Source organism: Henckelia pumila, chromosome 3 (genome assembly GCF_033568475.1).
Source record: "Henckelia pumila isolate YLH828 chromosome 3, ASM3356847v2, whole genome shotgun sequence".
Taxonomy (NCBI): Eukaryota; Viridiplantae; Streptophyta; class Magnoliopsida; order Lamiales; family Gesneriaceae; genus Henckelia; species Henckelia pumila.
This window is the reverse complement of record NC_133122.1, coordinates 34,996,519-35,067,799: the sequence shown is the minus strand read 5'-3', so window position 1 is coordinate 35,067,799 and position 71,281 is coordinate 34,996,519. Positions and strand designations below refer to the sequence as shown.

General features: G+C 33.7%; 7 protein-coding genes across 17 annotated transcripts; 4 read left to right on the top strand and 3 right to left on the bottom strand.

The window, feature by feature from the left end:
• Positions 1-6,203: 6,203 nt before the first annotated feature.
• LOC140888451 (uncharacterized) lies at positions 6,204-6,827 on the bottom strand. The gene has a single exon (XM_073296135.1). The coding sequence runs from the start codon at positions 6,825-6,827 to the stop codon at positions 6,204-6,206; it is 624 nt and encodes a 207-aa protein (XP_073152236.1).
• Positions 6,828-12,474: 5,647 nt separating this feature from the next.
• LOC140887322 (uncharacterized) lies at positions 12,475-19,239 on the top strand. Its single transcript, XM_073294506.1, has 11 exons — positions 12,475-12,965; positions 13,549-13,663; positions 13,839-13,949; positions 14,512-14,684; positions 14,963-15,289; positions 15,978-16,103; positions 16,321-17,070; positions 17,193-17,291; positions 17,414-18,062; positions 18,164-18,254; positions 18,796-19,239. The coding sequence occupies exons 1-11, from the start codon at positions 12,687-12,689 to the stop codon at positions 18,953-18,955; spliced, it is 2,880 nt and encodes a 959-aa protein (XP_073150607.1). The 5' UTR covers positions 12,475-12,686; the 3' UTR covers positions 18,956-19,239.
• A 4,867-nt stretch (positions 19,240-24,106) lies between these two features.
• Positions 24,107-26,003, top strand: LOC140890854 (BTB/POZ domain-containing protein At4g30940). Its single transcript, XM_073298975.1, has one exon. The coding sequence runs from the start codon at positions 24,607-24,609 to the stop codon at positions 25,927-25,929; it is 1,323 nt and encodes a 440-aa protein (XP_073155076.1). The 5' UTR covers positions 24,107-24,606; the 3' UTR covers positions 25,930-26,003.
• Positions 26,004-30,111: 4,108 nt separating this feature from the next.
• On the bottom strand, positions 30,112-33,975 carry LOC140891495 (uncharacterized). Of its 3 annotated transcripts, none has more exons than XM_073300010.1 (8): positions 33,863-33,975; positions 32,488-32,615; positions 32,355-32,447; positions 32,177-32,269; positions 31,121-31,199; positions 30,912-31,036; positions 30,652-30,795; positions 30,112-30,576 (listed from the first exon to the last, which is right to left on the bottom strand). In XM_073300010.1, exons 2-8 carry the CDS (start codon positions 32,611-32,613, stop codon positions 30,337-30,339), a joined length of 900 nt encoding a protein of 299 aa, XP_073156111.1. In that variant the 5' UTR covers positions 32,614-32,615; positions 33,863-33,975; the 3' UTR covers positions 30,112-30,336. The 3 variants fall into 3 exon arrangements, with proteins under 3 accessions (XP_073156111.1, XP_073156112.1, XP_073156113.1); XM_073300011.1 differs by having other exon boundaries at positions 32,355-32,411; XM_073300012.1 differs by having other exon boundaries at positions 32,355-32,411; positions 32,502-32,615.
• A 635-nt stretch (positions 33,976-34,610) lies between these two features.
• Positions 34,611-39,733, bottom strand: LOC140891092 (omega-6 fatty acid desaturase, chloroplastic). Its single transcript, XM_073299371.1, has 10 exons — positions 39,546-39,733; positions 39,373-39,433; positions 38,360-38,598; positions 37,829-37,972; positions 37,358-37,509; positions 36,470-36,592; positions 36,204-36,381; positions 35,515-35,633; positions 35,080-35,194; positions 34,611-35,009 (listed from the first exon to the last, which is right to left on the bottom strand). The coding sequence occupies exons 1-10, from the start codon at positions 39,582-39,584 to the stop codon at positions 34,848-34,850; spliced, it is 1,332 nt and encodes a 443-aa protein (XP_073155472.1). The 5' UTR covers positions 39,585-39,733; the 3' UTR covers positions 34,611-34,847.
• A 5,150-nt stretch (positions 39,734-44,883) lies between these two features.
• LOC140887605 (formin-like protein 18) lies at positions 44,884-61,292 on the top strand. 9 transcript variants are annotated; one of them, XM_073294960.1, is made up of 18 exons: positions 44,887-45,267; positions 46,562-47,262; positions 48,878-49,099; positions 49,198-51,584; positions 51,704-51,836; positions 53,277-53,348; positions 54,710-54,808; positions 54,961-55,002; positions 55,115-55,195; positions 55,284-55,334; positions 55,431-55,512; positions 57,253-57,347; positions 58,099-58,170; positions 58,260-58,376; positions 59,735-59,803; positions 59,902-59,968; positions 60,539-60,870; positions 60,996-61,291. In XM_073294960.1, the coding sequence occupies exons 1-17, from the start codon at positions 45,195-45,197 to the stop codon at positions 60,718-60,720; spliced, it is 4,545 nt and encodes a 1,514-aa protein (XP_073151061.1). In that variant the 5' UTR covers positions 44,887-45,194; the 3' UTR covers positions 60,721-60,870; positions 60,996-61,291. The 9 variants fall into 9 exon arrangements, with proteins under 9 accessions (XP_073151062.1, XP_073151068.1, XP_073151063.1 ...); XM_073294965.1 differs by lacking the exon at positions 46,562-47,262 and having other exon boundaries at positions 44,886-45,267; positions 60,996-61,292; XM_073294964.1 differs by lacking the exon at positions 44,887-45,267 and having other exon boundaries at positions 46,997-47,262; positions 48,853-49,099; positions 60,996-61,292.
• Positions 61,293-66,080: 4,788 nt separating this feature from the next.
• Positions 66,081-71,243, top strand: LOC140891315 (uncharacterized). The gene is made up of 9 exons (XM_073299754.1): positions 66,081-67,212; positions 67,299-67,361; positions 67,453-67,555; positions 67,654-67,728; positions 68,360-68,507; positions 68,609-68,678; positions 69,573-69,638; positions 70,532-70,654; positions 70,954-71,243. The coding sequence occupies exons 1-9, from the start codon at positions 66,360-66,362 to the stop codon at positions 71,112-71,114; spliced, it is 1,662 nt and encodes a 553-aa protein (XP_073155855.1). The 5' UTR covers positions 66,081-66,359; the 3' UTR covers positions 71,115-71,243.
• Positions 71,244-71,281: the final 38 nt, after the last annotated feature.

The following is a 71,281-nucleotide window of genomic DNA, read 5'->3' as shown; positions in this document are numbered from 1 at the left end:
TGGGAGCTCAGTGAAGCTCATCATGGATCGAACCATGTCCAACAAAGTTCGATTGCGACGCTCCGAAACACCATTAAGCTGAGGTGTCATAGGAGGAGTCCACTGAGAGAGAATCCCATTCTCTTTTAGATAGTCCAAAAACTCGGTACTTAAGTATTCTCCACCTCGATCCGATCGAATTGCCTTAATACTTTTTCCTAGTTTGTTTTCTACTTCAGCCTTGAATTCTTTGAACCTTTCAAATGCTTCAGACTTATATTTCATTAAATATAAATACCTATACCTAGAATGATCATCAGTAAAGGTAATGAAGTAGGTGTTGCCACATTTAGTACCAATCCTAAATGGACCGCAAACATCTGTATGGATCAAATCCAACAGATTTTGACTACGCTCAGGTTTCCCTTTGAAAGGAGATTTAGTCATTTTTCCCTTTAGGCAGGACTCACAAGTAGGTAGAGAGTTAATATCAGACATATCAAACATGCCCTCTCCCACTAGCTTGTTCATCCTCCTTGAGAAAATATGACCTAGCCTAGCATGCCAAAGGTTTGCCGGGTTTTGACTATCGTCCTTCCTTTTAATTGTTGTTACCGGTTTATCAACATAATTAATTGGAACGTCTTTTAATTTTAAGCTATATAGATCGTTTTCAAGTTGTTCATTTCCAATCAAACATTCATTCTTGTAAATATTGCAAATCACATTCACAAAATTGCAAGAAAAACCATCTCTATCAAGCATAGAAATAGATATAATGTTTTTGACCAAATCCGGAACATATAAAACATCTCTAAAAAATAACTTAAAATTGTTCTGCAAAACTAAATAAATGTCTCCTATAGCTTTGGCTTCGACTCTAGAACCATTCCCGAGCCTTAGCTGGGTCTCACCCATCCTTAGCTTACGACTTCTTGTCATCACCTGCAAATCATTGCAAATGTGAGATCCACATCCGGTATCCAATACCCAAGAAGAAGTATTAAGCGAAACATTTATTTCAATGTAAAACATACCCTTTGCAGTTCTCAGCTGTTCGAGGTATTCCTTGCAGTTACGTTTCCAATGACCGGGTTTCTTGCAGTAATGGCAAACGTTTTCATCTTTTATCCCATTTGAAACCTTGGTCTTTCCCTTCTTATTTGGTACAATCTTCTTGAGCGGGGCAGAACGTTTCTTACCCTTTCCACTTGGTCATTTCTTAGAGTTAGAAGAGTAGCCAACCAAGAGTACCGGTTTATCCTTCTTTAGTGTGGCTTCATATGTGACAAGCATATTGACCATCTCTTCAAGGGTGGCCTCTATCTTGTTCATATTGAAGTTCATCACAAAACCGTCAAACGATGAAGGAAGTGATAGAAGCAACAAGTCCGCGCTAAGTTCATGCTCCAAAGTCAAGTCGAGTGTTACCAACTTTTCAATGAGCCCAATCATGCGCACCCCATGCTCACGGACCGAAGTCCCATCTCGCATGCGGCTCGTCATGAGCTCTCTGACGGTGGCATACCTCTCCGACCTTGACTGAGCTCCAAAGAGTTCCTTGAGGTTCTTGTGAATGTCAGCTGCATTCACGGTATCCTCGAATCTCCTTTGAAGCTCATCAGACATCGAAGCCTGCATGTAGCATTTGGCCTTGATATCATGGTCCCACCATAAATCAAGTTTGGCCAACTCTTTCGGACTTGTATTAGTCGGGGCTTCCTTCGGAGGCGGCTTCTCTAACACGTAGAAAGCTCTTTCTGAAGTAAGAATAATTTTCAACTTACGGAACCATTCCGTATAGTTTGCGCCAGTCAATTTGTTTTGTTCGAGAATTGAAAACAGTGGATTGCGAGAAGTCATTGTAATAGTATACTGAAAAGAAAACAGACAATAATCAATGATTGTTTAATTAATTTACTAAGACATAAAATATGGCGAATTTTAATTTTATGAATTACACTACCACTATTTTAACGATTTCACTACCCTCTAGTGAAAACGGAAAACTGTTTTTCTTAGTGAGAACATGGAGTCCAATTGACAAATCATGATCCCGAATAATATCAGCCAACCATAATTTTCAAAATGTAGAGCCCAATTACTTCCAAAGTAACCCCCATGTTTTTACCTCATGTCCAATAAGGGCCCAATAATATGACGTCGTTTTTTTTGTGACATGTCAAGATAACCCATCAATATTAAGTTGTGATGGACGGTCGCCATGTGGATCCCCAATAATATGAGCCAATCCCATGGGAGTTCCACCCAACTTACAACATGTGTCGATCCAATGTACAGCTTTCCGACGAACGGGCCCCCCCAATAATATGAGCCGGACCGTATCCGCGGGTAGCATCTCATACATTGATCGTTGATGGAAGGTAGGAATATTTAAACAATATTTAAATTCTCCTTTTATTAATCTTGATATCAATTTTAAATCATATTTAAAATGAGGGATTTTTAATTTTTTTGAAAATTTGTCTCATCATGCAATTTATGTATGCTTGCGGGATTCATACAATTTAGTCTAAACATGCATACATCAATAATATCATATATTATTTAAGGATGATCGATCTCATTAACTAATCGACCCGTGGTTGCCAATCACGAGTATAAGTCCAATCCTAGGTGATATGCAAGTATGCAATGCAATCCTATTACATTGAGCTTCCAATTTACATTTTTTCGGTCTTCATTGTCTGCTGGGCCCACCATTTCTTCAAATCTTTGTCTCCCACTAAGTCTAATAAATTTCGATGACAAATATGAGATACATTTTTAGGGGTGGGAACGGGCCATAAACCAGGTCCACTTTTATTACATATGACAATCATATTGGGCTATAAACCAAGCCCATTAATAAACACCAACAACAATAAGACAAATGTAAATCACCTAACATACACCTAAAACATTGGTCATGGCAATCGATCATCCTTTATCCATTAATTAATTCAATAATTAAATAATTGGATAAACATGCAAAGGCATCATAATTTAAAAGATAAAATCATATTTTATCTTTATCCATCCATAAGATCATATCTTATCATCAATTGTACCAAAATAATTAATTTTATAAAATTTAATTTAACGGATAAAATTTATAAATTTTCCAAAAATTCAAATTTATCCAAAAATCAATTTTAAAATTTTCGGACTCGAACAATTCGATCCGATGCCTCGTGAACCAATCAAAACAATTTTCGATCGGATCAAAAACTAGAATTTCAAAAATTAAAAATTAAAAATAATTTTTCTGGGCTGCCCGGGACAATCCCGGGCAGCCCGCGCCCCAAAAAGGGGCACGGGCTGGGCAGCCCGTCGCTGCCCCTTGGGCAGCGATCAAATCCCTGCCCGATTTGCCCATTAAAATTTAATTTTAAATTTTCGTTTTGTTTCAAAAACCGAGGTTTAAAAATTTTGTGCAATCGATTAATTTAATCGTTTGATCTGAGCAACCTGGCTCTGATACCACTATTGAAAAACGGTGTTCAGATCAATTAGAATTGATACCCGGTGCAGCGGAAGTTTAAAAATTTATTTTATTAATATGGAACGATTCCATATCTGGGTATCAAAACTTTACGATTAAATTTGTGTAAGTAAAACAAATATTCACTATTAAATATTTTACCTTGAAATCTCGAAGCGAGATTATGGGCACCAACAGAATTTAATCTGCTCTTGTTGTATATCCCAGGAACTAATGAATGAACGTTTCTTCAATCAGGTCCACGAATAGAAAACAAAACCCTCTGATTGACTGCACTAGAAATCAATCAGAAGTTTGCGTAAAGAATAAACAGATATGATCTGTTAATTCAGATTGTAATTTTTCACAAAAACACAACCCGAATTTTCTCCAAAAGGGACAGAGGATTTCGAAAATCCCCTTGAATAATATAGGCTGAAATTCGAAAATTGCAATATATAATGTGTGTGATTTTCGAACCCAACACCTCTATTTATAGATAATTTCTAGTTATAATTGTATCAGGACTCTAACTCCTTAAAGCCCACAATCCATAACTTAAGTCCAACAAGCCAAGCCTGTTGTTTTAGAAATTAATATAAAATTCATCGTGACTCCGATTGATAAACTGATTTCACCAATGTGCACAGAAACCATTTCTGCATCTTTTAGAGTCAAGATAATTTTTCTGAATCCGAATTCAGAGATTTCCAAAAATGCCCATCCCTATGTCATTTTAGGAAATCCCACTCCCTTTAGTTAAGAAGTTCAACTTCTCTTTCATTAAATTTAATTTTTTAAATTTAACTATCTCTATGGGGTTTTAGTAATCCATTACTTGTGTAACCCTCAATGGTTCAGGAATACAGCTAGCCGTGGGCTCACAACTCCTTGTGACTCGGAACAACAATTTCCGACTTACCCATCGAATCATGGTAAGAGCGCCTAGCAACATCGCCCCATGATTCCCTAGGTATTACTGATAGTGCCTGCAAGAACCAGTAGATTTTGGTTAGCGTACAGTACGGTCCCTTTAACCAAATATCCCGATCGAATCAACAACCATTGGTGCATCGAGAGTCGTTCGAGATTCGATAACTATGCATAACATATTGGAGATCTATTAGTGACATCGCATGTGTTACTAGGAACACCAAGTAACCTAAAACACATCATGTACTCTGGCCAGAGATTCGTCACACTAATATCTCCTCAGATCGCATAGGATATCCACACTCGTAAGTATGTAGTGAATCCTTGACAACAAAGCATCGACTCTTATATGTGTCGTAACTGTACCCAATCCCGACACCTGATGACCCCAATAGAGTCGGTAAACGAGTCAAAGTACAGTACTAGCATATAGAGTCTCAATGATGTTTCAAGTAATAAGGACTAATGGTGTACAACCAAAATCGCGGACTTTATCCACTCGATAAGTGATAACCACTTGGAAAGTCCGAATAGGGTAGTTCGATCATTCATCATATGAATATCCATTTGCATGCTTTGAACATCTATATGTTTCATACCAATGAACCGTGGTAATCGGCATCGCAAATGCTAGTCTCAATCTCGAGCGATCCTTATCCTTATTTGCGGACGGCTCAATTGACTAGGAACTGTTTAGAATATACAGTGACTATAAGATGTGTTTCATGATAGCCATCCCCATGTGCTACCACATCTTACATACACTATAGTATATTCAAGGTCTTTATCAAAACAACAATAGTATATCATAATATAACAATATGAAGAAAGATAAAGTCAATGCCATTATAAAAGTGTAAATTATATTAAACAAAAGATTGTTTTACATAGAGTCATAAAAGCCCTTAGCCACAAGTTGGCTAACCGGGCACCCACTCTTTCAGTACTGAGCGTAGAGAAACCTAGCATGGATCTAACAATGTCCAACAAAGTCCGATTTCTCCTTTACGAGACACCATTTTGTTGAGGAGTATATGGTGCGCTCAATTGGGATAAAATCTCATTATCTGATAAGTATGCTCTAAATTCACTGGATAGATACTCACCACTTCGATCTGATCGAAGTGTTTTTATGCTCTTACCTAATTGTTTTTTCACCTCATTTCTGAATTATTTGAACTTTTCAAAAGCTTCAAATTTGTGGGACATAAGGTAAACATAACCGTATCTAGAGTAATCATCAGTGAAGGTGATGAAGTACTGAAATCCGCCTCTAGCTTGAACACTAATTGGTCCACATACATCAGTGTGCACTAATTCCAAAACTTCATTTGCTCTATGTCCTTTAGATTTAAAGGACCTCTTAGTCATTTTACCCTCCAAACAAGATTCGCATACAGGCAAGGATTCCACCTTTAAATCACTTAAAGGACCATCATTTACCAACTTTTGAATCCTATTAAGGTTGATATGACCAAGCCTCAAATGCCACAAGTAAGTTTCATTAGTGGGAGATAATTTTATTCTTTTGTTGGATTGAGTGTGATACAAAGAGCTGTCAACGGGTTTTAAGACATACAAATCATTATTCATTATTCAAATGTCCTTTGCATATAGGAGCTTTATTCAAGGAAATATCAACCACTATTTGTGAAAAATGGACAAAATATCCTTGTCTAAACAATAAAGCAACAGAAATCAAATTTCTAGTAATGTCAGGAACATAATAACAATTTCTCAAAACCAAATGTTTATTATTCTGAAAATAAAGATAAACGACTCCAACAGCTCTTGCAGATACCACAGCTCATGTGCCAACTCTAAGAGTATGTTCCCCTTCATTGAGCTCCTTGGTTACTTGGAACCCATGCAATAAATTGCATATATGATTAGTCGCTCCAGAATCTACAATCCAAGTATTAGTAGAATCAACAACTAAACAAGACTCAATAAATGATAACTCACCACCACCTTGCTGTTTGGAAGCTAGGTATCCTTGGCAGTTCCTCTTCCAATGACTCTTCTCTCCACAATGGAAACATTTTCCTTTGGTTTTGCCATCTATTTTGACTTTCTTTGCCCTTTGCTGTGGACCCTTCTTGTTGGGCTTCTTTCTCTTATTATTTCCAATTTTACCTTTCGGTTTGGAATAGGATGGTCCAACAAAAGCAACAACAAGTGCATCACCACTTTGAGTTTTAAGAACACTTTCAGCATTTTGGAGTTCCTTCATCAACTCAATCAAGGACATGTTTAACTTGTTCATATTATAACTAACCTTAAATTGTGAGAACATCTCAGGGAGAGTCTCAAGTGTCATGTCAACCTGAGTCTCTGATTTGATTTCAGCCCCTAAAACCTCAGCCACATTGAATTGACCGATCAATGCAAGCATATGATCCTTCACGGGCATCCCAGGTTTCATGCGCATGTTCATAATGCTCCTAATGGCCGCTTGACGTGTCTAGCGTCCTTGATGCTCAAACATTTCCTGAAGGCTTTCCATGATTTTAACCGCGATTTCCATATTCTGATGTTTTTGTTGCAACACATTCGAGATGGATCCCAAAATGTAGCAACGAGTCATCTCATCAGAACGGATCCACTTATCATAAGCCTGCTTTTGTGCAGCAGTGAACTCCGCTGTAGGCACCGAGGGACATTGTTCAGTAAGCACATATTTATGTTTCTCCGCAGTTAAGACAATCATCAAATTGCGTTTCCAATCAATGTAATTTTGCCAACTAGTTGGTTGTTTGTTAAAAGCATGGACAGTGACAGTGAGTTTGAAGACATTTTTTGAAATTAAAATAAATTAAATGAGCAACACATACAATAAATAAAATGACATGTGTTATGCATGAAAAAAATGCATTAGTAGACCCAAAAACTACTACAACACAGCAATGACCTAAATTCAATATATCTAGCATCTCATGCAATATTAATTTTCTATTGCTTGATTTTGGCCATCAAAAATATATTGTTTGACTATTCTATAGGAATTTCTCACAATGTCATTGACTTAAGTGTATACCCTCATATTGATTATTTTTCAAGTACTTAATTAATTATGTCACCTATAGGGTGATTAAAATTAATTTTATTTTAAAAAATATCATCATGTCTGGTCCAATCAAGTAACCGAAACAGTGCAGCCCTCCTATAGGGAGACCAATAAAAATTGGCACGAGACATACACAAATTCTTACTAATTGACTAATAAGGGAGACCATGGGCTCATATAAAATGCACCCCTCACACTTAATATTTTTTGAAAAATAATTTTGGGTTTTATCTGATTAATAATATCCTAACTATTTTAACTCATAAATAGTTCAATTATTAATCAAAATAGTTATTTTCTATGTATAAAATTATAAAATAAATAAAATCTTATTTTATGCATGACAATGTAGTACCTAAAGCGATGTTTATGTAATCTACATGGCATGATACATTAATGACATATAATGCACATAATAATTAAAGCAATAAGCAATAAGCAATAATTAAACAAGAATAAATTTATGGCACATCCTAAACACAAAAATACAAATAAATTAATTGAACTGGCTCAATCCTTCAATTTAAATGCTTATGTCAAGCTCATTCTGCAATCCAGCAAGCCAAATTTGACCCAAGGCAATGACTCAAGGCCCAGCAAAAAAAAAAACCCATGAATCACGACCCGGTTCATGGTTCACGGCCCGAAAATCCATGGACCAAACTCGTGACCCATGACCCGGATTTTTGCTTCAGCCCTAATTTTCTCCATCAGCCCCACCGCCGCCGCCATGGAAGATCTCCGAAAAACGCAGCAAGAAGCTACGCCACCCACGGAGAAACCATCTTGACTTCTCTATTGCTTCGAATTCGAAGCAAACAGTCGCGATTTTCCCATCCAGCGCAGCCACGATCGTGCCATCTCCTCCCCGCCTGCGATCTGGTTTTTTTTTTTTTAACGCATAGAAAAGCCGCGTGACATCGTGGAAGGCTTCCTGAGGCTTTGAAACGGTTTGGCTTGCTTCTGCGATCACAACTGGAGCTTCCATGGAGGATTTCGTAAATTAAAAACAGGCCCCTGGATTTCTGAAGAAGATGCAGTTTGGTCCATGAGTCTTTGGACGAAATCGCAGATTGACCCTCCAGTTGATCCAGAAATGTACAGAGAGCTCCAATTCGAAAAATTACAATAAAAAATGCAATAAAATAAACAAGGGGAAACATGGAGTCGTAATCCACCCTTTGGTTACATATTCAATAACTACGAAATACAATTTCATCAAAATCTAGGGCTATAAACTGTTCAAAACTTATCGTATCGGTAAAGTTTTAATTCAAACTTTCCATAGATAAAGATACTATAATCATATTAATTTATTCCTACGAATTTCATAAATTATAACTCATATAATTTATTTGAGTTTATTTTTGAGACACCAAAGGGACCTGATCGGACCCAATTAAATTAAGCTCCAATAAATTAATTTGATCTAATCAACTCATAATTAATCAAGATAATTTATTAATCTTATTCTACTCCACTAAAAGAACAAGATTGCACTCTTAATTTAATTAAAATTACTGAAGTATAAAATCAATAATTACATCCTCAGATTGATTGACCCAATAATTGTTACGGTTTAAAACATTTGAGTTGTATTCTATTACTGATATCATGCTATAATCTTTAGCTTGTTGTCATGAAGTCTAACCCCAATATAATCTTTAGCTCGTTGTCATAAAGACTAGTAATTTTTTAAAAAATTAAAATTAAAATTTTCTTCCCATTTATCTTTGCAAATGTAGAACTAAAAGCTTTTGGACCACACTTAGATGTTCCAATGTTTAGATGTACAAAGCTCGTCGGTGGGTAATGAGCTTTCATGGAGAAATATCTGCCTCAGGAAGTTGTGGTAGATTTGTGTCATAAATAAGCCAGAATTGATTATTTCCTTCTTTATAATTTTCATTTTTTTAAAAAATGATTTTATCCCAAGATTGTATTTTATTTATTTATTTATTTTTTGAAGCTAAGATTGTATTTTTTTATCTACTCGAAAATTATAAATAATTAATTAGATATATGTTGCCTACATCCTATGTGGTCCAGGGCTCCAGGCTTCGTCCATTATATATTTTATTTGAAATGAAGATCTTGTATTTATTAATTAATATAAATGTCCTTAATTACAAAATTAATCATCCAAAACGAAAACTCCCAAATTTCCAAACAAAATGGATAGGGGAGAAAAAGGCAAAAGAAATGAGCGAGTGAGCAACTCGTCCATGATATTGATCGTGGGCAGAAATGAAAAAAAGAAAAAGAAAAAGAAAGATGGTGTACATGTTTTCATCTTCATCACGGTTATTTTATTGTCTTATTTATTATATATTTTTTTTATTTTAATCAGTGTTACATTGAAACTGAAAAATGATGATATGATGATAGACATTGGTTTGTCAATGTTCATAAACGGTTCAATTGGTCAAACTATTTTAACTGAACGGTCGGACCGAAAAACCATTTGTATAATATAATATAATTAATAATATATTTTAAATTTTTAAAAACCTAAAAATATATATAAATAGAAAAAAAAATATATGTATTTATCATAGTTTGAAAACTAAATAATCATATAAATATATTCAAAATAATAATTATAGTTACATATTTTAAAAAAAATAATTAATTAATTAAAAAAAATTAAAAAAACTCTAATATTTTTAAAATAATATTTTTAACGAAGTACAAATTTCAAATAATATTATATATATAATAAAATATTAAATTAAGGTTTAAAAAACTAATTTTAAAAAAAATAAAAAAAAATTGAAAATCGGTTGAACCGGTTTTTGGCCGGTTCTTGACCGGTTTTAACCGGTTCTGACAACAAGAGCGGTTTTTAGGAGTAATCTGAATCAAACCAGTGACCTGTTCTCAGTCGAACCGGCCGGTCCGATCGGATTTTGAAAACATATTTTGTCCAATGATTTCAGCTATCTGATGAGTAATTACAAAATTGAAAAAGAAAAAAGAAAAAGAGCAAGTTAGCAGATTATATAATAAGATTGTAAATCCACTTATACATGATTAGAACTAAAAAACTTGAAAATGATAGGCTCATGTTTTTCGACCAAAAAAAAAATAAAAAATGAAAAACGTGCAACTCAAATTGACTACTATCATAATAGTTGGATATTCTCTTCCTATCAAACCGGCCTCTCTTATTCACATAAGAGAAATGTGCATGATGGTGATGCTAACATTTCAAATGGTTTCCATATTTACACTTTGTTGATTCAAGTGATCTTATGACAGCCGATGTATCAAATTTACATCACATTTGCTCATGATTTTTTCACGTATTTCCTAGATCTTGATATAATACTCTTTCGTTTAGTAAATCCTTGACATTTACTGGAAAACCAAACAATCGGAGAACCCATCATACCCGGCCCTTGCACGGAGTCGCATTCGTCACTTGTACTGTTGTACATGCCCGCTATCATATGCAAATGAGTATTTTATTTTATTAGTGTCTCTTTACATCTGATGTCTACATATATATAATAAATTTTATATTAAATTTTTATGTTATGAATTATATGATCATTTAACTTGAAATTCAAAATGTAAATAAAGACATAAACTTTTCTTATAATATGGAGATAAAGACGAGATGTAAATTTTCGAAAGTGGGTTTAATGATATTTTTTATTAATAAAATATAATATTTTATAATTTGAGGAAAAAGAGATTAATTATTTTAAATGTCTTAAACTTAATAAAATAATAAAGATAAATAGTTTATTACAAAGAGGCTTGAATAATAAACAAGTACACACTAAATGTCTCGCATAGTTGAAATTGAGATTGATTTATATTTTGATGATAAAATAGTTAAGAAAATTGTTTTTTTTTCTTCATATGTTTGTTTTTTTTGAGATTCTGATCTTTTATGTTGTCAAATTTTAGTTTCAGTCCGCTATTTTTGTTTGTTTTTTTTAAAATATAATATTTTTTCCGACTTGGAATCAGCATGTAACTAATGTAGTACTGATTTGAGTTTGATGTGTATAGTGTCCCATACGATAAAATTGTTAAAAATAAAAAGTCCGTAAGAATAAAATTGAAAATAACATATAAAATTAAAATCGCAAAATAGCAAAATTACGGAGCAAAAAATGTTGTTTTCACCCAAAAGACCGAAAGACAATTTATTGGATTTTTGGGTACTTCAAATTTTTCAAGAGTTTTATAAAACACCTTTACATTTTATAATATAATAGTAATAATAAAATTGATCGATTCGGAATTGTTATTTCAGAAGTATGTGACGTCTTTACTTAAAATTTCATCCCATTTATATTTAATTAAACATGTGAAAATTTGAAAACCTTTGGGTTAAACACTTTAAACCGGAGGAGTACAGATAAAAAGTGTCAAATTATAAGCGCGAGGGGTATTATGAAAATTAAATTTATTTTTCTTAAATCCACCATATCTTTTATTATTTTTTTATAAATGAAATATGAAAAATATTATCTAACTATCATGGTAAAAACACAAAAGTCAAATAAACTCTTATACGAAATTGAATATATTATGGGAGAACTTGCAGCCGTCAAATTGACAATTTTGAAATAACGAAAATTACAAAAACTCTTAAAAGATGATATCGCAAACATATTTATTTTATATATTCGAACCAACTATATATATATATATATATATTGCACAAATATATTTTTATTCATTCAACTCACCAAATTTGATAACTTTTCATGTGAAATATATTTTTTGCTGAAATATTATGAGGTATACTGTGAGAATTGAGCCATATTAATCTATTTTTCAAATCTCTGCCGCTCATACATATACTCAATTTAACATTCACATGAGTCAACGAATGTCTAATTCATATATGATGAAGTCCACCTTCGATGTCAACTCTTTCGGTACGAAGTGACTATAAACAACGGTCGGGTCCTCAAAATAGGACATGGACCCGCAAATGGAAAAACCCCTTTTGTTTCCCACGCGGTCTAAGTGCGACGCGCGTAACCAACGCGTGAGCACACACACTCACTCATTTTTAGGGTTTTAAGCGTTGAAGCTTCTCTGCTCCGTCTCCTTTGAGGCCGAAACAAAACCCCTGTTATCGCCTCTCGAATCACGCGCAAAGATTCCGCAATCCCCTTTGTGAAACAACCCAGAGAAAAATTGCTGACACGATACAAGGAGAAAGGAGATTGTTTTGATCGAAGTTTTATACCTATTATGGCGGATGTGATGCATTCGGAAGCGGCGGCGGCGCTCTACCCGGAACCGTCCTCGTCTTCGGCGGTTCTTGATCGGAGAATCGATTTCCATTTGGCGAGGAAATCGTATAATGGTTTCAGCAGTAATCGCAGTTTTGGGTTTAAGCTGGTGACTTTGAATCCAAATTCAGAGCACGATAATGCGTCTGAGTTGCCGGTGAAACGTGAAATCCAGAAGGTTTCGGAGAATTTGGGATTGGATCCGGAGCTTAGTTTTGGGGTTACTTTCCGCAGAATTGTGAGTTCTTTCATGGCATACGGGCGTTTCTTCAATGTTATCCACTTTACGTGAATGCAATCTCGTTATATATTTTTTTGTCTATGCTCTAAAGTTCTGATTTCTTAATGTTATAGTCATACTATATCATAGTTCTACTTCAGTGTGTCTGTCCGTGCTTGAATCTTCCTATCTGTTATTTTTGTTGATTTTTAATTTTTAAATGAGATACTCTGACTTTATTTTCTTTTGCGACTTTTTTCTATTTTGCAATCAACATATTACTTTCTAAAGTTGATAGGATCTGTGAGAGTTGTAACAAGGAAATGAATACCTAAAATTTTTTATCTGTGGATTGATTGTTAAACCAAAAAATTAAGTTCTCACTTAATGAGCCCAATGCCCATATAATTTGATTTTCCCTCTGTTGGCACGAGTTATTGACTCAATTTATTGATTTGGCTTTGCCAAACGATGATCTATGGATAATTTTAATAATTTGTCATTTCATTATTATAAATATTGTGAAAGTGTACCACCGGGATGTTGAAAATTCTTTTGTGGTGACAAACGGCATGAATATGGGCCTTAATATTAATTTCAGGGTGCTGGCCTACGCAATCTTGGAAATACTTGTTTCCTGAATTCTGTGTTGCAATGCTTGACTTATACCGAGCCCTTAGCTGCTTATCTACAGAGTGGGAAGCATCAATATTCTTGTGAGTCTCCCCCTCTTTGCGAATCTGTTGTCGCGTTACATTCAGAAATAAAAATGAGTTTGCCTAATTCAGCTTTTGCCAACCTTCGCTTTATATCATGTTCATTCATGCAATGACTAAACTCAATCACTTATTTAGGCGCTTCATTCTGATTTTACTTTTATGATCTATGAAGGTCGCACTGCTGGATTTTGTGCCCTATGTGCAATACAGAAACATGTAAGCCGTGCTTTACAATCTACTGGGAGAATATTAGAGCCTAAAGATCTTGTTTCCAACTTGCGCTGTATCCTACTGAAGACATGTTATGTTCATTTTTCTATAATAGGAAGATAATGGGTCCCTGGTTGTTTTCAACTCAAGGGGGATCATTTTAATCTTGCATTGATCATTGAAGTTTTGTTTTTTGATTGTTTCTCTTTTGTTCTTTCTCATGTTAAATGATATACTGCATTTTTTTAAAACTTTCCTAATTTGCATGATTTTTGTTACATGGTTGGCTGATCTTTTAGCATTTTCTGACTGTATAGAAATGTAATTTCTTTACATTCCCTGTCTGATCAATTCATAGCATTGCTTTTTCTTGACATCTTTGAGTGACCTTTGTCAAGTGACTAAGATCATGAAACAACCACACTTTAATTTATTACCAAATATTTTTCGTCTCAAAATATTTGAAGAAACACGTTACTAATTTCTACATTGTTATGATGCCATCTATCTAGTTTGTAACTGCCGTTAATCTACATTTCCTCGAGCTTTCTTTAGTTAATTTCCAGGTCGGGCTTCTAGCTTCTTTGAACCTTCGATTTTGTTTTTATGGTTTGAATCCTTAATTGAGATGTTAGGTATATCCCGTAGCTTCCGTAATGCCAGACAAGAGGATGCACATGAGTATATGGTGAATTTACTAGAATCCATGCACAAATGCTGCTTACCATTTGGAGTGCCTAGCGAATCACACACTGCTTACGAGAAAAGTTTAGTCCACAAGATTTTTGGCGGTCGCCTTAGAAGTCAGGTAATTTGTGGCTTTTATAAATGTATTGGTGTCAGAAAATGTTTATGGAGGTTTTTCCTCCACATTTCACAGGCAATTAGGAAAGTGTCTCAACACCCTTGTAAAAAATAATTGAGAAAATAACCCCTTGTAATTTCACTGGTCAAGTGTAATTTTTTGGCTTCATACTTTTCACGGTACCTCACATGCTGTCATTTGGTTATCCCCCACTTTAGTCTTTAAGGGTCTTTTTTTGTCTTTATTTTGTGGCTCTAATTACACTTGTCTCATTCTTCTAGGTGAAATGCATGCAGTGTTCCTTTTGCTCCAATAAGTTTGATCCATTCTTGGATTTGAGTTTAGAAATTGCAAAAGCAGATTCATTGCACAAGGCACTTACTCATTTTACAGCTAAAGAGTTTCTGGATGGAGGTGCTAAGCAGTACCAATGTCAGGAATGCAAACAGAAAGTTAAAGCTCTTAAGCAGCTAACAATTCACAAGGCACCTCATGTGCTTACTATTCACTTGAAACGGTTTGGTTCACATATTCAAGGGCAGAAAATTGATAAGAAAATTTATTTTAGCCCCACCTTGGACTTGAAACCATTTGTAACTGGTCCTGATGTAAGTCCTGCTCATGAATATCTTAGTATTGTTATGCTTTTACATTTACGGATTTACATGTAGTTTTCAAGTTCATGCTCATATTATTCCTTCGAACCCATCCAATCATAAATTCTTTTTTTTTTCCTCCTTTCGAAGTCTCTGTAATCTGTAATTAAACCACCGTTTTCTTTCTTTTTTTGTTTCTTGATTATGGGATTGATTTATGGTAAAGTAACTGTTACCCAGTCCTTTGAACATTGACATGGTACAAGATTTCTTATGAAAGTGTATGAAGCACATTCACCTTTGATTAAACTTAATGTTTTTTTTTACTGGCTTTGATCGTGTGGACCCGAGGAGTTTACCCTGAAGTTCATTTCCTGCAATCAACATAGGACTTTCAGTTAGATTTTGTTTCAATTACTGAATCTGGGAATAGTATCAATTAAAATCTCTGGAATGCAATAAATGTGATGTTTTTGTATACCTGGTTTTAGGCTTTTAGCTGATGCTGTTGGCTTACTTCGATTCAAATGCAGGAATATGTATAAGAAAGACAGATATAGTAGTTTTCAGCAACATTTATGAAAACTTGTATATTGGGCATGCCTGACGGCTGACATCTTTGTCCTGCTTTTTTCGTTCTTTTAGTTTTATGATTCACATTTTGATATCTTTTAATAGTTGTGTCTTTTGAATTTTACAGGATGAGGATCTCAGTTACACTCTCTATGGTGTTCTTGTTCATGCTGGTTGGAGCACTCATTCTGGACATTACTATTGCTTTGTTCGCACTTCAAGTGGCATGTGGTACTCTCTCGATGACAACCAGGTACGATGTAACGGTGTTTTACCGTTTACATACGACCAACAGATTTAAATGCATGGGTTTCTTGGTAATTCATGTTCTGATTTACTATTTCAGTTAGAATGGTTTTATCTTTTATTTTTTGTTTAGTCATCAATATATGAATCTAGTTCATATGCACACCTTGTGATTTGTCATGACATAACTGTTTGATGGGCTCACTTATTTTTATTTTTAATAGGTTGTCCAAGTTAATGAGAGGAAGGTTCTTGAACAAAAGGCCTACATGTTGTTTTATGTTCGAGATAGGAAAAATTGTAGTTCAAAGAAACAAGTTGCTGTAGTCCAGAAAGAAAACAAGGCAGCCATGAATGCCATTGAGAATGTATTGAATTCTAATATTAACCAGCAGTTGAAGGGAAAGATACCAAATGGTTCAATTGAGAAGAAGAAAGATGGTTCTATTCCTGTTGCTTTATCCGATAGAGGGACACTTACCGCCACTTCACTGAAGGAGCCTCATAAAAGTATATCTTTTCAGAATGGAAATTGCTCTATGGGAGTTGATCCCGTGTCCCAAAGGAGGGATGGCCAATCAGAACCTTCATCATCAATGCCTCCAACAAAAGATTCAGTGGACTGTTCTGCTGCCAGTTGCAATTCTTCTGGCAGTCAAGCAATGTTAGGTTCAATCTGTGAGGTCTCTCATTCTATTAACAGTTTGGGTGATGCTCCTAAAACTATTGGCAGTCAAAAGGGAGTCACTGGTGTGCAAGATTTGAATGCATCTGCTATGGAGTTGCCAAACTGCAATCTGTCGAAGGATTCAGTTAACAAGAAAAAATCTAGTGAACTTGTGGCCATTCCACCAAGGTGCTATAAGGACTCTGCCAATGAAAATCATGGTAAATCAGCTGATCAGCCAGAGAACAGCAGTGTTGGTGTATCATCTGATGATGTTTGCAGCATCGCAGCCACGAATCTGATAATGGTAATTACTTGCAGCCTGATATGACCGGGTTTTTTCCACCTGACGTTAAGAACTTTCCCTTTTAACCTTTTTCTCATTAATTGCTGTATGTCACTAACCTTTGCTTGGTTATTTTTTTTAAGAGTGATAGCACAGCTAAGTCCACAAGAACAATGGAGGAAGCATTGAATAAAAAGGGCCACTCAAATTTTACGAAGCGAAGCAGAATTGAAGAGGCTCAGGTACCTCTCTGGTCTTGGTGCACGACATGGACAATATTGCATTTGTTGACATCTGAAACTTTAATCCTCTCCCTCCTCCCTCTCCAACGTGTTATGCTATGGTTCTAATTGTTAGTTTCTAGGTGCAAGGTTCACCTGGGAATGTTGGTGATCCAACCTCATCAGAAACTCGTGGAGGCGTACAAAAGGGGATAGATTACCAATCCAAGTTCTCGTTGCATTTACCTGCCACCTCAGAGCGCTTGTCAAATGGTATATCAAATAACAAAATACCCCAAATCAAAGTGAAAAGGAAGCTTTTTAAGTGTCGGGTCCACAGAAAGTCTCTGAGTTCTAACATCATATTTGGAGCGGCCTTTGCCCTGCAAAAGCAGAAGCGAAGAAAATCTCACTCTAGGCAACACAAGAATTCCAATTTGAAACAGTTGGGGAAAATTGACTCACCATCGGATCTTGTGCAATCTAATTTTGACAAATCATTGCCTCTACCCGTTGATCATAAAGCTTATTCTGAAAGAGAGAGAGCTGGTTGCTGCTCAAATGATGGAGATAAAAACTCAATTGTACAGAAGGTTAGTTGTAATGGTAATGTTACCGGTGATGTCAACGGTGATGGATGCAGAGAGAAAGTTGGTCAGAATGGTGCTATGCATGCAACTTTAAATCCGTCACAATTAACGAAAACTGTTCAAGGGGATAGTAGTTCTGAGAAAGAAAGAAGGGCATCGAGACAGAATGGTATTGCTTTGACAATGCTTGAAGAGACAACTGGTAAATTCCTTTGCTAATTCGCATTTGATATCGTATCCTGATCCATTCATCGACTGAAAAAACATAATTTATTCATTTATTTTTTATTGTGTGACTTTCAGTTGCGAGGTGGGATGGCATTGACGTTTTTCTTCCAGAAAATATGGAACCAAAATCAAAGCCTTCTCAAATTGGTTACATTGGGGATGAATGGTAAGTAGTCACAACTGGTTCTGATGCCCTTAGCTAAAGTAAACACAAGGGTCAAGAATTATCATATCTTCTCATAAAAAAAAAAAAGAATTATCATATTTTGAAATTGAATTTAGTAGCATATTTTTATGCAAACATGATATCAATCTGATTCCTCGTCTGCAAAAGCTATTTTACCTTTACTTATGATAAGAGATCAAATTTTTAAATCTGTTTCTGATGATGAGAAAATTAGGTGGGCATTCGGTGTTCACACTCAAATTCTCGCGAAAGGGGTATTGCAGGTTATGATAAATATTTAGTTGTCTCTGAAGCAGGAGGATCACCCCCAGGGTTATGTCCGATCAATGGACTAAAATCATGGCCTTGTTTTTTCTACCTTTTTTTTTTTTTACTTCAGTTACTGGCTGCCACCAACACATTGGTCTACTGGGAGTTTACATTTGATCAATTACCATTGTTTATGATTTCAAAGGTATATGCATCTATAGTATGGGAAACTTATGGAACTTTATTCTTCCAACACTTGTGTGGTCAACAGGGATGAGGAATACGACCGGGGGAAGAGGAAGAAGATACGGGGCCCCAAGATTAGTTTTGACGAACCGAATTTGTTCCAAGAAATTGCGACAAGAAAATCAAACCTAAAGAGAGCAAAGCTGGACCGATCTAACTCCGGAAACCAGCCATTTAGGATATGATGGACCAGTTGGGATAGCATGCAAGGATTTTCGATCAAGAGAACCTTATTCTTTCTTACATTAATCTCACGCACTCTTGTTGTTTGGGGTTGGGGGGGGGGGAGTAGTTGCACTGCTTCCAGGACTTACTTTAACCATTGTAATGGCAATTTTTTGTTGTATTCTTTTCTTGCTTTATGCCTCATTTTGAGTAGAGGTTGAGAATTGCACAATCCAAGAACTAATTTTTTTTTTTTGAGAGGAAATATTGTAATCAATCCAAGAACTTTTTTGAATGGCCATAAACTATCTTTTAATTTCTGGTTTTTCTTCGTGATATTGTGCTTTGATAGGGAAAATTAGCTCGAATACTCACTTGACACATTTCAAAGTTAAAAAAATTCAGAATTATTATATTTTCTTTAAGAAGAAAAGAAAACTTCATTCTAATATTTTTGCACGTCAAATTGCGGATGCCCATTTGAATGGAACAAGTAAAATTTTGCAAGAAGCACTCTTGAAAAATTTTTAAATAAGTTTTTTAGATCATTTTTACCAATTAACTTGTCAATTTCTTTGTAGCATTCGGTTCCAATATTTTGATTTCATATTTTCAGAGTAATGTTATATGTTCATTTAAATTTTTTTTAAAAAAAAACATATTTGAACATCAATTGAAATACACGTCCAAATTTAATAATTATCCCTCTCTTCGCTCCAAGACAATCATAAGGTCATGGACTCATTCAGTAAGTATACGTTTGAGTTGAAAAACGTTTCGTAAAATGATATTACAAACCATTTATTTACTTCAAATTTTATTGAAATTTAGCGAACAAAAATTGCAAATGACATAAATTTATGTATAATCAGAGTACCTATTAATCATTTTAATTAAACAGACAAAGATAATCTTATTTTATTAATTAACAGAAAAATCTAATTTAGTACAATTATAACTCAGTGACAAACCAAAACTCGTATAGTCGTATTCCCATTTTCCAAATTTTTAATATTACTAAAAATATTGATCTATCCTCATCTATATTGTTCAATATAATATATACATATAATATTTTTTTAAATTTTAATTATAATTATTATTGATAAAAAAAATTATTTTTCTAGAAAATAACTACCTCAATTGAGAAATATGTATATAAGACGGCGATGCACTTTGCTAGCATATCGAGCCATTAAATTTGAAAGCTAATTTTGGCTATACGAATTATGCTCCCTTGTTTTTGCAACAAGCCAAGAAGTTATAAAGCTACTATTATTATTAAAGTTATGTTTTTACTAATCGATTTGGTATGACGGTGAATTTTTTTTCAAATATTTCATAAATACCTTCAACCTCTACCATTTACTATCATTTAACTCAAATTTTGGTTGAATTATCTTCAAATTTTAGTTTGCATTATCCGGTATCATCTTTCACAATCTGTAATCTCTTTTGAATTCTTTTTTACCTCATACAGATCAAAATAATCTCAACGATAAACATGCTCATGCGTATTAATAAAATTTAAGAAAAACAAAATAGACTGATTCTTTATATATAACAAGACTGTAGTGTATTTTGTAAAAAAAAAAGATTGGAGTATGTGCATTATGTGCTTGTACAATCTGTTTTTTTATTAAAAAAAGGTGAAACGATACCAAAACGATATTTCATAAATAATAATCCACCAAATGACCAAAAAAAGTGACATTTTTGTAAGTTGTAACTAAATAATCATCAAAAGATAAAAAATGAGAAGAGATCAACCCCTCACACTTAGGAGCGGATCTAGTGTAGGGCGAAGGAGGGTCAGGCCCCCCCAAAAATTTTTGAAAATTTTAGTAGTATATATATATAGTATAGTTTTTTTGTTTTAAATATATATATGTTTTGGCCCCCATAAATAAGCATTCTTGTGTTGGCCTACTGGTTGGACCTGTCCCATATAGATAGAAAGATTCAAGTTCGATTCTGTGAACACCACTTGAATATTTTTTTAATAACTCGTTTTTACCCATTTTATTTAAAATTCTTTTATCACTTTTTATTTGTAAAATTAATACGTTATTTAAAATCCTATTATAATCTTTTATTTTTTCGATTATTTGAAAAAATAAAATATTTTGTTTTAAAAAACTCGTGAATTTTTTAAATTTTTTAAAGAGATTATTTTACTTGTTTTCAATTACATTACTTTGGTCTATTTTTAATATGTTTTAAGTTTAATGAGATTTTTGAGCTTTTGGTAGTCAATAATTTCATTATTTTTTTAAATCAAAATTAATAAATTTTCGGCATTTCTTAACATCAAAATTGGTTAATTACGTGATTGATAATTTTTCATTTAGTCACGTGACTTCTATTAATCTTTCGTTCTTTTTTGTTTTATATTATGATAAATTTTATTTTTTTAGTGGTGTCTTAATTGATAATCTTGTTTTGCTTGCAAGTTGCAATGTTTTTTCTAAATAAAAATTTACTCATCGATTTGGATAAAAAATAAACTCAAATCCACTTGTGTCTCCAAAATAATATATATTATAAAATTTATGCCTTATAATATTTTATGCATGCTTGTTTGAATTAATGTCTTAGCATGTTATTTTTAAGATCGAATCATGTTTTAAATATGTTATTTTTTTGAGACTGTATATTTTATAGTTTCGAGTTGCATGTAAAAAGAAGTTCAGGCGTTCCTATATACATTAGTATCATTTTGTTCAACGAGATTTTAAACAAGTTTTGAGTCATATGATTTTTGACTCGTTGATTGAACTTAATTTTGTGTGGTATTTTATACCTACGAACACATCCTTTAGAAAAATAAAAAAATTATTCCGCGACGTCACAATATTTATTTTTTATTTATTATATTTTTGTTATTGAAAGTTATATATAAACATATAATAATTATTTTTGTCATTGTGTATACTGACATGACACCTCCTAATATAGTATCCTGGATCCGCTCCTGCTCACACTTATATAATATATATAATTATATAAAAACAAAGATAATAGAGATATAATATGTACATAAACATGCATAGATACGCTACTATCGATGAATTTTCTTGTTAATGGGAATTAATTTCAGCTCCTTTTTTTCTTTAAAAAAAAGAAGATCAGTATAGGACTATTGTCCTATCTAAATTTAATTAATCTTTTGGGAAAAATTACTCCAAAAAATTTATTTCCATGAATATAGATGATGCCAAAGTATAAAATTTAGAGACAGACGGCCACTGAAATATATATTCCATTTGGACACGCAACTATTTATGGCAGGTCTGAGTTGACTTCTTGTGGATAAGACTTGGTCTGAACCAACTCCCCACGTCTATACTAACTTCATTCATTATATTATTTCATTTCATTTCATATTGTTTTTTTTTTAAAAAAATAATAATTTAATATTACTATTCTTTGACCACATTAATTGTCTAATTAATTGGTTTTGGATTTTAAATCTTCACGAAAACAATTAAGCATGCTAGTGTGTTTGGATGTCTAAAAAATAGAATTTGGAATTGGATTTGGAATTGGATTTGGATTTGGATTTGGATTTGGATTTTAAAATCCATGGAATTGAAATTCCATTTTGTGTTTGGCAAAAAGTTCAAATATATTTTGAAATTTGATAGTATAAATTTTGGATAAATAATATTTTATAAAAAAATATAAAAAAAACTTAAAATTTATAATTAAAGTATATGAATTTATTATTAAAAATAATTTTATTGCTTTATAAACTTAAATCCCGTGAAATCCCGTGAAATTCGATCAATTTTGTCAAGATTTCACTTAACTAATTGAAATTCTATGAAATCCCACCAAATACCAATCCCGTTTTGAAATCTCAAGTTGCCAAACACTAAAACGGTATTTCTAATTCCAAATCCCACCAAATCCCGTCCAATTCCCGTGATCCAAACACTAAAGAGTTTTATTTTGGAATATCTATATATGAGAGTCTAGAGAAATAGTTAATATATAGTATATATTTATATTATAATATTTACTGTTTTTAATCATTTTTTTTGTTTAATTCTACTCACTTCATTTCATCCACACAAACTAGAAAATTATTTATGTATCTATAGTAAGGGTATAAAAAAAACAAATTCAAATATTAATTCAAATATTTGTGAAGAAAATTAATAACCTTGAAATAGGAGCATCATTCACATCCAGGAAATTGAGATAATTAGATTAGCACTGATAATGTAACGTAAAAGTCCACACGTTATTATAGAAATATTCCTTTCCCATAATATCATTATTTTTAAACTAAACATAATAATAATAATAAAGACTAACATAACCATTTAAAATAAAAAAAAAAAAAACGGACTACAATATTGTTACTGTTGAAAAAGGGATATGTAAATGATCCAATATGCCCTTGTGTTTTCATCAAGAAAACAACATCGGGATGCGTGATTATTGCTGTATATGTTGATGATTTAAACATCATTGGAACGAATAAAGAAATTCAAGAAGTGATGTTATACTTTGTCAGATCATTGAATATAGAAAAGGATCCATTTCGTCCATGTGAAGATGATGAAGTTGTTCTACTTTTTCACAACAGTTACTTTAAGATATAAACAAATATAATAAATGTTGATTGTAAAACAGGGAAGAGACTATGATAGCTTATGTGCACTGACTATGTAGGAATTCAACAGTCCTTTTTTTTTTTTTTTTTTTTTGGTATTTCAGATGTTTTCCACATGAGCAGTGATCATATGGTAACATAAACTCTCCCATAAAATAGATATTCGATATTCGTTGTGTTGAGTTAAAATGGAATTAATTGCATGATATATTTAGTTAATTATGTTTAGGTAAATCCCACGTTTGATCGTTCTCAGTGTACAAACAATGATCTTCATAACGTGTTTATGCTTACAGTTTTCACTTACACAATACCTTAAATTATTATTTTTATTTTTATTTTTTGAAAACTCAAATACCTTAATCCAAGAAACTCGTCAGATGTCATTTATCTCAGAATTGTTACAAGTTAAACGAATTTAACTTTAAATTTTTATCTGACAAGCTTATGTTTTGTTTTAAATATATTTTTCAAATAAATTTACCAAAATTTTATTTACACACATATTTTAAATTTTTTTTCATTTATAAAAGGCTGAAAAGGCGAGGAAGTGGAGTAGCAAATGGAACAAACCTGTTATTCTTGTATAAAAGCTTAATAATCGAAGTTCATACGACCAAATGCAGAAAACAAAGCTAAAACACAAGATCAGAAAACAGAGTGGATTTTGAAAATTCAACTGCCCCCGCCTTCAATTTTCCGCACTTTTTCACCGAATTTCTCATAGATTTTAAAGCCCATCTTACCAATCTTCGTTTGATCCTCGGTCAATCTTTACCATATGACCACATGCATATTTTCTGCTAAAAGCTAGAGATTTTCTGCGTTAAATGAGTAGATATGTTTCTGATTTCTCTGCGAGCTTTCTGGGTACTTGGATTGATGTGTTAAGATCTGAATTTTGATCCCTTTTTCCTCCTGTTGATTCTTTCCTCCAAACTCTTGATTTTGATTTCATAAACATTTTGCTTTGAGATTCATTTATCTCTTGTGTTTCCGCCACTTTCAAAATCAAAGCCCTATTCTTGGGTTGATTTCAGCTGAATAATGGGAGTTCAGAAAGATAGGGTGAGATTCAATGTTGGCGGCCGGAAATTTGAAACCACGGCCACAACCCTGGGGAACGCTGGCCGGAATTCCCTCTTCGGCTCTATGTTTGATGATAATTGGGGTCTCCAATCCGACGCTATCACCGAACACTTCATCGATCGAAACCCCGATTGCTTTGCGGTACTTCTTGATCTCCTCCGAACAGGGGAGCTTCACATACCCTCAAATGTTCCTGAGAAATTGCTATACAGTGAAGCCCTGTTCTATGGACTCTTGGACCATGTCAGGACTGCCAAGTGGGGCTCATTCGATGGGAATCGGCTCCATTTGGCTCGGTCGATTGTCGGACGGGCTCCGGGGGATGGCACGGCCATTCGGGCAGGACCAGATGGTGGCTGCTGTGTGGCTCATGGTAGTATGGTTCATGTGTATGATTGGATGCTGGAAGAGCACCCTCTTATCAATCTTGATTATCAAAGGGTGAATGATGCGACTTGGGTGGATGCTGAAAACGTTGTGATCAGCGCCTGTGAGAGATTAGGCCGAGACGATGGAGGGATGGGGTTGTTCAATGCATTGACTGGAGAATTAAGGTTTAAGTTTCAAGTGAAACATGAGAATCAGGTGAAGAGTTACACTGGTGGTGCATTGTGTTCTGATTCAAATTACAAGTTGTTCTCTAGTTGTAAAGGTCGAAGCAACGAATATGGGATCGGTGTTTGGGACCAAGTAACTGGAAAACAGATAGATTTCTTCTATGAACCGAACGGATGGTCGCTCGGTGATGCGGACAAGTTGCAATGGTTACATGGTACAAACTGTTTGTTGGTATCAACAATGTTTCCAAGAAAAGATGATTGTTACATTAGTTTGTTGGATTTCCGTGTAAAAAACATGGTGTGGTCATGGTGTGATATAGGGGATCCAATAAACGAAGAGCGAAGGGTTAGGGACGCGATAGCCATGGAGGAAACGAATTCAATATGTGTGGTGAATGAGTATGAAGATTTAGGATTCATAGATTTGAGGAGTACTGCAGGAACTGTGAGATGGAGTTCCAGAAGTAGGCTCATGAAGGAGAAAATGCCGGACGAGCCCTGCTATCCGAAGCTGGCGATGCATGATGGGCAGCTATTTTCGTCGATGAATGATAGCATATCGGTGTTTTGTGGTCCAGATTGGGTACTGACGTCGAGGTTGAAGAATAGTCGGGGTGGTTCGATATGTGACTTTTCCATAGGCGGGGATCGACTTTTCGCGCTACATAGTGAAGAAAATGTTTTTGATATATGGGAGACTAAGCCTCCAGCAATTTTATGATTTTTGACACATGGACCACAGTTAATGTTATACTTCTGTTTTCTTGGATTTCAAGTGATGAATACTTTAGGTGACTTTGTTAATTATACAAGAAAATGAGTATTATCTACAAATTTACAATGTGCAAAGATATCATAATGGCATAGAAAAATTGATTTCCTAGCAACCACCATGTTAGTGTATGTCTCTTTGCTTCTAGTAGATGCATACTTGAAGTCTATATAGATGAATTGAAAAACCTTATATAGGGGTGTCATAGTCCTTGTAGGTCAGGTTATTTTTAAACGAACCGATTTTTACCGAGCCGGATCAGGTTCTCTCGTTCCGGTTGAGAGTACTGATTGTGAGGTTGACATTATTATCTTTGTTTTTTCCCCATCTATGAGATATATTGATGGTTGCACTAGTCCCACGGAGTCCACCATGATCTATTAGAATGCACTAGTGAAGGTTACAGCTTACATCTATCATTTTCATGGCTTTCTAGGGACCGCAAAATTTTTTTAGTGTTTGCCAAGTCTCCTTCTAATCGGGACATCTTCTTTTTTCGCCTTTTACTTTTTTGCAAACCTGATTCTTAATCCTAGGTAGTGCACATATGGATTGCGGTGCGGGTTGACTCGATTTGCGACTTAATTTACAGGCGGATGGGAGGACCTAACAACTTGATGATATGATACATGTCTTAGTTTGGAAGGAAGTGTAGTTTACATCTTTTGTTAATTTCAAAATGAGATGATTTTTGCTTAATCTAACAGGTCATGTTATGGGAAGGTGGAAAGTGGTGGGAAAGGGAAATTGGTGGTTGAAAGAAGATACTTTCTTTCTCCCTTTATCACCAAACAACTCAACAAAGAATATAAGCACCTTGCTTCCTTTTGCAGTTTCAACCACTTTATACACTTTCTCCCACCAAAGAATATCATAATTTGGGAATCATATCATTGATAGAAATTTTAATCCCAAAAATTGTTATATATATATATATATATAAATTCAATTCGAACTATTGATAAAACGTCAAATTTGTACATGAACTATTGAAAATGATTTAATTGATACAAGATCAAGTTATAAATTCAATTTTATCATTTACTTAAATTATTTTAAAGTCCTATATTTTTGTTAAATTCAAATAGATACACATTTTATTTTTTAAAATTATTTTATTGATTTCAATTATAAGAATAAATTTATATTTATTTAAATTTTATATTATAAAGAAATCATATTCATTGTAAGAAATTATTATAAATATTAAAGAATAAATATACATACATATATATATATATGAATTATATATTAAAAATAATATATATTAAAAAATATTTATAAATATATAATAAAATGATTTTTTTTCTTTATCTGTGTTATAATATTATCATTTATATTAATATAATTATAATTCATCAATAAATAAGAAGATACAAAAATAAAATATAATTTATTATATTTATAAAAATATAATAATTTTTTTTATATTTAAATATTTAATTTTAAAAATAATAAAAATCATGTAATTTATCAGAAATATCTAAATAAAATAGAAAAATTGTCGGTAATCATCGTGCAACTCGAGACAATAAACAAAATTGTGTTGTTGCTCCGACTTTTATAGACTACCGATTTTTTTCCAAAGATATATACATAGATATTTGTTTGTGTGTGTGTTTTTTTATTTATAATATACAAATTTCACGTTGAATATTTTTTTGGATGCATGATATACAATTTCTTTTTATCGTATAGTAAATATGAATTTATTTTTATAATTTTAATTAATAAAATAATTTAAATGCAAAATATGTATTTAGTTGAATTTAATAACAATATTGGACTTAAAATTCATTTAACTAAAGGAAAAAATTGACTTTTGAGCTTGATCATATGTCAATTAAACAATTTTCAATTGTTCATGATAAGATCGGTTGTGTGTAGGGGGAATGAATATACTTCAACAATTTCTCAACTCTAAAGATTAGAATTCAATCGGGTTAGTGACTGACTTCTTACTTTCTTGGTGTCTATGTAAGTTGACAAACAAATATAATGTGCGAAAAATGTAAGAATGGCAGCGGGGCGGGTTCGGGCAAACCTAAGACCCGCCCCGCCCCGTGAACCCAGCTGGTCCAATTCGGTTTAGACCCGTTGGATCCGCCAAATTTTATTAATTTAAATTTTATTAAATAAAAAATTTAAATAAGTTAAAAAATTAACAAAAAATCATTAAATTTATTTTCCAAATTTATATTAACAATATTTAGGACAAAAAATATTCTCACAAATGAAAATGTATCATTTTTTATTTAATTAATAGTTAAGAACTAAAGAAATTTTTGTAATAATATATTTTAATATTAAAAATATCATGATATATTAAAATCATTTCAACCCAAAAATATTATAAACTCAAATTATGAATAAAGTATTGATTATTTAATATAAAAATATAATTATATATTATTAATATATACTTACATATATATTTTATATTTATATATTAATATATATATTTTGGCCGGGTCTAGACCCGTCCCGCCGGGCCAGGTTTAGACCCGACCCATTGTCATACTTAAAAAAATTCCAACAAAAAGATTTTGAACACTAGGTATAAAAGTGAATGCGAAACTAAATGAATAAAGTACACTGAAATGAAAGACATAGTCGAATGTTTTTGGATGTTCGGAGATTTCAATACTCATACGTCGCCCTCTCTTCATCCTCAAAGAATAACACTAGAAGACTTTGAATTTTACAATACTTTGCAAAATGCTACTCCAAGACTATGACTTATACACAATCGTCTATCTCAGAACTCCTAGTAACAACAACAACAACAAATACAGTTCTCGATTGAATTCAATACAAAGATATTACAACTCGATTATAAGTGCACAAATTGATCTTTCAACGATCAGATAAAGTCTATGAATGTGTGCTTCGGGTTTTGTTCAGTTTTGTTTGATGAACTTTGAAAGCTTTTTGGTAGACTGCTTAGAATGTGAGTTCGTATTCAATACTTGTGAGATAGTTTTTCTCAACTGATCGATGCGCCTATTTATAGGCTTGGGTGTCAACTATCATAATTTTAAATATTATTATATGATATCTTTAAATTCTTCTCGAAGCTCTGTTTGTATGCGTCATGTGTCACGTCATCATTTTCTGCCACAGTAGTACAATTTGAGTGTGGGCGGTTGTTGCAGAATGTCAGTGTACGAAAGATTTTATACACTGAGGTAAACTGACCGTCAACTGAATATTCTCTGACTGTTGATAAACTAATTGTGCGAACTTCAGATGACTGACAATGGCAGCCTAGTGACAAATAGGTAGACTGAGAGTAGTTTGGATGGGTAAGTAAATTGTTGTAAGCTTTAGCAGTTGAGCGTGCGAGCAGTTTACTTATAAGATTTTGGTTCCACGATGCTAGACTGCTAGTAGTTTAGTAACTTTTAGCAGTTTATTGGCTAAATTCAGTTTAGCGATGTGATTGACAAATGTACACAAAAACACCGAAACTTAAGATTTCCAACACTTCATATATAAATTTGACATTTTATCAATAGTTCGTATATCAAAATATTTTTTTTATATTCACAATAAATACAGAATATAAAACAAAGTTGAGAGAGGAGATTCGGAAAAACAAATCTTCAGTCTGAAAAATTTACGAAGAGCGTGGTCAACCTACAATAATCGACAGCGATACATCAGGTTCTTGTGCTTATACGACTCAACAAAATGGCACGGTCGAACACAAGCATCCCCATATTCTTGAGATTGCTCGAGCTCTAATAAAAGTTTCAAGTAATAAATAGCACTAAAATTTTAAGATATTATCATGATTTTTTTTAAAGAAATTATTATGAATTTCATGCCAAATACAAATGAGAAAAAAATAACTCCAAGGTTTTCAAGTAAAAAAATAGCATTTCTTAAAAAAAATCTGTTAAATAAATATTTTTTAAATTTTTAAAAAAGGTTCAAATCCAGGCCATCGGAGAAACAATTTTTAAGCAACATGTTAACTTTGTTCCAACATAGAATCATAGCTTTATTTGGTTTTCTCCTGGGTAAGTTAAAAGGTGATTAATTGAAAGACTCGGACCAGATTAACATCCTGGGTCACCGATCGAGCTTTAAAACTAATTTAATTTAAAACATTAAACATGACAATGGTAAATGTGGTATTCAAGAAAATCTACGAACACTAACAACTTGATGAATAATGTGTTCTACTTCTCCCCTCCATGAATAACTAAACCCAACGAATTTGAAGGTATGACTAATGCACTCTAAATAAAAACACTTGCCATTAAAAGTGCAATCTTCAAACACATCTACAAATCATTTAAGATGATTAAATTCAAATGATGCCTAAAAAAATCGCCTAAATTCACCTTCTCATGAGTCCTCATCACAAGCCTCAGCAGCAGCTATTGCCGAATCCAAGTCATTCATCAATTGCTCACTTACGTGTTTAGCAACCGATATCATATCCATTATGGTGCTTGGACATAATCCTGCACCCCCTCTTTTTGTTAGTCCGCACATCCGCCCGTGTCTATTCACAGAAATGGAGACAGCAGAGCTCATTTGGGATTCCTCTTCCAAAGTTGCATCTACTATATAAGGCCTTCCAACCTGAAATTTTGGGTAAGAGAACAGGATGGTTGTGTTTAAAGGTAAGACAAACACCAGATATTTAAACTAACTTGCCTTTGTTAAGGTGATAATAACAGGGACACCTGTTGTATCGAACTGAAGAAACTCCTCGTCACTTACATCAACCTCTGGCTGATCATCGGAAGACGCCTCTGCTGAAACTTGGACTTTCGGAATGGCCGTATTGCTTAATGCGGCCTACAAGTGCAGTATATGTGGGACAAAGCAAATAAGAAAGATATAACAGTAAAACCACAATATTGTAATTTAAAGAATCTCCGAATTTGGTACAATAAGAAAGAAAGAACATAAACCTTAACAGCAGCTCCCAAGGCATCCAACATATTACCATCGGAACTAAGGACAAGGCCGTCAATATAAAGATCCCAACAAAACTTCCCCTCAATGATAGATAGAAACGAGAGATCAATCCCAGCCCCTGCAGCGCAATGATAGTGAATACCAAGTTTTTAAACTGTCAACATTATATATAACCTCTCCCTGACTCGTTGATTATTTATACCTGCCCCATTTTGACCACCCAATAGACATAATAGAAGTGCTGAAGAAAGCTCTGAGGCTAATTCCTCGCTGCCTCTGCCCTGTGATTTAGGACGAAGAAAAATTATAACAAACCTATTACAGATGTGTAGGGCATTGAATGAGACGGGATAACATACAGAGACACGCATGAATTAGGATATCCCAGGAAAGAGCCAGAGTATTCTTTAAGACTAGAGCTCTGGAAAATATCTTGTTTAAACAAAAAAATTTGCATCAACAAACAGAAACATACTTTATTTTAAACTTCAACATCAGTTTTAACGGATGCTAAATATTGTCTTTTAATCCCTTTTTTCTTGCATGGGTATTTCAAAAAGCTCACTCAAAAAAGATGAGGATCCTCCTTTATATGCTTCTTGATTCTACACCTCAAAGCCTCCTCGACGGGAAAAGTAAAACTTTAAATCTCATGTGAGATATAGCAAAATAACCTAAATAAAACACTACCATTACGAACATGATAAATCAATGAAGCACTTCGATAGACCTCTATTTAGCAATTAAATGCAACTGTGCGATCAAAAGTGTTAAGAAGAAAAAAGGGTTTCTTTTTTTATCATTATCGCAATTCTAGTTGTATGCATAATGGATTTATATAACTGAACAGAAGAAGCATCTGGTTATCTTCCCCATGAGGAAGAGGTACACCGTACGGTGAGATTATTAACGAGCTTACAAATATCCAGTATCTAAAGCCCGCAATAAACAAATGCAAATGCAGGATAAAATTCACGTATTAACATTGCAACAATTTTGTCTAGCAAAAAGCATAAAATCCAATCTGTAAAAAATAGCCTTCAAGTGAACAGTGAAAAACCCCATAAGACGCTCCAGATTTTAAGCAGTAACAATCACCATAACGTGATGAATGGCATGAACAACTTCTTACAAATTATGTGGAAGAAAATGCTTCCACCTAAAAAATAAAAAATTCTAAACCACCCAAAGTATCATAGGTGGATTTCAGTGTTGTAACTAATCGCATAAATCAATAGAAACATGAAAGATTTTAAACCTCGAATGTCGGTTCAGCTATCGAGCTGCAATCAATAAATATTGAAATCTTTCCTTTGTCAGGATGAGATGGATGGGGCTTGCCAAGCTCAGCCTGCAAATGAAATTATGCATTGCACACGAATCGAATTATAACAGAGAAAGATCTTACTTTCCCAAAACCATGAGAAATTCAATACCTTAACACTTGCAATGACAATTGTTGCACCTATAGTCACTCTTGCTGAGCCGCTAGCCTTTTCATCTCCATGAGCAGAAATGAGCAAACATAACTATATATTTGACAAACAAGAAGATTTCAAATCTGGATACCTGAGGAATCACACCAGTTTCCACATGGATGGGACGGTAAGCTAATCTTTTCCTTCCATCAGTTCGCATGTCCTGAGCAATCCCACCCTTAATGAAATTTTTCTCTCCAAGAGAAAGCCCCACCATAGCTGTGAAAAGGTGAATGAAACCCACAATTTGATATTAATAAAATCACATATATCTGAATTCGAGGCAAGAGCAGAAAATATCCATGGAAATTCATGACTTCACTTTCAATGCAATCACCATAAAATTGTTAACAAAATTATTCACAATAAATACAGATTATAAAACAAAGCAAATTTTCAATTAGAAAAAATATCCGAAGAGTGCGGTCAACCTATGATAATCAACAGCGAGCAGCCGAGGGGATGGGGAGATGATTCGAATGCAGAAGACAGTAGGAAAAAATCAAATGGTCGAGAGAGTAGATGTCGGAATAACAGATTTTTGTTATAAAAAAAAAAAGTTTAGCATCAAAATAATCATTTTTTTTTCCTTTCTGGGCATAATATGATCGGCAATAATAATCTAGTACGTGTACATATAATAAAGGGTTAATTGCATACATCAACAACAATGGCGAAGCCAGAATTCCAAATCCACCCGGGCTAGAATTTTTTAACGAGGAACAAAATAATACATAATAATTAAAATCATGAGTAAGAGATTTTTTCATTGTAGTTTCAAACAATTAAAATTTTTTAAGAAATCGAAAACTGCAGTTCTAAAAAGACAAGGAAGCTCAAAATGAATAAAACAGTCATAACACCTTCATAGCCCATGGCAAATGCATGTACCTCTTCCCAAACAAAATATTGATAAAACATATTAAAAGTTAAAGAGGCGTAAACGAGAAGAATAACTTGCATGTCAAAGCATCTTCATAGATTTTTATCTTAATCTTTCTTTAATCATTAAGCTAGTAGATACCACATATATCCATCCAGTTTATTGGGATTGCTATTGAGAATGATTGGATGCTTTATTTATTATTTTTCCATCTCCAAATTTTGTTCCATAAAATCTCCAGCTCCATTAATTCTCTGTAAATTTGATGATCTTTATTTTTATTTTTATTTTTTCCCCCTCAAACTTTCATTTGTAGCTAATTATTGGGCTGTGTAGGAAATATAACCAATCAATATCTAATTGCTTATGTGCAAAACAACTGCTTTGATCCCCATGAAACAAGAATAGTAATACCTTAAATTGGAACATTTTATCAAACACATTGTGATCAATATCTAATCCAAACCTCAATTCAAGAGCTAATTGCAAAAAAATACCAACTATTACAAAAGCAGATCACGAAAAAAGAGAAATAAACTCAAATGATTGAATAAGACAATTTGAGTTAGTATAGTAGAATTACCTCAAAATGAGAATAGACAAGCAAGCAAGAGATGCTTGAAGAAGACTAGGGACGAGGAGGAGCTGCTTCTTCACTTCCGCGACATAAAAAATTGGGCCACCCGAACGATGAAGATTATTGGGTATTAGAGCCCCAATAGCAATAATTTTTTTTTTTGGATGGACCCAATATTAATAATCGAAATTGAAGGTGAAGGTGAAAGTAGATCAATTCATAATTGGTATTTTTTTTTTAATAGAACATATTAAATCTATTATATTCGGTTCGGCCAATTATTTCGATTAACCGATATTTTTTCATCTCGAGAGAATAGTGTGAGAAAATGGATTGGGTATAAATATTAGAGTAAAAAAATTATTTTCATATTTTTCATGAAACTTTATGGCCGCGAATAAATTAGAAGAAAACTCAAAACTTATTAATTATTAGAGTTACAAAAAAAAAATTTATTACATTTTACACAGTGCTATATCTATTACTATCTAATAAAATGTAACTGATTTTGGTATTTTTAAATGAATTTTCAAAATTACCCTCCACTTAATAAAACCATTTTAAAAATCAAATGTGTAATTCAGTAATTTCAATTGATTTTCAGATTTTGAAAAGTAACTCCCCACCATGTTTTAACTGTTTGAGTTTTTTTTTAAAAAAAACAACTATTAAATATATTTTATCTTCTAAAATCGTAATTTAATAATACATACATTAACAAACACGCGTCAGCACGTACACCCAACAATAGTCCTAGCAACACAGGGCCAGAGGAACTTGACCTTCAAATTTTACTGGCAAGAATTTCGTATTCTCTATCCATAAAACGAAATCATCATCTGTATGACTGTATGATCAGATACACTATTTTTTCTATAAAACTAGAGAAAGAATACAAGAATTTTCTTGTTGTATAGGAGACTGTAACAACTAATTCGGCAAAAGATGAATCAAGAATCAAACAAAAACGCAGTGCCGCAACACTAAAAAATCATGCATGATTGGGCATTACTTTTTTAAGGAATGCGATTGGTTGAGAGTCCTCTGGGGCGACTTCGTCGAAGGCAATGTAGTTTCGGTCCTTGTCGTACACATGACATGTGGTCAGAATCGTCTTCATCAAACGCCAGTTCCATGTAGCCTCGTTCAGGTACTGTGCAAGCATTCGAAATATAACTTGATAGAAAATGATCAAATTGAAATTTGGATGGTAATAATAATACCTTCCCCCAGTTTTCTTGAAGCGATTTGTGAGCTTCCCTTAAGTTATAGCTAGGAATTCTCGATGAAATGTGATGAGGAATGTGTACGTTGATATCATGACAAAGAATTTCAATCCTATCACATAACAAAATGGATTCATCAAGAAAAGAAAAGATATTGTTGGGTAACAACAAATGCCATCACTGTCTTGTATGATCGTCTATGTATTACAATAATCAGCACATGATATTGGGCTACTATATATTTTTTAAAATATTTGAGTTGCACCTTTATAAATAGCTTTAACTTCAAGTGTAGTCGCAAACCTTTGGCCGCACACATTTAATTATTTATCTTTATCTCATCTCTACTAGTTAATGATTTTATTTTAATAACTGCTCCCTTGATATCTAATTCATTTTAGGTTTAGGGAGATAGGCATGCAGCGCTCTTACCAACTCGGGTAATCGCAGTGAACAGTTCCATTAAGTTGGGCCTGAGCAGCATTCCACTCATTTGAAGACTTGAAGGGTATATGAGGTGCAGTGTGATGGACCATTGTGAAAGTGCTCATCTGTGAAATGCAAACAGGTAGTTCGAATTAGATATCCAAACTATTGAGTGGGAACTTATCATACAAAAGCCAACCTATAAAACTAGAGATACAAGAGAGGCAAGCTGCTAGATATCAGTTCAGGATGTGGTTCTCTTTTTTTCCTCTCATTTTGGTTAAAGGGGAAGTTTTACGAAAAATTCATCCAAAAGTGGTAAATAAGGCAAAAGTTTCTTTTCAAGTAGTTCCAATTTAACCACATCCCTTACTTTGCATTTTCTCACTTTTAAACATGTGCAAATTATATTATAACATCATCATAACGATATATTGAATTTGTCAACCAAAAAAAAAACGATATATTGAATTTGGTATTGATTAGAACTGACAAAATAGTCACTCCAATAGCGGTAAGAGACCAAATCAATTTTTGCTCAAAAAAAAAAGAGAGACCAAATCAATTATAAAGTTGATGAGTTTTTGGGTTAACACAACAATATGATAAACTATGAAACCACATCCTAAGCAGGGGCACTTGAAAAATGGACCATTTGCAGAATATCAAGAAAGATGTTAGAAAAAAAGCATTACCCAGAAGTGATAGCCTAACCACGGCATCAACCAGAACTTGATCCAGCCTATGACTCCGGTTTTGTATATTATCAGTGGCCATCCAATAGCCATAAAGGCAAATACACAGGCCAGACTTATTTTCACACGGTTAACTTCATTAGGTCTGAACTTCTTCAGATCAAAGTGCCACATCAACCTAAAAGATTATTTTAAAACCAAAACACTGTAAAGCAACATTTTAATTTTTACATAAACTCAACAAGGATTTGAATACTAAATATTACCAATGAGCGATAGACATCCATGTTCTGAATGGGCCGTATCCAAAGATAATTGCCTTTCGAAGTGCTGGCGAGGACTCAAATTCCTCTCTTACAACAGGGTGCCAGGCCGTATCCTCTAGCAACCTGAAATATAAAGTTGGATTAAATTATCCCATTTCAAATTCTCCTCTTGTTACATCTCCTTCCTTGTCAATTCTACATTTCTCATTTACTTTTTCTCCTCATTTTTTAAAAAAGTATTACCCCAGCTGTCCAGCTTATATAACAAATAATAGCTTCTTTCATTTTTCTGCATTTGGAATCATTCACTTGTACGAGTAATTTCCCTATCAACGGCTGGCAGGCACAAAAAAATTTCAATCTTTATACATTAAAAATAGGTGAAGTCTGTTTTCTAAAACTTGGCTTGCCTTAGTATTTGAATTTACGACCTTTGCCCCCCACCAAGTTCCGATTCGACAACAAAGTCGTCATGACACTGATAAACATATAGGGCAGGACCATGACTAAACAAAATTTGTTTCTTTTGCCAAAACGAAGGCGTTAGAAAGTCGTCATGACACTGATAAACATATAGGGCAGGACCATGACTAAACAAAATTTGTTTCTTTTGCCAAAACGAAGGCGTTAGAGTACCCTGGAATCTCAATGTAGCTTGAACCACAAAAATATTATTGTTGGCAACACATATTTAGGTCCATATCAAGCAGAAAAACAAACTAGTTTCATTTTTAAAAAATTGGTATTAGTAACATAAAAATCTTGGCAGCAAATAGTAGAAACATAAGCCACTGAACTCCTGCAACATTAAATCAAAGGACTGAACAAAAATAAAAAATATACCAAGACTCTACCAAAAGAATGGGTATCAAGAAACAGGAAACTAACATATTTGTTCTTGCATGATGCCTATCATGCTTAAATCGCCATGGTTCATATGGGTATATCAGTGGCATGAAGGCCAGAGTTCCAACAACATCTTCCAACAATTTGTTCCGTGAGAATGATTTGTGAGCGCAATCATGTCCTATAACAAAAAACTTCACAACGGCCGAGGGTAAACATAAACAAAAGTTAAAACACTGTACATGATCAAAGAATTCAGTGAAATTACATTCTCAATTGATTCTCAGAAGGAACGTATTGGATCACAAAAGATTTAACAGTGTTTCCAAGTTGCAAATTTTGCAACAGAGATGGCCATTGATGTTATTGAACAAGATTTTATGTTACAGGGGAGCCTTTGATAAACGGATTCCCTCAGAAATTTTTTATTTATTTCTTCCACGCTTCCGAGGATCTATCAGCTGAAAACATTGAAGTGTATAGCAGTATAGGAAATATAAGAACAGAACTAACCCCTGTAATCGCAGTTCCGGTCCAGGCCCAAGACAGAGGAAGCAGATACCATGGTGCTTTGGCAATCATCCAGATCCCCAAAGCGTAGGAAGTTACAGATGTCAGTACAGACTTCCACGCTTTAATATCATCTATTTCGAACACCTTTTACACAAATAACAAAGGTAAAACATTGAGAATGTGATCTAAAATTGTTACATAAAGTAACTGAATTTTCTTTCTTCTGTTTGGATTTAACCAAGTTTTAATAATAGAATCACGAGAGTTTTCTGTTCAAGGGAATGGAATCCCAGTAGCTATCATGAAATGAACCCAAGTCATTATTAGTTCTGAGGTACTTAAAAAGGTTCCAAATAGTAAGAGTTACAGGATAAGAACTAGGTAAGAAGTTGAGGGTAAACAAAACCACCCTGTCAACCTTTTCAACCAAGTAAATTACTAATTGATGACTGTGCAAGAGACAACTTTCTTACATTAGAGCCAAAGTTAGAAAGAAAATGCATGGATTCTAGAAGTGCAATGTAAACGTACCTTTCTTGGGAATGTATCAATTATATCTTTTAAGGTCACATTATCTGGAAGGGGTTCTCCAATCTGCCGAAAGCCATACTTTTGACATAATTGTTGTCTATACTCTGTACTATCAGCTGGAGATGGTGCCACTGAGACAGCCGTTGCTTTCACAATTTTACACCTTTTAAAGGGTGTGAGGCACAGTTTCTGTGCAGCTCCTCTTTGAGGTAGATTTTCCCGCGTCAAAAGAAATGTACCTGTTTTTTATTAGACATTGAATCAAATATGTTATATATACAGGGTAAAGTAATATGCCTGCAAAGATGAGACTTGTTAATCCAGGACCTATGAGCAATGCCAATGGTGGAGGACACTGACTTGGACAAAAATCGTGACAAAAACTCCTTATCAAGCATTCTTTAAATTATTTAGACTTTACTGAAAAATAGATTGATTTGTGTCCATTTTACTGCTATAATCGAAGTGAAAGTAAATTCACACAAATGCACACATGGCAATAGCTTGTGATCTGATTTTCAGGATTACTAATATTCGAATAGCACTTTCTGTATTTTATTGTTCCTCCTTGTATTCCAGAAAATTTAGAGTAAGACTTCTCGAGAATGCCACCCAAAATGGACAGGTAAATTTAAATTCATCCTCATAGCAGGGTCCATTGTAATTTATCTTGTTTGCTAGCTTCATTCTCAGTCTCTCATTTATTTTAGTTTCTCATTACGACTTCAATTATAATAATAATTACAAAAATAGAACTTTGCACCAAAAAAACCAAAAAACATCAATTCCTTCATCAACCCTTTATGTTGCGAATGAAGGAAGACAATGGCTCAAGTCAGCACTCAGCAGCCAAAATTACTCCTTAAACCATGTTAAAACAAAAGGTGCAAAAGAAAATATGGATGAAAAATCAAAATACTTGCAATCCAATTCAACCCCTGAAACCACATTTTACATTAAACACAAAATAAAAAATTTACCACACAAAAAAAGAAAAAGAAAAAATGCATAACCTGATGAAGTACAATTCTGAGCAGCAGCTCGTTTGTCCGCACACTGCTTCTTTTGGGGTCCCTGAAAATTCAAAGTAAAATGAAATTCTCCAAAAACTGAGTCTTGAAACGAAAAGGGGACGAATGTATCAGTGCGTCACAGAGAATCAAAGATAAATTCAGCTTTTGTATACCAAGAAAAGGAAGCTGGAGTGCGCAAGTCTACAAGCCATGGAAATGCAAAGAGCGTGAAAATTTAACAATAGTTGCCAGTTAGCGAGTGCATATATATTTGACGGATTCAGGTTGAGTGGTGGATAGAAATTTGTTTGGGATGTGGTTAAGAATTGAGAGCCATCAGTTTTGATTTATTCCCATCAAACAGATCAGTCCGTTATTCAACTTTTCTTGCAGATTTTGCCAAGCCTCATATGTACTTTGTTGTTTTATGGGATTCAAAACAATAATGATAAAAAAAAAAAAAAAAAAAAAAAAACCATCGTCTTGTTTTAAATTTTAATTAATAACTAGTGACCAAAGCGTGTGCAATGTAATATATATTAGCGATCGCGACATATGATTTTTATGTTTTTGATAATTTGATACATAAATTAGAGATAAGTTGTAACAAAAAATTTGTATATAATTTAATATGAATTGATAAATGATGAAATTTGAAAAAAAAAAAAGATAAAAATAAAAGGAGATAAGACTGTTAGATAAAAGTTAGGATAATTTAGTTATTTAAGATTTAACATAAAAGATATGTGTGTTAAATTTAGGGGTAAAATGAAAAAAAAAATTGGTGTCATTTGATACATCAAAATCGGTTAATCTAAGGGGTTGAACTATTATAATATAATAATATAATATATTTATACAGTATATAGATAGTATAGATGACTAGCACACCTGATTTGTGTATATATATAATTTTTTTATGTTAATTAATTGTCATTTTATTTTTAGAAAAATTGATTAGATATTCAAAAGTTTGAGTGATAACTATATGATCTAAAAATTTAAAAATGCAAATAAAGATAGCGAGTGTCATTTTGAAAAATAAAATAAAATATAATGGCTAAAAAAGAGGAGATTATATAAATAATAAAATGACTAATTTGTCTAATAATTTTGGTTTTATTGAAAATTAAGTTAGAATATAATTGTAATTCATCTCAAGTTTCACCAATTAGTTGAAAGTTAATTAAAATATCTCTACTATTATAATTTTAATAATGATAATAATATTTTTTTTGCAAGAATTAATTGTTGCTAGTCTTTCACACAAAGCGACTCAAGCGAGTTTTAATGCAATGTTATTTAACTTGATTTTGTAATTTATTTTCATTTTCTATAAAATTTTCTGGTTATATAACATGTTATCAACTAATATAAAATTATTTAGTTTCTTTTTATATTTTTATATCGACTATACAAAACAAAAGAATATCTGATCATGATCTTTTACAATCTCATTTCAAAACAAAAAAATTTACTTCTTTGTATATATTGTAATCCAAAAAAATTACTCAAATCCATTGTACCCTTACTTCATGCAGGGTGATATCTTGTCATCGTTATTTTCTCCAATTTTGACTATTTTTAAATAATATAATATAATTGCGTATATTATTTGATTACGGCATTCATATTTCGAGAATTAAAATTTAAAATAACAAATCATATTTGAGAGAAAAATGGTAATAAATAGAACCCACTTGCCCAAACACGACTACTGGGCGATACATATATTATGGTTTACAACGTAGCCAATTTCATAATCTTTGTTGCATCCGCGGCCTTCTAATGGTTGAGGACATTGCACTCGGATGTTTCCGCATGCGATGATGTACGGGTGGACTCTATGCGGTGGAAAGCAGTATTCTAAAAAACGAAATTTAACGAGATAAAACATAAAACGTGATGAAAACGCTAAGATTCGGGTAAAAACGGAAAAAACGGTCAACTTATTAAATGTGTTTAATCGGGATTAAACGTGTTTTTTTTAACATAAAACGTGATGAAAACGCTAAGATTCGGGTAAAAACGGAAAAAACGGTCAACTTATTAAATGTGTTTAATCGGGATTAAACGTGTTTTTTTTAAAAAAAACAAAATTTATTTATTTTTTAAAAAATGTTATATCAATTAAAAATCTCCAAATAAAACAATTTTCTTCAAATCAAATAAATACATCCAGTCATATATTTCTCAAAACGTTTTTCTTTAAAATTCTTGTGTTCTAGGTAATATTAAAAATTTTTAATGTGGTTTAGTTATAGACACTCCTAAAAAATATAATTTTGATATTTTTCGTGCTTTTAAAAATTTGAAAAATTGTGTGTTACTATTAAATTTATTATATATGTGTGTTATATAACTTATATATTGGTAAGAGATAATTAAAATTTTAATAAAAATTTAAAACATTTTTTCACGTTTTAACTTATATTAAACAAGTTTAAACTTGTGAAACTTGAAACTTGATCTCGACGTTTTGCATTTTTTAAAACCTTGGGTGAAAGTGTCATCTTTTAAAAAATAAAAAATATGTAATTGTTTGACATGTATACTCCGGTGGATTAGGATACAACGTCAACAATATCAACATGACAGAGAGATCCAATTTGTTTTGAAACCTTAAAAAGTGTGAACCCCTCCAGTGCGGTTTGAGTAAGACGGCCCTTGGCCATGGTGTGGTCTCAATTATGTTTTTAAAAAAATATTGTTATAAATAAATGAAAAGACACATATCAAAAACATAAACTTAGCAGATCTGAACGTAGTTGTAAATTAAGTAGTAGGTTTATGCAAGTTTTTTTAATCAAGGGATGCTAAATTGTTAAAAATTAATCATTTGAAATCTAATTGAGAATCGCAGTGACTCATTAGAGATCGAATGGGTTTAACAATCACATGTACGGAAAAAAGACATATGAGATCATATCTCATATGATGACATAATCGATAACTTTGCTTCAAAAAACACAAGAGTGCATTTTAAATAAAAATAATATTCATTGTTGAATAAATCATTTTGAGAAAATTGTGAAAACATTCTTTCTGATATGTAGCTTTTTCAATTATATATTTTTATTTATCTTGATTATGATATTCAATTAGTTTTTTTAAATAAAAAAATACATTCAACTTTTCAAGTTAATGCAAAGGACTCATATTTTTAGCTTCGTTCGGAGACACATTTTACACAGGATTGTCAATAGGTTTGAGTCGAAGAGAAATGAGTAATAACACAAGATAGTATCTCGCCAATGCTATTTATCTATCCCAAGACACCTTTGTAAAAACTTTTTCTCAGTCCCTTTCGCAAAACCACAAAATTTTTATACAATGTCAGGGGCTGAAAAAAGATATTATCATGAGCGCTCAATTGATGCACTTCAAGCACTTTGGCGTACAGTGAAATGTTCATCTTCCATGTGTGCTCCAATTAATTTAGATTATACAATGAACATTTGTATAATTCTTCATAACATGATTGTGGAGAATGAAAGAAAGGATATGACCAAACCCGAAACTCGCTCCATGAGATCCGTCAATTTTCATATAATTTTAGATTTATTCAATAAAAATTTTAAAAATCAATCTAGATCACATTTAAATAACTTTTCGAAAGCATACAAAAAAACCTCGAAAAAGCCTTCACGTTTCCGCTTCAAGAAATATCCTTACTTATTGTATTTATTTTCCAACGTTATATTAATAATATTTAGAAAAAAAGAATATTATCACAAGTTAATATTTTTTAACTTGTATTCAATTAATACCTAATAAAAAAAACTTGTAATGATATATTTTTATATAAAACATATAATAATAAAACAAAATCTTTTCAATCTAAAAATATTATAAACTAAAAATCATGGATAAAATATTAATTATTTAGCATAAAAAATATAATTATATCATTAATAACATATATACATATATTATATATATGTAGATATATTTTGGCGGGACAATTTTGTTCAAATCCTAGAACTTCTTCGAACCCGCTTGTGGATACACTAGGCTGAGTCTAAACCTATCCAGTCGGACGTGTTTAAAAAACCCAACCCAGTATCATCCCTATCCCTATGTAAGTTTTTTATTTAGCCCATTAAAGCCCCATTTTCTCACACTCAATGCTAAGCCCACCTACTTAATTCTAAATCACAACTTGGGTAAACGACACAATCTAACGACAATTTTTTTGTTTATATATATATATATATATATAGAGTTCTTTTATGGTGCCCAACTCTATATGCCCAACTCCATGCCCACCATGTACAATATGTGATAAGTCAACTCATCAATTGTGTTGGTCAACTCACATATTGTACATGGTGGGCATGAAGTTGGGCATATGAGTTGGGCACCATAAAAGAACTCTATATATATATATATATATATGAAGTTAGAGGTGTTATATGATCTTGAAATTATATATATATATATATAATTTATTACATTAAGTTCAAGCTGACCTTTACTATAATTCCAATATTATATTAACATCCCTAATTTCGTCTCACGATTAAACACTCCCTTACAAGTCCAAAATAAGGAGCATATAGAAAAAATGTCAAATGTAATGATTCAAGACACGATGAATGTTAGACACTGTATATATGTTTTTCCAAATTTTGGAATGGTAAGTACCAGTTGTCAATTACCTTTTCGGTTTAGTCCATGTTGTTAAATGATTTTCTTAGTTCATCCCATCATTTTAGATGAATTAAAATAATCCGCGAAATTTTTTAAATTATACCATCTGTTGTAAAGGGCGAATAGCTAGAGACTAAATTGGGTTAATATTAAAATCATAAGAAATAGTTTTAGTTGTAATGCAACAAATACTCGATCGGAAAATTATTGTTTTGAGCTACACAAACATTTTTACTTTTACGCTCGTGGTGTTCTATAATATTAATAGTTGACCGTATTAGAAAAATTATAAAATAAAATTCATGAATTTTGATTATAGTTTATGGTCTTACCTTTTTAAATACAAAAATACATTTAAACATATTTAAACAATGTATTTTGAAATTCATCGATCCAAACACAATATTAAGGCTGCATTTGGATTGATGAATGTGGACTTAAGTATTTCAAATTCATCATAACAAATTCATTGATTTGTTTGTGATTTTGTGTAAATCGAGTTGACTATGAATTTAAAATACTAACTAGTGATTTTTGAGTCATTGTAGTAAATTTTAAATCCAAGATATACGAAAGAATTTGAAAGAAATTTCAAATTTTTCTTTCAAATACTCCGTCACAAGCGGTAACCTAAAATTTCTACTCAGGATATTATGTATGAAAATAAATTTAACAAAAATATGGCAGTAATATTACTACTACAACAAATAATCGCCTAATATGTTTTTTTTTTCAAAGTAAACTTTGCTTTATTTTATATTTATTATAAGATTAAGATAAGAGACTCTGTAGTTTTTGTTTAAATATTAAAGTTAGAAGAATAATAATAAATACAATTTAAGAAAACATCACTTTTCTTGCAATAAATTAGTCAATCTTCTTCGTGACTCACACGACGTTGTTGGATTCTGACAAGTGCTTACGTGGCAATTCCATTGCCCCTTCTCCGAGTCGGCTGTTGCATCAATTCGATAAATTCATCTGAAGAAATCGCCGCAGCTTTCCTGTAGCTTCAAGAAAATCGAACCACGATATACAGAAATCAAAATTTGCTATCTTTCAGCATTTTTTATTGAAATTTTCTCAACTATTGACCTAATTTCATAGTTTCGGGTGTATGCATGTATGTATGTGCAGGGAGAGGGGAAAGAGTTGAGTAGTGTTAAGGAATGGCATTGCTCCGGAAATTGTTTTACCGGAAGCCGCCGGATGGACTGCTTGAGATCTGCGAGAAAGTTTACGGTGCGCTGTAACTCTTATCTCCATTTTTCCATTTTGAGCTATTTTTGCTTTTGGTTATTTAGTTTAAGCCGTGCAAGTTTATGGAAAATTAGTTTTGGGAAGGTTTTGTTGCTATGCTCTGGAAAGGAATAGAATTATGAATTATATTTGTGGGTTAGTTTAGCTTTACTTTTGAATAATTGGTTATGAGTAGTAAAAAAAGTGGGCTTTGGAAGAGGCACAATTAATAATAATATTTTAGAAAACCAAAATTTGTAAAGATATATTTCACGAAGTGGTGTGATGCCATGGGAGTGAAGTTATCATCTTCCTTTTTGTCGAGATCAGTTGATGCTAAGCTAAATGTAGTTGCTGATTGGTGTTCTACGGATTAAGAAAAACAATTTTAAATGTGGTGATTATGGACTACTAATAGGCACCTATTCCTTGAGTGTTGTAGATGTTTGTCTTAGCTGTATGAATATATGCACGGGAGGGGACCATAGGTTGTGACATGTGAAAGGGGGGTGGGAAGGCATGCCAATACAAATCTTATAATCACTCTATAGAGGAGGTATGGAACTTCTAAACAGAAATTTTGAAGGCATATTCATGGCAAGGAGAATTGGAGTTTTCTTTAGATAGGAAATGAAAGAAGGAGAATGGATGGGATGTCAATACGTGTCAATTGAATTTAGTGGACTTAAGAGTAGCCATTTTAGGAATGTTAGGTTTCACAATCTCTGAATGGGGTTAGTCTGCATTCCTTAACTGTGTTAAGTTTTAGGAACAGTGATACTGCATGTATCCGGTTGGTTACTTGTTCAGGAATTAATATGTGAATCTTATAATACAACTATACTAGTATGCTTGCCTCTACATATGACGTGTAACTAATAAGTCAATGCATGTATTGCTCATTAACTAAGCATCTAAACCAGTCAATTTTGAATATATAAAGAATGTTATGTCAGTGATCGTGAATTTACGTTATGTAATGTAGAACTCATGATGCATGGTTTGAGCAGCGGTAAGAAATCAATATAAATTCTTATTAGCTGCTGAAACTCGATGCATGGAATTGATGAAATGCTATGACTAAGTAGAAATTGATACGTTATTTGGTGGAACAGTGTTATTATCATGCATAGCATGATGACGTACATTTGAATATTATCGGGGGAAAATGAAGTACTTCTTAGTAAATTTGCTGTCTTATTACTTAAAAGATTGCTGCTTATAAACAAATTGAAACAAATTTTGTATTCAATTTGAAGAGCCTAAGGTGTGCCTATGGTATTTATCATTCATACAGTATTTGATGATTGTTTTACCACTTACACTTGGGATGAGCAAAATTACAAGAACTATGTGGGAGGAATAATGACGCAACTTAGGGAGCAATATCCTGATGCCTCTATACTAGTTTTCAACTTCCGAGAGGGGGAGACCCAGAGCCAGATGGCTAATGCTTTGTCGGAATATGATATGACCATAATGGAGTACCCTCGGCAGTACGAAGGATGCCCATTGCTCCCAATGGAGATGATCCACCACTTTCTCCGATCGAGTGAAAGCTGGCTATCACTTGGGCTGCAGAATTTGCTTCTCACACACTGTGAACTTGGTGGTTGGCCAATTTTAGCTTTCATGTTAGCTGCATTATTGATCTACAGAAAACAGTACAGCGGGGAGCAAAAGACCTTGGACATGATGTACAAGCAAGCTCCTCGGGAGCTTTTGCACTTGTTGTCCCCGCTGAATCCTATTCCTTCTCAGTTACGCTACCTGCAATATGTGTCAAGGAGGAATATTGCTGCAGAATGGCCCCCATTAGACAGGGCACTCACCATGGATTGTGTCATCATTAGAATGATTCCTAATTTTGATGGCGAGGGTGGCTGCAGACCAATATTTCGTCTATATGGACAAGATCCTTTTCTTGTTTCCGACCGTACACCCAAGGTTCTATTTTCAACTCCAAAAAGGAGTAGAGTTGTTCGACACTATAAGCAGGTGAGCTCTTACATTTTGTGATGATTGTGTATGTTGTTGGTTGACCAAATATGTGTGTGCGTGTGTATTTGATCACCTCAGAAATTATTTGATTGAGTTAGCAGGAAGCCAGATCCATTTATCCAGGCTTTTGTCCAACTATAAGTAGTTCTTGAACTTAAAATGGAGGATAAAGTCTACTTTGGTAACGGTTTACGCTGATCAAATGGACAGGATTATAAACTAGAATAACAAAGCCATCACACATGGATATATAGAATAATATAGTCCATTGTTAACAAAATGCACTGATTTATAACTCCTGCGACAGATGGGTCAAGTCTGTTTTAATGAGGCAAGAAATGTAATAGCACAAGTACTGGGGAAATGGATTCAGTTATTCAATAGGACTGGGTGCTGACAATTCAATATGCTCGAGACACTTTCCAAAATGCTTGATTATGAATATTTAAATGCATCTTAGTTTGAAAGAATATGTCATACTTTGGTTCTAGGAGTAACATTGTGGACTATTTAGATAATGAGAGAGCTCAATTGAGACCTCATTTTATTGGTCTTGGTCATAGTTCGTGCACAGTATGAAATTCAAAGTCAAGAAACTCCATTTATTTGAAAACTAAATGGGACTTCTGAATAACAATTGGGGAAGGGGAAAAAATCATTATGGCTGGTGAACTCTGGTGTCTGGTATTCATATTTGGCAAAAATACTATAAGTGAGTGAAGGATGGCAGTTTAAAAACTTGATTTTAATTAAAAATCTATAACTATGTATAAGAAAGTGAAAGGAGAAGCCACTCCTCACCTCTGCCATTATTTTTGGTTATGTGTTTCTTAATTGATCAACCAAAGTACAACTTGTGTTATGATGTGAGTCACTGCCTTAGCACTGTGTGGCCTTTCTGTTGAAAATCTCCCTTCATTCATTTGCTACTAGTGCTTTAATTTATTTTCAACCCCCCCTTTGATTATGATTGTTCCAAGCCTATTACTCACATTAGAGTATTCGATAGTGCTCATTTATTTGAATAACTTCCGTAGACTATAATCCAAAAATGAGAGCTGAAAAGCAATGGAGGCTGGAAGTATAAGACAGATGTGTTTTGTCGTGAAATAAAATACAGTGGTGCATTTTTCTTTAAAATCCAAATTTTGAGTGCGTTTTCATGCATAATCCACGTGTAGTTTGAAGAATGCGACAAAGCATTGAAGTTTTATCATGTTTGAATCAGTGGGTTGAGATTTCTTTTCCTGTATGAACACCTAGGCTTTTATTGTTCTTCATTGACGTTAACATGCTAAAGGTGGTGTTAATTTAGTCTTTTTGCCTTTTAGAAGTCTATACATTTTAATTTCCGATGAATTTTGTTTTTCATTTGGTTTACAATCTTGAATAAAAATGAAAGAGGAGGATTTCATCTACCCCCTCCCTTTTCTCCTCCTTGTTTTGCATATATATAAGTGCACAAATACTCTATTTGTTGGTATAATGTTAGTGTTGTAATATAGTGAGTCTTTGACTATGTTTATATTAGTGTTTATCTTTGTGCATTGTCCTTGTTTACAAGTTCCTGAAATTTTGGTATTTCAGCCTCTGTTCGTTGGGTTATTTTCAGGCAGAATGTGAACTAGTGAAGATTGATATCAATTGCCACATCCAAGGTGATGTTGTATTGGAGTGCATCAATTTGCATGACGACATGGAGAGAGAAGAGATGATGTTCCGAGTCATGTTCAATACAGCTTTTATTAGATCAAATATTTTAATGCTCAACCGGGATGAAATTGACGTATTGTGGGATGCTAAGGATCAATTTCCTAGGGATTTCAGGGCAGAGGTATGTTTTTTCTCTCATGTTTAATAGGCTCTAAAAATGTCTTCTCACTATTAATAAGAGTCATAAACATGATTATGTGAATCATTTTTGGAAAAAAGGTTATTTTCTCTGAGATGGATGCTGCTGCTTCCACAGTTCCTGTGGATTTTTCCTGTTTTGAAGAGAAAGATGGGCTTCCGTTGGAGGCATTTGCTAAAGTTCAGGAGATGTTTAGTAGTGTGGATTGGTTGGTACCAAAAGGAGATGCCGCTGTTGAAGTTCTCCAGCATTTAACTTTATCAAATGCTGCCATCGAAGCTTATGCGCACTCTGATAATTCTCCGGAAAATCAGCATCCTGCTATGCTAGTATATAGTGCTGAGAGCCCAACAAATTTAACTTCAGATAAGGGGAGTAGTTTTTCTCCCCAATTTTCCTCAAATACAGATGTGCGTAAGCAGGCGGATCCCCAAGACAATAAAAATGGGGAAGTAATGTTCACCAAGCCAACACCAGTTCCTCCAGGAGAACTAACTCCGCTCACATCAACTGTCAAAACTATGCATCTCTTACACGCTAAACAACTTGGTTCTGATGCTCATGTGATTGACATTGACAGAGCATGTCCGTGTCTAACTGAAACTGAGATAATGTCTTCTAAAACCTTTTTTTCAACTTCTCCTATTCAATCAACGAATGATCTTGTTATTGGTCCTGGACAGTCTCAAGTCAGTCCGGCAATGCCGCCATCTCCTCTTACTCCATCTTTGGAGGATAAGATAGATGTCCGAGGTGGGATTGATCCTCTTCATTGGTCCCCAGAAATGCCCAGTGTTTCAACTCCACTTTCCAAGGATCAAGCTACAGTTGCGAGTGATTTATCTGTTTCTTCTACTCAAAGTCCTAGGAGTGATGATAGAGTCAAATTTTTTAGACCTCTTACACTGACACCTCTTCATTTAGCTAAAGACATGGCTAAAGCTGCTAGGGCCATATCCCCTCCACCACCACCTCGATCTCCTAATCATTCTTCCTCAATTGCAGGTGAAGTGATATGTAACAGAGTCATTTCCCATTCCCCAGTCTCCCAATCATTTGTCCCAAATAATATGCAAACCACCAAAACTAAACCTCCTCCACCGCCGCCACCTCCTCCTCTTTTTTGTACTTGGACAACATACGTTACTCTTAAAATTGCGTCTCATATACCCGCTCCATCGAATCAACTCACAAGTGACCCTATGAAGGAAGATTCGGTTTCTACATCAGGTCGCCTTTCTTCAAATGATACTCTAATGGAGCAGTCATCCTCCTGTTTTGGGCCATCATCTCAATCTCCCCTTTCAATTACCCCACCTTTGGTGAATAATTTAGCTACAAAACCTTCACCTAGTCAAACAACACCACCTCCGCCTCAACCTCCACCTCCACCTCCACCTGCTTTAGTCCCTCCAAAGGAGATTTTATCTGATAGAGGTGGGTGCCCACCCCCACCCCCACCCCCACCCCCACCCCCACCCCATGTTCCAATTTCCCCACTGGATGAAAATGTAGGTTCTTTAATTGCTCCTCAAACTCCTCCTCCACCTCCCCCACCCCCACCCCCACCCCCACCCCATGTTCCAATTTCCCCACTGGATGAAAATGTAGGTTCTTTAATTGCTCCTCAAACTCCTCCTCCACCTCCACCTCCACCTCCACCCCCACCTCCTTTAGCCATGCCTTTGACTGATGGTTTAGCATCTAGATGTGTACCTGGTTCACCCCCACCTCCTCCTCCTCCTATTTCCCCGATGAAGGATCATTTAGGTTCTGTAGTTGCTCCTCCACCTCCACCTCCACCTCCACCTCCACCTCCACCTCCACCTCCACCTCCACCTCCACCTGGACCTTCCTTAGCCTCATCTATGATGGATGACTCAGCCAAAAGATCTCCACCTTGTCCATCTCCACCTCCAGCTCCGCCTCGACCTCCACCTCCACCTCCACCTGCACCTGCCTCAGCCTCGCCTATGATGGATGACTCAGCCAAAAGACCTCCACCTCGTCCACCTCCACCTCCAGCTTCTCCAGCGTCTCTTGGTGAGAGTTCATCAATAAGAGGAGGCCCTCCCCGTCCTCCACCTCCTCCATTGCATTCTGGGCAGGGACCATCTTCAGTGTCTCCCCCACCCCCACCTCATGTCCCATCTCTTTCTGCTAAAGATGGTTTCCCTAGTACTCTACACACTCCTTCAATTCCTTCGATCCCTCCTCCTCCACTCAATTCTTATAAAGAAGCAAATGTAACAACAACTAATGGAGCTAGTGGTTTCTCTGGGTCTCCATCTCCTCCGCCACCTTCAATTATTCCTCCTGGAATAAAAGGGAAATCTTTGTTGTCACGCACTCTCACTTCTAGGAACAACCAAACAAAGAAATTAAAGCCACTGCATTGGCTAAAATTATCTAGGGCGGTTTCAGGAAGCTTGTGGGCAGAAACACAAAAATCTGGTGAAGCTTCCAAGTATGTATTTTTCTCTAGTGATTGAGATTGAATGGCTTTGTCCTTCACCCCTCTTCTGGGTATGTTTTGGATTCTCTTGTCATCACGTTGTTCTTACTTTGTCAATGTATTTTTGCTAGGGCTCCTGAGATTGATATTTCAGAACTCGAGTCTCTCTTCTCTGCAGCTGTTCCAAATCCTGATAAAGGGGGCTCAGGCAGAAAACTTAGTTCAAGGGGCTCAATGGCAAATAAATCTGAAAAAGTGCAACTGGTGATTTATGTTCTTCATGCCTTTACTTCTATGACTAGTCCCCAAATTTTTTAAAAATAACATTTTATGTTTAATTTTTCAGTGATAATTTTGATCTTTCTGATTGGTTTAATGGACCATGATTTGGATCAAGTCATACATGCATACTCATGAATTTTTCAGTGTTTTGCATTTTCTCACACTTGGGATATTGTTTCTTCACTTAATTTGACACCACAGGATTTCAAATGCGAACGCCCAGTTTTCTCTCGTAATTTTATACACTGAAGGTTCATTAGAAAGTTCTGTCTTGATTTGAGATTACTGTTGCCTTCATAGTGTGATTTTTTTCTCATCAATTGTCTAGTTTCCTTTTACTCAAAAACAGAGAAGATGAAAAAGACTCTGTCAACCCTGCCCTCTCACTAGGAAATTCTCAATCTCCTTGCCCGAGCTCAAGCTAGCACTCCACTGAAGCCAAAAGAATAAGATGCCTTCCCCTCTGACAAGCTCTAATCTTATATATTTTCTTCTCCCACTTCCCACTTTTCCAAGTTACACTTTCTAGAATATTTGGGCCTAATAGAATGATCTTATTTGAGCCCATAACAGTTACACATCATGAGTTATTCCTAACGAGACAAACTCTTACGGAGCATTATTCAAATTTGAGCCAAAAAAGAAAAAGAAAAAGAAAGAGAACGTTAGGTTTTATGACTGCACAGATCATATAACACTCGGTACCGGCATAGGTCAGTCAAGAATTTTCACACTCAAGTTCATATGAAGTCATGAGAAAATAAATCAATGCCCTGTTAGGGTTAGGAAGTGGTATGTAGAGAAACTTTTGTAAGCCACTATATCCTTGATGAAGTTTCCACAAGTTGTATAGTGAGCTGGCCCATCATTCATGATGTCCAACATGTAGCACAAAAGATATTAGGTGGTTATACCAATCCTTTTTAGATGTGCCGCCAGCATTCATATCTTGTTAAAAGAGAATAAATTAGTTTGTTTATCACTTGATTGTCTCTTTAGACTGTGGAACGTGGTTTTTCGAAAATTAGACTGCCAACAAGAGAATGTCTGTTACCTAGAACAAAAATAGAGTCTCTTATATTTGTTCAGACAAAGCAATTCGTAATATGTCCATGTTTTTATCACATCTAAAATGAGAGGTCCATCTTTCTTTTATCAAAATTCGATGATGGAGCTTTTCGTGATTAATTTTCTGTTCTTGTGTTTGATGAGTCAACATTGCAGGGTACAGATTGACTGACCTTTTATTGATCCCTTACTACCCCATGCCTATTATGGTATTAACTTTGTTATCTACTTGACGACAATTAGAGATTATTTTTCAGGAATTTTCTAACCTTATGTTTATTAACATAAAAATATAGAGCGAATCTGTTTCCGAAAATCATTATGAAACTTGAATCACTTCAAATTCCTTTGCAGATAGATCACCGGCGTGCATACAATTGTGAGATCATGCTTTCAAAAGTGAAGATACCGTTGCATGACTTACTGGTGAGTTGTTCATTGCTCAAAAGCGGTTTTGGGACTCAAAGAAGCTTTTCTTTATTGCTCGGCATCCATCATTTACGCTCAGCGAAAGAAAAATTCAATATACGGATTTATTAAAAGTTCATTTTTTTCCTATTTCTGCAAGTATTCTAACATCCATAACTAAATAGCCAGAAAGAATCAATTAAAAAGAAAAATTAGAGAAGTAGGTATTGCTTATGCAAAGTCTTCCCGGTGGTAGCACTCACAGGAACAAGAGATTTTGTGCGAAATAGAGAGAGAGGCGAGTATAGGTTACAGTTGATTACTCTAGATCATGTCGAGATGAGAATTTAAAAAATAATTAAATTGAATTCAATTGATTTATGGATGTCCAAAACATAAAGCCCTAGATCCAATTATAATACAATTTTATTCTCTAGTGGACAACAATATTCTCCGACTAAAGTGAAACCAAAATTGAAGAAAGGCGAATAAGATAAATTCTTTGAATTGAAGATGTTGTCCCTCGAATATTTACCTTTTCGTTCAGTGGGTTATCATCCTATAGTTGTTGTCATCCTCTCTCTGGAAATGCTTTGAAACTATATGAACATTGAACTCTTGTTTTTATTGCTTTCACTTGTTATACTATGTTATTTTAAAATGTTTTAATTTTCTAGGATTCTTTTCCACATTAATTTGTGTATCTTTAATACAAGAGACCTGCCTTATATAACGTCCATGATTTTTCTTGAGCCACAGATTGTGGGGATTATTGAATTCCCATGTTTTCAATTTGGTAAAAAAAATTGCTTTCTAGATTTAAATGGATGACAGAACTATGACCTGATGTTTATTGATTACATCTAGAAAAGCACTCCCTATATTCTGAACACAATTAGATATGGGTCCCTAATGAATTTTGGTTGGACTGATGCATACTACTTAAGTAGTAGTTCTCCGGTGTGGTATAGTCAAGATCCATGTTTATTTTCTTAAAGTTTTGACCTTTTAGGTGTGTTTTATGCCAAGATTTTATCCCTACAAATGCAGTGACAAGTGTAATTAATTATCTTGAAAACAATAATTAAAACCAGCTGCTATATGTGTGTGTGTGTGTGTGTATTTGATATCATATCTGTCAGCATATCCAGATCTCAGTGAGTCAAAACACTTTGTAAATGAGAAGCATAAATCAGAATTTTTTCTTTTAGGAAAAAAAATTAAATCTGAAATGTTGAATTCACATCCCATGGATATTTTTTTGTTTTTCACGTGACATAGCTGGTCTCTGTTTTATAGTTTTTGGTTGCAAAATTTGTTATTTCTCATGCATGCCTCCTTTTCGTGGTTCTGTGATAATCTTTTCTGAAATTTCTTAGAACTCTGTACTTTCATTGGACGACTCGGCTTTAGATGTTGATCAGGTTGACAACCTCATCAAGTTTTGTCCAACCAAAGAGGAGATGCAGATGCTTAAGGTTAGATACATAAATTTTTTTTTGTTAATTGTTGTGCCTAGAATCTCCAGAGTATCCTTATCAGCACAACTTGTGTAGGCAGAAGTAATGCATGTTTCACAAAGTTCTTTGACAATCCTGTCATGAGATTAACCACAAATTTATGTTTCCAGGGTTATACGGGGGATAAAGATAGTTTAGGAAAATGTGAACAGGTTCGTGTAATATCAGGGTTTTTTTTTGGAACTGATTCTGGTGTTTTCAATATGTGAAAACTTACATTGCAAGAAATATGAATATTTTTTTGGTCTTCTTCAAAAACTTCAGTTCTTTCTGGCGTTGATGCAAGTGCCAAGGATAGAATCTAAGCTGAGAGTTTTTTCGTTTAAGATTGAATTTTCCTCCCAGGTTAGAATTCAGTATGTCAGTTGCTGGTTTCCACTTTTTCGGAGTTTAATTATTCATGAATTTTTTGTTTCGTTTGATCTTCTCACAGGTTTCTGACCTCAGGAAGAATCTGAATGTTGTAAATTCTGCAGCAGATCAGGCAAATGGATTTTGCCTTATTATCTAAGTACTCTGTTTTAGTATATAGCGTATAATATTGGTATCTTATTCGTTTTTGCAACCATGTTCTCATCAGATCAGGGGTTCCTCTAAGTTAAAAAGAATAATGCAAACAATCCTCTCTCTTGGTAATGCCTTGAACCAGGGAACTGCCAGAGGTCAGTTAAATAAATCAATCTCTTGTTTATCTCAAGTCTTTTTTTGTGATGTTAACTGTTCATCCATAATGGTATGTTCAAGCGTATTAAAGTGCTTAGTTTATTGAAAAATTAAATGGATTGACAGCTATACATTAAATTTTGGTTTGATACAGAACTGTTTACTCGGGATATGAGTCAGCTTTGTGGATATTGCATCATATCCTTTTTTATATGGTTTGACTGTCATTTAGCTTTTTGGTCACAAAATGATATAGTTCGGTGGATATAATAATTTCACCTGCCCCTGGAGTTATGCATTTGAGGTTGAACTGGTGGAGATCTGCATTAATATTTGTTTCATTTAAGTTCTTCATTGTGCCCATGACAGTAGGCTCAGGCACACACACAATATACTAAGCTAGGTGGAAAACCAATGTGAAATCTGACCCCCAAGGACTCTTTTGTCTAGGTGTTAAAGCTTGTGTGGACTGAGGTTATCAAAGGACACAAAAAATTTTGGTGTGAAGCTCTGAGATATGGAATCCATTTCAGGATATGTCCCAAGATATCTTCCTAACTCTTCTTGTTAACAAAAGTATCTCATTAAGGTTCCTTGTACATTCTTGGTTGATTTTGCCCTCATGAGTCTGCCGTGGAATTTGATGTTGGCTTTTGATCGGTCAAGAGGTCCCACTTGTAGGCGGTTTGTATGATTGGAACTCGCTTGGTAGGAAACGTTGGCTTTGAATCGGCCGAGTGGCCCCACTAGTATGTGGCAGTTAGCATGATTGGAACTTGCTTGGTAGAAGCACAATAAGGATGACTTAATGAAGGAAACTAAAGTAAAAGTAACCTTCATGATAACCTATTTTCCTGTCTAGTAAAATCAGTTCCAGACTTGTAATTTTCTATTATGTTATTGATTATCATGAAAAAGAATAAGGAAAGACTGTATTGGACGTAAACCTCGTGAGTATTTTTTTAAAGCTATCATGTAGTTATTCAAATAAGGATACAATATCCTATCCCTCATCAAATTCAAGTTCATGATGAAGTTTATTTATAGTTTGGATTTTTGTTTCCTGTGAGCACAAGAAGTGGGATTTAATTGCTACATTTGTTACATCACCTAATTGGTTTAGTTTAAATATTATTTTGTCCTGTGATTAATTTGGCATTGAATTTTTGGAATTGTTATATTTGGAATCCGATCGTTTAGTACAAAGTTGTCAAGATGCTGGGAAGCAGATCAACTATGTTTGATCCAGGTGAACCAGGCCTGATATTATGATGTTCTTTTGAATGGGTTGAAAAGTATATATACATTTGACATTTGAAAGAATAATTGTTATCAAAGTTTCCTACCTATTCTCTTCTTCTCAAGCTTTCAGTTATATAATCATAAGATTTGATTATGTATTTATGTTTCACTACCTCATGTTATAAACGTACAAATATCGGATTAAAATGAGAATGTATCTGGTTCATCTACGAGTGACTAAAAATCATCCAGCTCTTGAATTTGAGAAGTATACCAGGGCGAAAAATTGACAACCACTTTCTGACTACTGCATATAAATGCAGTTAAGTCACAGAATTTGACAAGTGCACAAATTTTTGCTCTTTTATGCAATTTTTTAGTGTAGCAATGTCAACTTATATTATTCAGAATGAGACGCTTGATTTTATTTTTACTTTTTTTTAATTACAAATATCTTTCTGTAATTTATTGAGTCTAATCAGATGCGATAATGACAGGTTCTGCTGTTGGGTTCAGGTTGGATAGCCTGCTCAAACTTACTGAAACGCGTGCCAGGAACAACAAGATGACATTGATGCATTATCTTTGCAAGGTATGGATCAACATGTCTTTTTGTCTATCTTCTGATAAAGAATAGTACAATTGAGAATCCCATGAATAATCTGTGGTTGGATTAGTGGTGCATATTAGCATGATCTGCTGCTGGAAATTTTGTAACGGCAGGGAAAGCGATCTTCTGGTACAGAACTACAATGTGAAATTAATAGTCGCACTGATTAGTGAAGTGTATAGCAAATAACATAAGTATTTGTTTTGATTTGTTTTGTTTTTATTTTCAAATATGTTACAATGTGGACTCATTGCAAAGCAGTTTGTATGTACTTATCTAGTTATCTTCTAACTCATAATTGGTGCAAACGGTATAGGGTTCCTACTGATACATGCATATAAAGTGTTTTTTTTGAGGTCGTGATGTGCCACATCTATTGCAGTAAATGCTTAACATGTGAAACGGATGCGGTAAAAAAGGTGGTGTGCATTGAAATCCTTGCCCTGCCCTTCTTTTTCAACTTCCTCTTCTTTCTTTTTATATTTCTGGTGTCTGGAAAACTTTAATACTTTTGTTGCTGTTTGTTTTACCTGCCCTACTTTGTGAGATCTATCATTTATTATCAAGCAGACCATCCAGATCAAGCGATTTGTGACTATTAGTTTCTCCCTGTACTTGGTGTCATGTACCACATATCTTGTTCTGTTGTCGCTGTTTATTATGATTAGCTGCAAACAGAGACACATTGTCTTCATGAATGTGATAATGAAACTTTTTTTCTCTCTCTCCCCAGGTACTTGCTGATAAACTACCCGAGCTTCTTGATTTTTGGCAAGATCTGTCTAGCTTGGAACCTGCATCAAAGGCATGTTAAAGAATTTAATACCAGTATAAAAAATTTTAAGTTATTATGATATGTGGCATTTGTCATCTTAAGTGGACAATTTTGTCCAGATACAACTAAAATTCTTGGCCGAGGAAATGCAAGCCATTAGCAAAGGTATTGAAAAAGTTGTGCAGGAATTATCCATGGCTGAAAATGATGGACCCGTATCTGATGATTTTCGCAAGGTAATTTTTTGATAATATCCAAGCAACAATTCTTACTAATTTTCTTCAACCTGGTTTATTTGTTTATTAAAAAAAATTCCAACATTTTGTTCTTTTTCTTCACTATATGTTTATACATACAAGACATGTAAATACATACTTCAGTGGTTTCAAGGTTATTTTTTCTTTCCTTATTTTTCATATCCAAGTTTATGTCCTGTTAACGAGTCCCCACTTTAAATGGGAGTCACACATAAGCACTTTGGTGAAAAGTTGTCAACCATATACAGCAAGCGGGGTCCAGAGTAATAAGTACTTAAAAGTTTATTCAACTGTGTTTTTAGGGGGAAAAACAGGAGTTGAACACAATTAGTTAGTATTTGTTTTCACGCATACTGTGCCAGTAGAGAGAGTATTTTCTGCCAAATTCTGGTGGATCTTTTAATCAGTTTCTCCATTTGCAGCCATTATGATTGTTGTAATTGCTTAATTTGGCTTCCTTTCTAACTTATCATGCAGTCTTGAGTGCCGTAACAGTGTTTTTTCACGACCGTGTGCTGATGGTAGCTTGCCAATGTTATTCCACGTGTATATTTGGTTTATTTGGAGAGAATTGGTCTTGGTTTCCACTTTGTTGATAAAGTTTGATAAAAATCGAAAAATAAGTGATAAAATGTAATAAAAAATCTACATGGTAAATAAAAGTCAACCTGGAACAAAATGCTGGCATGCTTCCTCCATTTTAGCTAGTATTGTGGGCTTAGATGTGAATCCTCATCTACTTCTGAGAACCTCAACATTTATACTATATAAACTGTCTTAACACTCTTCTACAACTACGAAACAACATGAAGACAGCCAGTGAATGGTGCAAAAGATGAGCCAACGATAAAGGTGGTATGACCCGCCATCAAATACCATGGGTATCATAACTTAATAGCACCCGTTAACTGACATTTTATATCTGTAAACATCAATACCTTAATGAAACTTAACTATGACTTTCATTCAGTGGCTCAGTCAAACTGATTTGGAAAGCTGTAACAAATGACCATTGTTAAGTTATGCTGGCAATTGGCATAGAGGTATATTAGTACTTTCGTTATTGGAAAAATCTTAGGTCCCGACTGATTAGGGTCACTAGGGTAATATTTGCAATTTTTTTTTTTGAAATGTTGATGATTGAATGCACTGGAAGATCCGATGGCCAGTAGTGCCTACAGGAAAGGGCTAGACTATAATCGAATTATCAATATCACCTGAATATATGATTTGTTGTGTAAGCTTGAAGAACAGGCATTTTTCCAAACGATAGAAAACATTTACTCATGCCTTTTTTTGACATTCCCTTTTACAAATTATGCTGTTTTTCTGTTCAGACTTTGAAGGAGTTTCTTAATTTCTCTGAAGGTGAAGTGAGGTCCTTGGCCTCACTTTATTCTGGAGTGGTATGTATTAATCGTCTTTTCACAATATTGGTCTAGGTTTTGCATGTGCTTATATCTTCAGCAAACATTGTTTGCTGTTCTAATATTTGATTGTACAGGGTAGAAATGTGGATGCATTGATCCTTTATTTTGGTGAGGACCCAGCTCGCTGCCCATTTGAACAAGGTAATCTTATATTCCCTCAGTTTACCGTGGATATCTTTTCGGGCTCATGGGTCAACCGATAAGCCTTAAAATTCATATTCAGATCGATTAGGTTCGTTTACTCTTTAGGCCCACTTTAGAGAGAGATCTAGATCGAAGGATTTAAAGTCAATGGAATTCAAAACTATAATGTATGATCCATAACTTTTTTGGATCCCTTTGTACTTTCATGAATTTGAAGTTCTCATTGTAATAGATTTCAAATTCTCAATAGGTTAATTTGATTTACCTCTTATCAAACACACCTATTTTAATCCTCATCCAGAAGCTACTTTACCGAACCTGCTCTAGTCTATTAGATTGTGCTTAGATGGATTTGAGACTATGTTTTCGAATTGCATAACTTGCTTAGATGCACAAAATTAAAGTAAAATTCAAAATCCACTGCATATCAAGTGTAATTTCAATAATAATCATGATAGATTTCAAATGCACCTTAAAACGTGTGTGAACAAGAAGGTAGAATCTCAACATTATATGGCTTTGTGATTCTTGTTTGTCCTAATCTCCTTTACCCGAAACATGGTGCAGTGATTTCAACGATACTGAACTTTGTGAGAATGCTCAAAAAATCCCACGAGGAAAACTGCAAGCAGCTGGAGATGGAGAGAAAGAAGGCAGAAAAAGAAGCTTCAAATGAGAAATCAAAGATAAATGCAACTGAAAAAGATAGTGGGAAATTGATCTTATCCCGAGTCAAGAGCGTCAAATAATTCCATGCAAAATAACTTTGAATTCTCAGGTCATGTTTAACTAAGAAAGGTATGCAATCGTTTCGATCTAACAGACACTGCAGCTGGCCAAAATCCCCTGAAGTCGCAACGACTGTTGCCTTTGCTTTGGACATTTGACTGCGACAACAGGTGAAAGATTAGACATTGTCAAGATAAAACACTCCTAAATTTACAGCTTTCCTTTTCTTCTTTTGCTCTTAAGATTTTGTAGGCGAAACATTGATCGAATTCCTTTGATAATCTTCATTTTGCAGAGTCTGGTGTCCACAATTTTGTTGATGATAGGTTCGTGTACATATTCGTCTTGGCTGGAGAGAATGAATGCAAGTTGACGTCTCAAAGAGTATGTTAGTTGTACATTTTCATTTGTAAAGTTACATATTTTTTTCTCCTGGACTTTGTACAGTACACATTTCAAGTAGTTGCAATTTATGTAGTGTAGCTGTTCTTTTCCAAATTTTTGTAATAATATTTCAATAAATTATAGTTGAATGGTTCCGTACTTAAAACGAATGTTAGGAGAACTAGCAGTAATAAAGAATTCTTAGCCTTTTAATTTATCAAAAGGTTAATTCTTTCCCCTCTCAATTTTCTGATGTTTGCTTAACTACGGTAGAGTTCGACCTACCTTAAGAGTATTACTTTCACCACAGATCTACGGTCTGGATTCTCAGGTAAAATCAGAGAAACGGTCTAGGTGCTCGAGGTAAAGTTGGAACTGAACCGTTTGAACATAGTTTTAGTTTCAAACCGTTTTTTTTACGGTTTGAGTAGATTTTTTACTATTTATTAAGTCTAAGCATCACATAAAAACTGACGATGATGTCTTGGTCTGATTTTTAATAACCCAAAAATACCCCTCCACCCACGCACGTTCTTCTTTTTCCCCTTTTCAGTTGATGTTCTTCAATTTTCTCCCCTCTCCCCTCAACCCCATCTGTTTCTCTGAAAAAAAAAAAAACAAATGAAACATCAGATTCTCTCCAACTGAACAATCACAAATCAAGCATGGTTGCCGTTTCTTCTTCCATTTTGAAAAATTATCAACTCTGCCTCTACCAATAAAAAGGCACCCTCCAACACGATTGATGCAGTGCGTTCAAAATCAACTTCACCCGATCGTTGTGTAAGAACATTTTCAACAACTCCACTTTTTCTTTTTAACTCACTTTTAATCAACCCTCCGTCTGTTTTTTTTTTCTTGATTTGCCGATAAACTTACTCAGTTTCCTATTTAACCATTCCAATGTATGCCTCATTTATTTAATTAAATAAATAGTTTTACGTTTGATTTGAATGAATTAAATGGTGGGTAATTCAAGGAGTTTGCAACTTATTAAAACACAACAAACAAAAATAGCTAACGAGCCGGATAAGAGCATGTACAAGGATGTGAGGAAGTTGGTGTGGTCAAGTTGGTAACTTGATCGCATGATGATGTCAGCGTTGATAATTTCATTGTACGTTTCTACAATGGTGTGATGATGTTGTAGTGGTGATGTTGAAATATTATTTTTTTAATCTATTTAAATAATGTTTTTAAAACATAATAAAAATACAATTAACAAATTAAAAATATACATAATTAAATTTAATAATTACATAATAAAAATGAACATAAATATAAAAAATTAAATATTATTATTTAATTATATTTAATATTTTTAAACATAATAAAATTGAACATAAATATAATAAATTTAAAATACACATAATTAAAATTTAAAACTTACTTGAAATATAAAATCACTCGAAATAAAGATTACACGCAATAACAAAATACAAGAAATAAAAAAAAGACAATAAATTTAAAAAGATTACAACCGAATAAAATATAATGAGATAGCACTGAAATAAATTACTAATTGAATCTTTTTCGAAAAATTTGTTCTTGCATCTTCATGTAGTACTGACGTTGAATGTCAGTGAGCCTTGGATCATTAACATCTTTTTCCATGATTCGATTTTCTTGTTCTCTCTCCATTCTTTCTTGCTCTCTCACCCTCATCTCGTGTTCCATCATCCTCATTTCGAACTTTTTTTCCATATTTTGAGCCATTGTTGCATAATGCTCTTTTGTCAAAGCAGTCAGTCCTCTCTTCATCCTTTTTTTTTTTTTCTACTTCATGTATTGTTTTCAACATTTCCACCATATTTGTATCTTTCGATCCTTCTCCTCTCATTGCCCTTTTGAAGGCCTTCCGTCCCATCGGCCTAGTGGTTTTGCTCACTTCTTGCACATCATCTCCTTTTTCGCCGGTTTGTGTGTCAGATGGTGTGGAGAAAGGAGATGAAGATGATTCACCATCAATATTCTTAAGCTTCTTCGTAGCATTCGTCGAACCTCCTACGAATTTATCGAACGACCATATCTTCCATTTTGGTTGATCCTTTAACACTAACCAAGCTTTCTCATCGGACCATGGATGGTTATGATCTTGTTCGTACATCGTTTGAGCTTGAGCATACTAAACAAAACAAAAAAAAAAACAAGTTCGAAAAAAAATTATGAATTCATACTTTCATATCAAATGAAGATCCGCTTTGGTTGAGTGCTTCAAGTTCGCTTATTTTGTTTTGGAAGGCAAACACTCGTTTTGAAACATCATTCCAATGTTGCCGCATGTTGTCCGGTGAGCGTATTTTTCATCCATTTGGTAACTCATGGTTATATTCATTCCAAACCAATCCCCAAAAACTCGAGTTGCTTTGATCATTGCCAAGTGCCGGATTGGTTGAAGCGTTGCACCATGACTTTGCGAGACGTTCATCTTCAACCTTCGTCCAAGGTTTCCTTCTAATGCCTTCACCAACATCGCCAACGACGATATTTTTTCCTTTCCTTCTAGATTTAGTAGACGGGGCTTCAAAGATAGGAGACGATATTTCGATGGGATTTTGGGAGAATTGAGTTTGGTTGAACATAAAACTCAACATTTGGTCGTCGGTGAATTGAGAATTATTTGGTGAAGGAGTATTGAGATCATTATTTTTTCATGAATCCATTTTCGAAATTGGATTGAAAATATAATGAAAGTTGGAGAATATAGAATTTTTGGAATTCAAGTAGTAGAAATTGTGAATTTTATGAGATGCATTCAAACCTATTTATAGAAGAATGATTGAATTTGAAAAATATTACCGTTTGTACTTTTTCAGAATATATATAAAAAAAAATCGGATTTTTTTAAATTTTTTTTAATTTTTTAATATTTTTTTTTAAAAAATAGGCTGGGATTGATCTGGCCGTTGATCTTCAACGGCCAGATCATCCCAACCATTCTTTTTTTTAAAACTTACTTTTTCTTTTTTTTTTTAAGATCAAAGGGCCAGATATCTTCAAACGGCCAGAAAGATCTTGCCGTTTATTTCAATTTTTTTTTTTATTAAATGGTGGGCTTCACCGGGCGGAGCCTCTCCGCGCGGGGCCCACCATTTTGACAGTAATAAATTATCATCCGTCTTTTTCTTCGTTCTACCCGTTGGAGGTAGGAGATAGAATCGGTATCCTCGCCCATTGGAGGGGCGAGGTAATGAAGTGGGCCGGTCAAGTGGGCTTGATCGCTCCACTTGACCGGCCCTTGTACATGCTCTAAAGTTGCAACTTGTAAGATGCAACGATCTTTTAAAAATATTTTTAATAATAAATGATATTAGTTTTAAAAAAAAAATGATATTAACATTTCATTCAACCAAAGTGCAATACTTTTACGAATAATACATAAAATTTAAATTATAAAATATGTGGACATTTTATTTCGAACTTAGTTTGTTTTATGAATTATCAAATAGTAGATAAATTTGGACAAAAAGGAGATTACCTGATTATCAAAATTTTAAACCAACTACGTAATTATTTATTTTAAGTGGAGATAATATTTTTTTAATGATAATGGAACTCGCATGGTTATTATTCGATGTGCATTGGACATACAAACCATGTGCAATAAACTTATTCAAGAAAATAATTATAGAAGAATTGAAATCCTAACCATTACTTAAACGTTCACCTACTCCACTAATTCGAGTATTTATAATATTTATGAACATTTTTTTATTTTTTTAAGCATTTATCAGGTATGTTAATTTTAAGTACAATTTTTTGTAAGTGCGAAAAGGTGTATGATATGATAGGAAAGTTTCGAGAGCATACTCTTGTATTCTTTTTTGTAATTTGCGGTTTCATCTTTATCGAAAATTTGTAGAGATGAAAAGTGAACGTAACTCTCATATTGAAACTAAATATCATTATAAATCTTATATATTCTTTATTTTTATTCACCAATTATTATCGCGTTTGTTTCAAATATGGGATTTAATATTAACTAATTTTTGGTGGATTTATCATGATTCATGTGAACAACAAATTTGGTAGGTGAAATATCAATATCAAAAGCATTTTATTTATGTTTATATTTATTTGGTGGATAGATGAAGGGGGTGGAATGGGGGTAATCATTATGTATCATAGAGAAGACATTAATGTGACATAAGGTTTATTAATCATATGGGGATGTTCCTAAAATATAAGCAACAATTGAAGGCACTTTTGTCCTTTTGAAAATAGAGCATCTAATAAAATATAACCACCATTAATTTTAATTTAATCCCCCCAACTGATCAAATCGAGCTACTTCTATCATGCAATTGTTAATTGATCCATTAACTGTTTGGTACAAACAATTAAATAAGGATAGAGATTTAATACATATTAGCGATCATATGCACGTTTGCACATGTATTGATTTTGGGTAATGCTATATGTACACCGAGAGTTATACGTTGTGTTACACAGTACACTTGAAATTACATTATTATTCATGCAATTTATTGTGAAAAAATCTTTTAAAAATGCATATAGTATAATCGTGTAATTTCAAGTGTACTGTGTAACCCAACGTGTAACCTTCAGTGTACATATAGCATTGTCCAGTGATTTTAGACATTTCCTGAAAAACTATGCAACGTGAATTTGAATGAACACAAAATAAAATCATGCGATTATACGATCATTACGCATCTCTGTTTTTTTTTTGGGCCCATTTTTGCAGGTTATGTTCGAACATTAACAACAAAAGGAAATAACTAATTAATTTGAAAAAAATTATCCAGTGATTATAACATATGATGGAAAGAGTTGTTAATGGAAAAAGCAAATCAGGAAAAAATAGTAAAAGATTAAAAAGCAAGAGTATTTTGAAAATATGCCAAGACACCAAAAAAACGATTAACTTGATGTACACAGATTCTTTATTAAATAGTATAGATAAAATTCAAGATTTTTACTCTTTTGGTTTTGAGTTGGGAAATGGATTTGTTACCATGGCTAGTATCGAATTTAAAAGCTCGTTCCGAACTTAAAGATTTTGATGTCGGATGAACCTATCCAAAATGAATTCTAACCAACCTACGAATAGGATTGAAATTTGAAGCCATTCCTTTTTCTTTTTATTTACTCATACTCCAAAAAAAGAGAGAATTGAAGAGTCCCTCTCCGAGTTCTCTTTACTTGGATGAAAACAAGCCCAATTCCTTGAGCTTGAAGTCACCATCATACTCCATTTCCGAGTTGGGTCCCCTCGCTACTCATTGCATTTTACAGATCAGTGCTGTAAAATATGAGTACTAAAGAAGAAACGGATTCGGGTGTCAGCAGAAGAAGAGGCAGTGCCCCCAAAGTAGGCTCTGTGTGGGAGACCAGGATGAAGCTGGATCAAGTCAAAGGTGGCATCAAAGTGTTCGATGCCACTCATCAAATTCCTCAAGAAAATGCTCAGATTGCGTGCAGTAGTACTAGTATCAGTGCTAGTCCCGTGAATGATACTGAGCCAATTGGTACTGTGGACAAACAGAGCCCAGTTGGGGGAGGGAGAGGGAGTGGCAGCGCGTCGGCTAAGAGGAAAACATGGAAATCTGATGGTTTGGAAGGCAGCCCGATTCGAATTGGTGTGCAGAGATCTGAAGTGAGCAAGAATTTGGATGACAAGTTCAGGGAATTCAGCGATGGGAATGCCAAGAAAAGCCCGGTTCAGACCAGGAAAACTAGATCAGTCTCGGTTCAGTTGAGGAAAGTGAAATCGGATTCTTCCCAGGAATCGAGGGAGGGGAATTCCGAGCTGGGGAAGGTGGAAATTGAGGAACTTGGAGGATCTGACAAGATCCCATTGGGGGAAAAGTCGAGCAATGCTGACGAAATCAAGAACACAGATGAGGAGGAGGAAGAAGAAGAAAATGGCAAGAAAATCGAGGGTGAGATTGCAGAAAAGGATCTCGAAATCAAAGAGATAAGTTTGCAAGAAAACAAGCAGAAGAATCTTGAAATTGAAGAGATAAGTTTGCAAGAAAACAAGCAGAAGAAATTGCTTCTGGGAAATAAAAAATCTGTGCCCATTTCACCCATTGCAAAGATACAGCTTCCACCAGCTGTGAATCACGCCAAATTTCATCAAAATCCCACTAAAATTGACCCAAGTAAATTCTCGTGTTTTCTCTAGAAATTTTTCATTGAAATCGCCTCTCTTTTTCTGATGCTGTGTGCTTTTTACATTTCTTTACAGTTCCAGATTCAGATGATGATTTCCATGGAGTTACAAGAACACACAGCAAATTACAGAGTTTCGGTGAGTTTTTTATTTTATTTTTATATTCTTGTTTTTGGGTGAATTTTTCGTATTAATTTGTGATTCCAATTTCATGATTGGATTTTTGTAGCTGACTTGATCATGTGGAGGGATGTAGCAAAATCGTCTTTCGTCTTTGGGATTGGAACATTTGCTATCATTTCATCTTCTTACACGAAGGATCTTAATATAAGGTTAGATATTATTTAAATTTATAATAATAATAATAATCATAGTAATAATGATATGTCAAAATAATATTTTATTTATGATTTATGGGTATTTTTTGCAGCTTCATTTCTGTGGTTTCCTATTTAGGCCTTGCGTATCTTGTTGTGAATTTTCTTTTCAGATCCCTAATTAGCAGGTAATTCATTACTGTTGGTTGTTTGGTTGCTTTTACTATACTTGCTTTAAGCCAACAAAGACATAGATAAAATTGGGCCAAAAACTCCCCCAAATGGTTTCTTAAATATTTGATAAATGACTATGACTCAGTGGGCCTACATCGACTCTCGAGACGAGATCTCGAGTTTTGATTTTGTACTAAAAAATATCCGGTTTTCAAAAAAATACATAATACAAAGTGTATGACAATGTTTAAATGTGTGACGATCACATGCCAATCTTTAACAAAGTGTGGGGCTCTATAAAAGTTCAGTGTTGGTGTCTTTTATATTGTATGCATCTATTCGTTAGATATTTGATATATTCTCTCTTATTTGACTTTTTTTAATGATTAACAACCGTATTGTCTAAAAAATAATTGGTTTCTTGGAAAATGATTTAGTAGATTTATATTGGAAAACGGGTTGATTTGATTCATAATATTTGTTACATTAAAATTAATACTTTGCGTCAGTCTGATTTGGTCGGAATATGTGTCACAAAATTGATTCGTGCAACAGTTTAATATGATTTTTTTTGAGTGAAAATAAATGAGAACTACTTTATTTAAAATTAATATATATTTAATTTTATTTATCTCAAACAAATAGGGGCACTATTGATAACAACACAATTGAAGATTATGTGATTGGAGAGGAAGAAGCCATTTGGGGAATAAAATTGGTTCTTCCTTATGTGAATGAGTTCCTCCTTAAATTAAGAGCTCTTTTCTCTGGGGATCCTTCCACAACAATGAAGGTGAAATCTCATTTATGCCCTTTTTCATGTGAAAATATCATTTACACCCTTCTCTTTTCCCTATTGTTTTGTGGGAAGATGACAATTTTAGCCTCTGGCAGTTGGCAGTGCTTCTGTTTGTGTTGGCAAGATGTGGCAGCTATATCACAATGTGGAAGATGGCTAAATTAGGTATTTCACCCACACCAATCACCGTCACTTGTTTCTCTTATATTATAAAGAAAATAGGATCTTGATGGGTAAATTAGTGAAAACGCGAGGAAAAAAATTAAGATTTTGTGTGTTTGCGATTTTTAAAAATAAATTATTATAATTTTTTTTTAAAATAAATTTGTGAAAAAAAATTCACAATCATTTATATTCAAAAGTTACAAATACTGCCTTAATATGGTGACAATGATGATTTCATTTATCACAATTTGTCTTAGCAACTAGATTATAGTGTAAAATGAGTTTGAGCATAATTGTAGGTTATTTAACTAATCTAATCTTCTGATTAGTGTCCCACATCACTAACATTATATGTATGTGTGCGATATATAAACCTTAGCATCCCTTCAAAGTTAATCATGACTTTTGAAATGGATGTATGATTTTCCTGTACCATGTGTACGTTGTTTATCGAAAAAAAAAAACTAATCTAATCGAAAATTTTACATAAAACTACAACATGAATCTCAAAAACGTACAATTTTGATTCGTATGGAATCTTAAAATAGATTAACTATGCTCATAAGCGGAACCACCATGTTCGATCTATTTCGAATAGATTGAAGTAAACACTGTCATGGACTCATGCATACTTAAAAAAGAAATTCCAGTCTATATATTAGAGGGATCTCTCGATGCTAACGAGTTCTAACTTCTCAAATTTGTTTTGCACATAATATGTTTACGCGGATCATCTTACTTACAAAAAAAGGTAAAAAAAAAAAAAACTGTCAGATATAATATACGAGCGTAACTGCCCTTGTGCTAACAGAATCATACTAGAGACACTAGTTAGTAGTTAATAATTTTTTTTGGTACTTAATTTTAATTTGACATCACAATGAAAATTGACAGGGTTTATTGGAGTGTTTACGGTACCAAAAGTCTGCTCTTCCTATTCCGTCCAGATCACTGCATACGGTAACTTAATTAAATAATTCATTCGACTCTGAATTTTATGCAATTATTTATGCTGGCCGACACTATTATTATTTCATTTATTATAGGACTTTCTATTATTTTATTTTATTTACTTTGTATTATTTAATTTTGAGGTCGAGTCAATAATAAATGTTTTGTCTGCAGAAATAATGTTTACGAAATAGTGTTCCTACGATATATCCACATATATACATAAATAATAATTTTTTTTTAAAAAAAATTGGCTATGAATGTATAATTAAATTATTATAGATTTAAAATGACTAAAAATTTAATTTAAAAAAGAAAAAAGAATTAACCGACAGTGGGGCCGAGCAGTCTAGATTTGTGTGCCAACTGACGTCTCTTTTTGTGTGTTGATTTTGGAACCTTTTAGATAATTTTTTGTAAGTTTTTTTTTCTTTTTTTTATGGAAAAAAATTCCTGAAAACAAACAACTTTCATATCCGACTCAGATTTTTAAGTTGTTATATTATATGATCATCTTTGTGTTTCTATCTAATTTCAACAAACGTGGGATATATTTATATATATACTATTAAAAGTGCACACGCTATGCATGTGTGGTCAATATGATATAAATCAAATTCATTTCAGTTCCTTCAACATAGAAAAGTGAGTGTAGTTATTAATAATGTGTAGAATGCAGTTTTCAAAATGCGAGACAATTTTTTTGTTTTTGTTTTTTACCTATTTTTACCCTTTTTTCAATGTAAATATATTAAATTTTAAATAACTACCAAATGTCAAATGATAAATATATTTTGATGTCATCAAAATGTACCAAAATGGTTTTTAAAAGTGGCTCAAGTTTTATAAAATAGTAAGATAGTAAGATATGTTTGTTACTAACAAACATTAATTACATGCAGGGACATTCTGGATCCGACGGTTCAGCGACGCTTGGGAATCATGCTCTCACAAGAAAGCCGTTGGATTCGCAATCTTTTCTCTTGTTTGGAACCTATCCTCTGTCATCGCACGGATTTGGACAGGTATATGGTTGAGTAGATGCTATCCGCAGGGTAGTGTCCTGTGGGTGACGTGACGGCTCATAATTGATTAAAATCAGTGGGCTCCACGTGGGACCCATTAATTTTGAGCAATCATAGAATTACACTACCCTGCGGGCGACATGTACTAAACCCCTATACAGATAATTTTTTCCTTACATATACATATACATATAAGTTCGTGTATTTTCAAAAATTCGGAAAATGATATACGTAAAATTAATATATAGATTTCGATTAATTAAAAATAAATATGACTTTCGAAACTTTTTGTTGCGCAGTTTTCATGTTATTTGTTGCGTTCAAGTGCTATCAACACTCTTTGATAAGAGACGAATGTGAACGAGGAGGAAGAGAAGAAGATGGAAGAAGTGCAGCTAAAATACGACAAATACGCGATCCTAGTTTACAAGAAGCAAGAAAACCGAAGAAAGTTTGCTAATTATATATATTTGATGTTATATTATATTATACACGTACATTATTATCATAAAATTTGTCTTGCATTTTTGTTCTTAGAAGAGAATTGCTACTGAGGGATATTACCTACTATATATATTATTTGAGCTTGTTGATACTAATGAAATAAAAAACATTTATTTTTAAAAT

Excerpts from the sequence above, each read along its gene's own strand:
- LOC140888451 (XM_073296135.1), bottom strand. The coding sequence starts at position 6,827 with ATGCGCATGAAACCTGGGATGCCCGTGAAGGATCATATGCTTGCATTG.
- LOC140887322 (XM_073294506.1), top strand. The coding sequence starts at position 12,687 with ATGGCGGATGTGATGCATTCGGAAGCGGCGGCGGCGCTCTACCCGGAA. Across the intron at positions 15,290-15,977 it reads CATTTGTAACTGGTCCTGAT|GATGAGGATCTCAGTTACAC; the intron begins GTAAGTCCTGCT and ends TGAATTTTACAG. Across the intron at positions 17,292-17,413 it reads GCAGAATTGAAGAGGCTCAG|GTGCAAGGTTCACCTGGGAA; the intron begins GTACCTCTCTGG and ends GTTAGTTTCTAG.
- LOC140890854 (XM_073298975.1), top strand. The coding sequence starts at position 24,607 with ATGGGAGTTCAGAAAGATAGGGTGAGATTCAATGTTGGCGGCCGGAAA.
- LOC140891495 (XM_073300010.1), bottom strand. The coding sequence starts at position 32,613 with ATGGTGGGGCTTTCTCTTGGAGAGAAAAATTTCATTAAGGGTGGGATT. Across the intron at positions 31,037-31,120 it reads GGGTGGTCAAAATGGGGCAG|GGGCTGGGATTGATCTCTCG; the intron begins GTATAAATAATC and ends ATTGCGCTGCAG. Across the intron at positions 30,796-30,911 it reads CCTTGGGAGCTGCTGTTAAG|GCCGCATTAAGCAATACGGC; the intron begins GTTTATGTTCTT and ends CTGCACTTGTAG.
- LOC140891092 (XM_073299371.1), bottom strand. The coding sequence starts at position 39,584 with ATGGCTTGTAGACTTGCGCACTCCAGCTTCCTTTTCTTG. Across the intron at positions 39,434-39,545 it reads ACTCCAGCTTCCTTTTCTTG|GGACCCCAAAAGAAGCAGTG; the intron begins GTATACAAAAGC and ends TTGAATTTTCAG. Across the intron at positions 38,599-39,372 it reads TCAGAATTGTACTTCATCAG|GTACATTTCTTTTGACGCGG; the intron begins GTTATGCATTTT and ends AATAAAAAACAG.
- LOC140887605 (XM_073294960.1), top strand. The coding sequence starts at position 45,195 with ATGGCATTGCTCCGGAAATTGTTTTACCGGAAGCCGCCGGATGGACTG. Across the intron at positions 54,809-54,960 it reads AGGAGATGCAGATGCTTAAG|GGTTATACGGGGGATAAAGA; the intron begins GTTAGATACATA and ends TTATGTTTCCAG. Across the intron at positions 58,171-58,259 it reads GCTTGGAACCTGCATCAAAG|ATACAACTAAAATTCTTGGC; the intron begins GCATGTTAAAGA and ends AATTTTGTCCAG.
- LOC140891315 (XM_073299754.1), top strand. The coding sequence starts at position 66,360 with ATGAGTACTAAAGAAGAAACGGATTCGGGTGTCAGCAGAAGAAGAGGC. Across the intron at positions 67,729-68,359 it reads TTCAGATCCCTAATTAGCAG|GGGCACTATTGATAACAACA; the intron begins GTAATTCATTAC and ends TCAAACAAATAG. Across the intron at positions 70,655-70,953 it reads CATCGCACGGATTTGGACAG|TTTTCATGTTATTTGTTGCG; the intron begins GTATATGGTTGA and ends TTTGTTGCGCAG.